The following is a 70,584-nucleotide window of genomic DNA, read 5'->3' as shown; positions in this document are numbered from 1 at the left end:
CAGATGTATAGTAAGCTGTTTGTGTTCAGTGTATATTGAACAAATTTTGAATGAATTATGTAAAATTGTATATATGCATAGAATATTCTTGGAAGGATGCATAACTAATTATTTTTAGTTATTGTCCTGAAGAGAAGTAATTGTGTCTCAGTATCAGAGATAGATTTATTTTTAACTCTACCTTTTTGTACTCATTTACCAACTTTTTAACAACATGTATTCATTACCTATTTAGAAAAAAAATGTATTTACAGGTTTTCATTGTTTTTGAAGAAAACAATCTCCAAAACGAATTTCCCAAAGTCAGTTATGACAGCATAGTAACTTATGTTTATTTTTTAAAAGTAAAGATGGTAAACCATGGTGTCCTACACATAGTAGGTGCCTAGGAAATATCCATTCCTTTCCCTTTTCCACTCTTTGGTTAATAGCACAGATATCATAACAGAATCTTTCCATGTTTTAGGAATATCCTAAGTGTTGCCTTCATGTTATGGCTCTGGATATGTCAAGGGTAAGTGGATGAGGCTGCACTGATCCTATGACATGCCCTGGAAATTAGTTATTTCCCCCCAATAAATCCCAGAAATATGCTTGCTTATTTTTATACCCCTCTCATCAAAATGGAAGGCAGCTTGTATAATGCATAACTTCGTAGTCAGTATGGTATTGTAAGCTGTCTGCAAATTTTATTACTATATTAAGGGTGGAAGCAAATTTTTCCAGTTATTACATCCTCTGCATTGAAATCTTCACTCTCCTCGTCAGTCTCTTGATTCTTCAGCAGTTAAAACACTCTCTTTATTTCTGTATCAGAGACTCTGTGTGCCTTGCTAACCTCTTTGTCTACTTCAATCACCTCTTCTCACTTTCATGAAGTTTGTTGATTGATTGCTTCTAACGGGGTATGGCTGGCTTTCCAGGCCTTTGTCTAAATTTAAAACACTAGAGCCATCCTTCAGAAAGTACACAGTGCTCAATCAATTGCATTTGCTCATAGAATATCTTTTGTTTTTTTAGAAGCAAAAGTCTCTTGATTCTGACTCCTTATTTCCATTCCCATTGATTTTGCCTGAGTCCAGGTCCTCTTCATCTTGTCTGGGATATGTCAATTAGCTCTTAACTAGTCAGCATGCTTTCAGACTCCCTACCGGCAGTCCATTTTCCACTTTACTGCTAAATTTTAAAAACGGGTTCTGAAAAACAGATTTATGCATTCATTCCTTCATTCATCCAACGTTTATTAAGCATCTCCTTTGTGTCAGTCATCATGCTAGGAACTGGGAACACAAAGGCATCTTTTTCCTATGCAGGCACTGTGCTCGTGAGCTTGTGTCTAGTGCAGGGGGCCAATGAGCAGACACATGTCTATGGGGGTAGGCCCAGGATGCTGTGGCAGAACCCAGCAGGGAAGGACAGTTTCTCAGTGCCTGCCACCTGATTAAATTGGAGACAGGCAGAGGGATGTGTTTTTAACAGGCCCTCTCCAAGAGCAAAGGCTGGACAAGTGGTACATAGCATACCTGATCAGTAAGGCTGGACGGATAGCCAGAGACAAGCTGGAGACATCAGCATGAGGCAGTGGTGAAGGGCTTAAGGGGCTGTGCAAAGGAGTTTAGACTTTATTCTAAGGGCCTAGGTTTTAAGTAGCATAGTCATGTGATCAGATTTGCATTTTATGAAAAGCATCACGATAAAAGTTTGGAGGATAGTTGAAGGGATAAAAGACTGGAACCAGGAAAGCAAATTAGGAGGAGACTGTTTGAACAATCCAGTCAAGAGTCAAGGACGATCTAAATGAAGAAAACAGCAGTGGGGCTGGGGAGAAGTGGACAGACTCTAGAGACAGCCATCAAGAAAACAGACTAGAGAATGGACTTGAGGATATGGGGAGGGGGAAGGGTGGGCTGTGACAAGGCGAAAGAGAGGCATGGACGTGTATACACTACCAAACGTAAGGTAGATAGATAGTGGGAAGCAGCCGCAGAGCACAGGGAGATCAGCTCGGTGCTTTGTGACCGCCTGGAGGGGTGGGATGGGGAGGGTGGGAGGGAGGGGGATGCATGAGGGAAGGGATGTGGGAACAGATGTATATGTATGACTGATTCACTTTGTTATAAAGCAGAAACTAATTAAAAAAATAAATAAATAAACTTAAAAAAAAAAAAAAAAAAAGAAAACAGACTAGGTTTAGTGATGACTTATTTGGATGTCTGTGGGAAGGGGGAAAAGGAGAATGTCAGAATTGACTTGCAAATGGCTGGTTTGAGCCCTTGGGATGCTGTAAGGAGCTATGCAGAGGGAATGGTTTGGCAGGGAGCTGGTTGTGTGATTTGGTAAAGATGGTAGCTGTTGAGTATTTGGGTCTGCACTCAGGTGAGAGGTGTAGACCAGAGACATTCATTCTTCACCCATTTAGTCATTCAGGTACTGTTCTAAGCATTGGGAATGTAGTGGCAAAAAAACAGAACAAAGTTCTATTTTTGTGGCCCTTTCGTTCCAGAAAAGAGACTAAACAAACCAAACAACAACTAAATAAATGTATACTATGGTAAAATGTCAGGTAGGTATGTTCTTTGAGGACAAATACAATTCGGGTGAGAAGACAAGAGCATGATGAGGTGTTGGGGATATTTAAAATGAGGTAGTCCAGGGAAAAGCATCTTCGAAGAGGTGATATTTGAGCATAAACCTGATTGAAGTAACAAAGGGAGGCACGGGAAAGTTCAACGGAAGGGTGTGTAAGGAAAACCTTGGGGGGCAAAAGGGTCCCAACGGAGAAGGTGGTGGAAGTTGTAAGGGAGGGTAGAAGGGGAAGGAATACAGATGTTCACATAATAGCGCCCCCTACCAATCCCTGAAAACCTTAAAGTCTTAAGTACTATATGTCATCTGCCTCCTTTTGCAGCCATCTCTAGCCCCTTAGTACTAATTCCTTCCTTCATCATGACTGCCCAGCACTTGATAAATTTCACAGCACATGTCACTTTCTATCACTAGAATTTGTTACTTTGGTATAACCTGAGCTTCTCCAAGGTAGGGATGTTGTTCACCTTGGTGACTGAAATACACAGCACAGTTTGCTGGGAACTCCTAGGGCCCACAAATGTATGTTGACAGAACAATAATGACAAACGAGGTGACTTTTTGAACGTGACTTCTGAAAACCACTATAAAACATATGATCTGGCTGCTCTGTCCTTTATAAATCTTCATGCTTTGAAATATGAATGGGTCAATATCGCATTAAATTTTTTTTTCTTTTAGAATTTAATTTACTTAAAAACAAATGAGACGGGCTTCCCTGGTGGTGCCGTGGTTGAGAATCTGCCTGCCAGTGCAGGGGACACGGGTTCGAGCCCTGGTCTGGGAGGATCCCACATGCCGCAGAGCAACTAGGCCCGTAAGCCACAATTACTGAGCCTGCGTGTCTGCAGCCTGTGCTCCACAACAACAGAGGCCGTGATAGTGAGAGGCCCGCGCACCGCGATGAAGAGTGGCCCCCGCTTGCCACAACTAGAGAAAGCCCGCGCACAGCAACGAAGACCCAACACAGCCATAAATAAATAAATAAATACATTAAAAAAAATGAGACACATTGGACTAAGTTAAACAGAAGTACATAGAACCATAAGGCTTTAAAAAAAAAAAAAAAGCAGTCCCTTGCGCCTCTCTACAAACACCCAGTTACTACTTCTCTAGAGGTCACCCTTTTAACTCTTTTGCTGTGTCTTTTGGTATTCTCCATCTCCCTGAATAATAAGCTAATGCACAGTTTTTCTTTCAATTTTAGGCTTTGCCTATTAACTTTCTACCATAAAATATAAGGAATCAGTTTTCACAGCACCCTCCTCCACTCCTACTACACACAGATGCACACTTCCCATCCATACTGAGTTGATACCCAATATAGCTGTATCATAATTTTGGTTAAATTAACATTCTATGTTCACTTTTTTATGACTGTAAATATTCATAACAGAGTTATGTGGTATATTGTGGTTTCTATTTTTATTCTCTTGCACAACTTTTTGTTTCCCTAGTGTTAGCTTTCTGTTATTGGTTGGTCAGTTGATTGGTTTTCTGGTTTTCTATGTACTCGATCATGAGTTAAGTCCCTTACCTCCTCTCCTCCAGTTCTGTAAATCTCTTCCTAATAAAATTAAACATGTCAGATACGGGTGTGTGTGGGTGTGTGTGCATGTATTTTTGTTTTTTGACAACAGCATTCCTGGAGCCTTTTGACCTGCCCTCTGGACTGGTTGCTCTTTTGGCCCAGTGCCCAACAGTAATCCTGGGGTTTTTCCTTTGCTGACATCCTAGGGGTTCCATTTACCTTTCCCAGACTGGACACCCTGTCTTCCTCTTTCAGCTCATTCCTTTGTTTTGGTGGAACACCTCCTCAAGTAACTTCCTGAAAGGGTGCATGGGCAGTAAATTTGTTGGGACTTTACATGTCTGAAAATGTTTTTATTCCTCCCTGACACTTGAATGATAATATGGCTAGATAATATTAAATACAATAACCATTTTGCTCAGAATCATGAAGGCATTGTTAATTGTTTTGTAAATTCTAGCGTTACTATTTAGAACGTGGAACCTATTTTGGTTTTTTATTTTTTTTAATTTAAAAAATTTAAAAAAATTTTTTAATCCTCTTATTATTCGTTTTTAACAAACAGCCCCAGGGTTAGGGGTATTCTGGTTCTTGAAACTTGCTTAGTAACATCTTTTTCTTTTTTCCTTCATTTTGGGGAATGTTTAAAATCTCTCGGGACTTACCTGGTGGACCAGTGGGTTAGACTCCACACTCCCAATGCGGGGGTCCTGGGTTCGATCCGTGTTCAGGGAACTAGATCCCGCATGCATACCACAACTAAGAGTTCGCATACTGCAACTAAGAGTTCGCATGCTGCAACTAAGAAGCCTGCATGCCGCAGCTAAGAGCCCTCATGCTGCAACTAAAAAGATTCCGCATGCTGCAACTAAAGATCCCACATGCCGCAAGGAAGATCTTGTGTGCTGCAACTAAAACCCGCACAGCCTAAATAAATAAATAAACAAACAAATAAATATTAAAAAAATTCTGTCAAGCCAATGTTCTGTAATTTGACAATTATGTACTATTATGGTGTGTTTTTTATTTTTTTACTTTAATTTTTTTTTTAGTTTTTGGCCATGCCACGTAGCCTGTAGGATCTTAGTTCCCTAACCAGGGATCGAACCCACACCCTCTGCATTGGAAGCGTGGAGTCTTAACCACTGGACTGCCAGGGAAGTCTGTGGTGTGTTTTTTAAAAAGAATTAATTTTGTGTTTTATTTATAAGTTGAGGACATCACTTTATTTTTTAATAATCAGGAGCAGTTAGTCCCTGAGATATTTTTTAATAAAATCTGTTGATGTTTAGTATACAAAAAATAAACTGCATCATTTAAAATATACCCTTTTATGAATTTTGACAGAGATATTGAAACTACCTTGAAACCACCACAACAATCAAAACAAAGAACAATTCCAATTGCATCACCACCTTGGATTCCTTGACTCCTTACAGTCCATTCCTCCTTCCACCAAGGCAGGTGCTGCACTGCTTTTTGTTACTATGGATTAGTTGGCATTAAATGTGGATTGATATCAGGGTAGGCCCTCTGACTTTGCCTTTAAAAAAAAAGCATTTTGGCTAGGTCATTTGCATTCCAAAATAAAATTTTGAACTAGCCTGTCAATTTTCACACACAAAAAATAAACCTGCTGGAATTTCATGGAGATTAAGTTGAACATATAGATTAATCTGGAAAAACTGACATTCTAGCAGTATTGTTTTCCATCTCATTAATATGATATAGCTCTCTATCTCGGTCTTTAGCTTCTCTCAACAATGTTTTATAGTTTTCAATGTATAGCTATTGCACATATTGTATTAAACTAATTGTAAATATTTCATCCTTTTGAATGCTACTAGAAATGAAATTGTAATTTTTATTTCATTTTCCAATTGTTTATTTCTAGTATATAGAAATAATACTCTATTTTTGTATATTGACTTTGCATAAGCCTTGCTAAATTCACTTATTGAGTTCTAGGGTCATTTTCCTGTATGCCTTATGATTTTCCAGTACACAATCATATTGTCTGCAAATAGAGTTCTACTTCTTCCTTTCTATTCTGTGTGCTTTTTCTTTTCTTTCTTTCTTTTTTTTTTTTTGACTTTTTGCACTGGCTAGGGCTTCTAGTAGACTGTTGAATAGCAGTAAGACCTTTCTCTTAGGAGAAAGGCATTCAGTGTTTTGCCATTAAGTATGGTGCTAACTGTGGGCCTTCCATAAATGTTCTTGAACCAGTTGAGGATGTTTTCTCTCTTTTTCCTAGAGAGTTGATAATCGTGAACGGATGCTGAATTTTTAAAAATGCTTTTGCTTTATCTATTGGCATAATTATAATGCGATTCTCCTTTATTTTGTTAATATGGCGAATTATGTTAACTGGTTTTGAGTGTTAAACCAACCTTGCATTTCTGAAATAAACCTTACCTGGTCATGTGTAACAATCCTTTTTATATGTTACTGGGTTTAACTCACATTTATATGTGTATGTACAATTTTTGTCTCTATGATGGATTTGAGTCTATTATTTTATGTAATGTCTTTGTCTGGTTTTAGCATCAGAGTAATACTGTCTTTAAAAAAAATGAGTTTAAGGGATATTCCTTTCTCTTCTGTTTTTGAAAAAATTTGTATTGGGTTGGTATTATTTCTTCCTTACATGTTTGATAGAATTCAACAGTGAAGCCCTCTGATCCTGGAGTTTCCTTTGTAGGAGAGTTTTCTTAATTACAAATTTAATTTCTGTAATACATATAGGACTACTCGTTATCTATTTCTTCTTGTGTCAGTATTAATATTTGTGTCTTTCAAGATATTTGTCCATTTTATTTGTTATGAAATTTATTGGCATAAAGTTGTTCATGCTATTCCCTTATTATCTTTTTAAATGTCTTTTGGTTCTGTATTGACAGACTCTCTTTCAATCCTCATATTGGTAATTTGTGTTTTCTCTTTCTTCTTGATAAGTCTATCTAGAGCTTTATAAGTTTTATTAATAATTTCAAAGAATCAGATTCTGGTTTCATTGATTTTTCTCTGCTGTCCATCTGTTTTCATTTTCATTGTTCTCTAATCTTTACTTTAAAAAAAAAAGTGCTCTTCTTTTTCTAGATTCCTTAAGAGAGAGCATAGATTATTGATGTTGGATCTTTTTTTTCATAATATAGGTATTTAAACCTATATATTTTTCTATAAGCATTGCTTTAGCTGAATTCCATAAAGTTTTATATGTTGCATGTTACTGATTATCAGTTTGAATATTTTCTAATGTATTTGTGATTTGATTTCTTCTTTGACCTATGCGTTGTATACAAGCAAAGTTGTTTAATTTTCAGATGTTTGGGCTTTTCTACATGCTTTACTGTTTTCTATTTCTATTAATTCTATTGTGATCAGAGAATATACACTGTATGATTTATTCTTTTAAAATGTATTGAGACTTTTTTCATGGCAGCATATAGTCTATCTTTGTAAATGTTCCATGTGTATTTGAAAACAATATTTATCTTGCAGAGGTTGGGTACAGTGTTCTATAAGTGTCAGTTAAAATACTGTAGTTGATTGTGTTCAGATCTTCCACATCTTTACTGATTTTTTTTTCTTATCTGGATGTTCTATCAATTACTGAGATAATTCTGTTAGTCTCCAACAGTGATTAGGATTATGCACGTTCTTTTTTCCTCCTTTAGTTCTGACATTTATTCTTTTTAAAAAAAAATATTTATTTGGCTGTGCCGGGTCTTACTTGTGGCACGCAGGATCTTTAATTGCGGCATGTGGGATCTTTTCATTGCGGCATGCAGGCTCTTAGTTGCAGCATGCGGAATCTAGTTCCCTGACCAGCGATTGAACCCGGGACCTCTGCATTGGGAGCGTGGAGTTTTAACCACTGGACCACCAGGGAAGTCCCTGACATTTATTCTTCATATATTTTGAACTTACGTTATTGGTCACATATTATTTATCATTAATATGGCTTCTGGTTTTGCTGACCTTTTTGTTGTTATGAAATATCCCTCTTTGTCCCTAGGAATATTCCTTGTCTTGATGTCTACTTTTGGAAAGCTGCATATGTTTATATAATTCATATATCAGTGAGGTCTCCAACATTTGGCTTCTATTACTCATAGACCGTATTATACTGAACTAGGAAACACTATGCGCATAGATAGACACAGAGGTAGGAACAAGAATGGCAGGACCATTCCACAACCATGTCAGGTGATGAGGCTGTAGGACCAGCAGCGAGAAAGCAGCAGAGGTTAACATTTGGCCCTTCATGCTTTGGCAATATAGCATAATGGTTAAGAGCACAGTTTTTGTAGTCTTACGGTTCTAGGTTTAACTGCTGTCCATACCATTACTTAACTGTGTGACCTTGGACTTAACCTCTGTTTCTTCATATGTAAAATGGGGACATATAATAGTACACGTGTTTTAGAAACATAAAATTACATATATATAGTATATATATACACTTTATATACATATCTACACACACACAAATATATAGTGCTTAGCAAAGTATCTGTTCCATAAATATTTTTATATGTCATTGTATAATATATAATATGATATATTGCTATATCATATATTCATATATTCTAGTTTCCACCTTCCTGCTGACTTCAAATTTTCAGAGATTTAGTTAATTGTCTTTTCTTTCTCCTAGTTGCCCTTATTCCTCCTGCCCCTACTCCTACTCTATTTTCTTATTTCCCAACTTTTTGGTCCCCACCCCTGCCAACATGTATTTAATAACCTCAAGAACTGTACTACAATTAAGGCGGTTGCCGCTTGCTGTCTTTGTTTTGAGGCTCCCCATCAATCTTTACAGCTTGTCTAGGGCTTCAATTTCTGCTCTGAAAAAATTTCTTCTCTGCATTTATTAGTTTTCCAGTTATTTGTAATATTGTTGCAAATAACCGGGGCTTACATACCTAGTTCAGAAACACACTCCAAGTATGTACTTGTGCTGAAAGAATAATAACACTCTTTACAGAAGAAATGCCCCATATTTTTTAAAAGGATTCTCAGCAGAGCTAATTAAAAAAAAAAAAAAAGCCCTGGTAGAAGGGAAATATGAAAGCTCAATTCACCTACTCCTTTTTCCACTCTGAGAAGCATCTCCTTCAGAAGAATTCCCAACCAGATGGTGTTTGATGTTCCTGACCCTGCAGCATGATTTGGAAAAAAGATCATAGGTTTTGAAGTCGGATAACTCAGACACTTAGGCTTTCTGTTATTTCTTAGTTTTTCTTAGCATGTCTCCTGGTTTGTAAATTGCATCGGGTATTATCGGCTGTTCATGGTTTCCTCTTCAGGGAAGACATTCCCAAACCCACATCCATGTTCATTTCCCTTTCATACATTTTGTACCTTTCATCTGAGGCAACTCTCAGGGTTTTCGATTTTCATTTAAATATGTATTTATTAACGTCTGCCCCTTATACTGGACTGTAGCTCCACCGGGCCAGAGACCACGAGCGTTGACCGTACCCCTGTATTCCCAGGCTAAACTCAGCACTGTGCACCCAGAGTCTAGCAGAGTGCCTGGCACACAGTAGGCAGCCAACGAACAAATGGATGACAAAAGGGCAGCAGCCTCTGGCCCTAGCGCCATCGGTGGGCCGTGGAGGGAGCCGCCCAGGCCCGCAGATGCCCCCCATGTGCTAGGACCAGGACCCCAACCCAGGCCCAGCACCGCCCCTGGCCCTGTCCCAGCCCCTGGCCACCAACCCGAACCATCGCTTGGGGCAGCGCCTCTCCCGGTGACGCCATTCGGGGGCGGGACTTCCGGCCGCCGAAGTTTAACAGTCCAGGCGGGAGCCGGAAGCCCAGCGCCGGAGAGGGCCGAGCTGTGGCCCCCGGTGTACGGCGGCTGAGAGGTGAGGTTCCGGAGGGCCCGGGGTAGGGGCCGATGCCTGCCGAGTACTTGCCCTGTACTGGTACCCGCTCTCCGGTCACCTCAGGGGGCGGGTCGGAGGCCCCTGGGGTCCCGGGGTCCCGGGGCCCCGGCCGGCCGGCCTGGCGCTCCGGACGGTTGCCGGGCAGGGGTGCGGCGGCGCGTTTGGCGCGGAAGTGCCAGGGAGCCGCGGGCCGGGGTCGCGCACCTCCCCCTGCGACGGGCTCCGGTCGGTCGGGCCTGAGAGGTGCCCTGGGTCAACTGGGGTAGGTCGGTGGCGGCTCTCGGGGCTGCGCTGCCTCCGGAAAGTTTGCCGCTTCTCCACAGTCCCGTTCTCCTTTTGTAAACCTCTCAAATCCAACTCGTTTAGCAGGCGCTCAGATGCATTTTACGAGGTAACCCCAGTTGAGCAAGACTCCTGCAAGTAAAATGCATTTTGGGTTTTTACTGAAATTTGTAGAACTTTTGTTTAAGCTAAGTCGTAGTAGAATTGTTTTTTGTAGCCGCGCTCCCCGAATCCGGGGCTGACGGTGCTACCGCCTTGTGTCCTGACAGCTCAGTTTTGATGGGAGCCTCTTCCTGAGGCTGATATGATGCCGCGCCCTTAAAATGTGCTCAGTTCTCGGAAGACTGAGGTTGGTGGGCCCTTCCCCGCTCCCCTTTGAGAGGAGGAGACCGACGTTGAATGACTTGGCCAAAGTGACTGTCACCTAACTCTGGGGCAGATAATCTGAGCCAGGTCTAAAGGGATCTTTCCGCTACTTCACGCCGCTCAACAGGAATGGTCTAAGATTATAGTAAAGATATCTTTCAGTGGTTTTTACTGGGTTTACAGCTGCCTTTCCAGCACTTCATTGTTGTTGAGTAGGGATCCGAAAGGGCACATGTTACCACCTGTTAAGGCACCAAATCCAAACACTATGTCTACATTTCAACAGATGACTAACGGCTCTTAGTAGAACTGTATTTATCTGATGAGTGAAGCATAGTGAATCACATAGGTGGCTTTTCTAGTTAACAAAAGTTTTAGCTCCTTTATAAACACATTGAAAATTTTGTCTCTGGAGAATGAAAGGGCCCTGTAACTTGTTATGCCTTTAGGTTGTCCTCTGAAATAGACTCTGCTCCTCATAAGTGTGATGTTTTGTTGATGACTTGGGAACCTGTCTGTAATATCACTTATGCGCTGCTGCACTCTTGCACCGTCCACACCAGGAAGGTGTGAAGGGTATATTTCTAGGCCGCCATCCCTTCCCTTCCCCTTTCTCCCAGGTATTTCTCAGCATTTTTTTCTTAGCCGTCATGCATGACTACTTGCCTTTTGTCTTCTAGACTGCCTTGGTTTATGAAATCACTTTGTCAGAATTCTGTGTTTGAACCGTATACTGTGAACAGATAATACAAGCGAAGGCATTGTAGACCGTGTGTTGGTATAGGGACTTAGTGACATCTTCTTAGGCTGTATTTGCTAATTTTAGACTTATTTGGAAAGCCTGCCATGGGAGGATTCTGACCTGCAGGAGTGCTACAGTTTATCATAAATTTTTTAAAAGGTAAGGAAGTTACCTATCCAACAGTTATTTGTTGAGCACCAGCTGTGTGCCAGGAATGTTTCAAGACTGTTAGTAAGCAAGATGAAATCCCTGTCCTAAGGATCTTTATTTTGTTCAAGTCAGGGGGAGTCAGACATGAGAATAAGACTGCAGATAGCAGGAAGGGCCATAAAAAATGAAACAGGGTAATGGGATATAGGACAACTGGTATGGTGCAGCTTTAGCCATGGTGGTCAGGGAAGGCCTTTCTGAGGAAGAAACATGAGCTGAGACTGGAATGATGTGAAGGAGATGACCTTGGGAGATCGGGAAAGACCATTCCAGGCAGATGGGGCTGCAAACAGAAAGACTCGGAGGTGAGAAAGAAGGCCAGTGAGTTTGGTGGCCCTGGGAAAGAGAGGTAGGAATGTTACAGCAGGCCAGTTTGTGTAAGGCACGCTAAGGAGGTTGGATTTCATTGTAATTGTTCTGGAGAGTCATTGGAAAGGTCAGCTAAGAGAATGTGATCTGGTTTATGTTTTAGAGAGATCACTCCAAAAACTTTGTGGTGAGCACAATCTCTGAGACAAAGGTGAACAAGTAGAGCCACTTGTTTTAGATAAGATGCCTCATCTTAACTCTTTTTTATACAACCTATCCTTAATTGTTTTTAAAATGTGTTGTTTTAAACTATTTGCAGGTGCAGTCATGCAGGAAAACCTCAGATTTGCTTCATCGGGAGATGATGTTAAAATATGGGATGCTTCATCTATGACATTGGTGGATAAGTTTAACCCACACACATCACCACATGGAATCAGCTCAGTGTGTTGGAGCAGCAATAGTATCCTTTTCTTTTTTAAACAACCACTTTTTGTTAGGTTAAACAACCAGTATCAATGAAACTTTTGCATGTGATCCATAATGAGAAATATATTTGGCATAGCTGTGAAATATAAAGTGAAATAGGAATCTAGTAAACAGTATATCATATGATGCACACTGATATTCTCTGTTGATTTCATTAAAAACTTATTTGCAATTCACTACATTGAAAAACACTGCTATTAAAAATATGTTAGCTTCTAGATGCAGAACACAGAATTAGTTTTGTTATTAACAGTTTGTTATTGAATCAAATGGAATAAGGTAGGTAATGCTGGGAAAAGAAAAGTTCTGAAAGGTTCTGGAATGATGTTTTGCGTCTTTGTTTGGATATTTGTAGATCTGGTTGGGAAATTAAAGACAGAACTTGAAGGCAGAAGCAAAGGTTGAAGGAAGAGATAAAAATTGTCAAACATTCCCATCTTACTGATGTATTCTCTGTATTTCTCTTCCTTTCTATCTGTGATGAAAATAGTCTTTTTTCCCAAAAAGACAGGAAAATTATCTAGATTGAACTTTCCTAAGGTTTTTATGTTTCTGATTGACATTCTCCCTTTCTTAATAAGTTCCTAAATGTGGATAAAATGAACTCATAAATAGGGGTTTCTCAGTATCTCACTATTGACATTTTGGGCAAGATAATGCTTTGTTATGGAGGCTGCCCTGTGCATTGTAGGATGTTTAGAAGCCTTCCTGGTCTCTACCAACCAGATGCCAGTAGCCCCAATGGTGACAGCCAAAAATCATCTCCAGAATTGCTAGATGTCACCTGGGAGCCAGAATCACCCTCGGTTGAGAACCACTGCTGTAAACAAAGTATTCTTACCACCTTTTGTATGAAAATGTTCTGTATACTTGGTATGCTAGAAATAATGATTCGTCTGTGGAACTCATACACTATTTCTTAAACAACAGATTAAGCTTTAACATGTGTCTGATCTTATCAGTATCAAAGTAGTAATATTCTCCTTCCTGATGAAAGTAAAAATATCAAAGCTTTAAAATATGAATGATTCATGAACAAAAACATTAGCAGTTTCCATGCTCAATCTAATTATTCTTGCAAATACATAACAAAAATGATGAATTTTCTTATTGAATTAAATTTACCTCTTCATCATTCCTTGATTTTGTATTAAAGTAGCAAAATAAATAACTTTGGTGCTCTATTAATCAAACTCATGGTGAAAGGACTGCATTTTTGAAGGACTCTCCAGATGTATAGTGGGGTAAGATGTTTTAAAAAGAGTCACAAATGTGTGAGGTTGCTTCTATTATTAGATTTTTATTATGTTTAGAGCTTAATTTTCCTTGTTACTCACTGCATAAAAGAAGCAGTTCTTAATGAGATTTATTATTTTTTTTCTCCAAGGTATTTTATTAGGAGTTGATACATTTACTGATAAACCACTTAATGGTCTATCAACAAAACTGATCTAACCATGTGATGGTGTCCTATGACTTTTGAAAACTGGTCTTATTTCTGTATAGTTCTGTTGTACAAGTACATGTGCACTGAAAACCTTTGTATAGTTTTATACCTATTGAGGCTTTGATGCCTTCCACAGAGGTTAGTTACTGAAGACCAAGGGATTCCCAGACTCAGAGATTTAGGGACCACTTAGCATGGATCCCAAGGACAGCGTTAATGGTGAGGTGCCAGGGAGATTAGTTTTCTTTTTTTTGGTTCTCTAGGTAATATTCCTCACTTTCTCATGATTTCTAAAACTACATGAGAAATAAAAGGAGTAACTAGAGTACCCTCTTGTATTATTTTCTTTCAGTCCTTTCTTTAATATATTCTAAGGAGAAAAGTAACAATAAACATAGGAAGAAGCCAAGGAAAGGGAAATGATTTATTTTTCTCAATGCTGTAATATCTAGGTAGGTGGAAGTGATTTTGTTTGAATGATATATCATAATAAAATTACAGTCCATGGTCTGTTCACAAAATATCTGAATGTTATGTAAATCATCCAAAAGTAATGCAGTTAAGACTTTGCTTGTTAAAAGTATAGGTTTAAACTTCTGATATTTTAATTTGTTTTGACTCAAAATCAGATTCTTGGTCTTGGTTATATTATTGTATTTAGTCATTTTAGTTTTAAAATACTTACATTGTTTTGTGTTTACTGATTATTCCACTTATAATTTATGTAAAATAAGGAAAATATAATTTTAAATTACTAAATTAAATTTTAAATAATTATTAATTTATTTTAATAATTTAAATTATATTTTAAATAATTTGAATTGAATTGAATTGAAATAAAGTCAAAAGTCTCATAACATAGTTGCTGTGTAACCACACTTATTTGTATTTGCTACATATACTGTAATATTCTTAATACATTTAAGATTAAAACACTCTATCACAAAAATTCCATCCTGAGAAAATATCAGGCTTTATTTCTTAGTGGAAAAATAGGAGACTAATATGGATATTTGCTTCCTAGCTTAAATTGGTATCAAGCACTGAGTTACTAAATAGCTATCTTAAACAGTATTTATAGATGAAAAGGTTGATTGATATTTGCCTGATGTTGCTTTTATCATGCTCTCATTCTTGAAGGATAAAATTAGACCTTCTGGCCTACTCTTTGAAAATGGAGTAGTATTTCACATGGGTTAAATAGCTTTCAAGTGATAGCAAAATGAGAAAGGATAGTTCTTCCCTGCAGTAGTAGTAAAGAGAATTAGTCTTAGTAATTAGTAATCTGAGCCAGTTTTGAAAGCTAATGTATCAGCTATATTCGTTGCTTAGTGTGCTTGCTTTTATCATCTCAATTCTTATAATGATAGTCGAGTGCTAGAGCTGCTCATGGATTGTTCGATTCTCCGTAACTCTTCATTTAGATAACTTTCTAGTGACAGCATCTTCCAGTGGTGACAAAATAGTTGTTTCAAGTTGCAAATGTAAACCTGTTCCACTTTTAGAGCTTGGTGAAGGGGTAAGTGTATTTTTTTTTTTTAACTTCTAAAAATCTTAGTTTTGCTTGAGTGGTAATTGCTTATTTATTATGGTGCTGACAACTAAATATAAAGGTGTTCAAAAGCATTATTCTTAACCTGAGCTTAATATAGTAACACTTAAAGGTGAAATAAGTGTGCTCACTGAAACATCTTTAGGTAAAATAATATTGGGTCCTAGGGGAGCAATCGAAGACTTACATTTCGTCAACTAGGCAGTTACTTTCTCCATTTCCCCTCTGTGGGAGGTTCTCTGGTATTGTTGTGGTTTTTTAGGATGATGTTCCACCAAGGTCACTGAATTGATTTGAGCAAAAGAGTCCTAATGATGTAGCCCTACCTTTACTGACATTGGGCTCAGGACCATCAGCTAAAGAGCCTTATCTGATGGTAGCCTTCTGCTTTAGCTTCTGTCCACATGGTACTGCCTGAGTCTCCCCAAGCTCTCCTGCAACAGGATGCCTTTGTCCCAGAGCTTTGGTCCCAGAGCATTTAAATGAAGCTCTCACTGTATGTTCTTACCCTTTAGTTTTGTAAGTTAATTCCTCTGATTCAGGATAATGCTGGCTTTCTTATTTCTTCTTGAAAGCTATTTCCATTTTAAATAAGATCTAAATAAAAAGGAATAAGTAGTTAGTTGGTAGCTTGTTCTTTTTTTAAATTTCATGGTTTTCATAGCAGACTCTAAACCATTATGAATTGTCATAATTTTACACACTGGAGTAGATAAGGCAGCCCAATTAATAATTGTTCTACTCCAAGTACAGCGGAGTAGAACACAGCAGAGCGTTGGAATATAAGCTCATCTAACGTAAAACGGACTTAGGATTTCGGTCAGTCCTTCCCTAAAGGTATCTGTTGGATTGATCTCAGCATCAGTTCCAGCCCACAGATATTAAGAGACTGGGGCAGAGAGAATGTCTGCTAAGGGTAGGAATGACGTTTGCCTATCAACCTCAGTAAGTGAAATTGAGGCAGAGAGTGTTGCTGCACAGTAAAGGCAAACTACTCTTCAGGAGCAGGCGGGACATCTTAGTCATCTTTGGATCTTCAGATCATGTCAAGGTGGGCAGCAAACATTTTTGGGTTAAATATCAACATCAAAACAATTTCGATTTCCACCTCTACCACTATTTATATATCTATCTATCTACACACATGCGTGCACACACACACACACACACACTCTCTTATGCGTTGCCTTAGAACCAGTTTGGGACCTTTTGTTGTTGTTGTTAATGTGTAAAATATAAAAATGACATGATATTTACAAGTGTGACACCACTTTAAGGATTTTGTGAATATTTTGCATTAGTTGCTGTAGTTCTGTTTCCCACAGTTAAGTCATATCAGAATGCAGGTTGATGAAAGTGAGATCATTGTAGTTATAATTTAAATCTGCTTTAGTTTACTTACAAAAAATATTTTACAACCATTGGTTTTTTAGTCTTTATTAGTAATTTCTTATAACATATTAGTGTGTTGGTAACCTTTGCTTCATAGGGTCCAAGTCCTATTACTTATGTACCATTTGAGATATTAGACCTTTGCTCATTGGGAAAATAAGGTTCTATCCTACTTATTTTAACATTATTTTTAAGGTGGAACTTTATTAAGTTTCATATTTATTTTCTTTGATTTTGTATTTTACCTCTTTAAAGTAGACATATTGGTCTTAACAGTATTATAATGGATATGATAGGCTACTATATAGCCTAGAAATTTGACCTGATGTTATTTTCAGATTTTAAAATTCCACCCATTGCTTGTGTCTTAGGGTACAGGATTTCTGTAATAACCACTCAATTTCCATTAATTATTTAAGTTCATTAGCTACGTTAATAATATACTAACATAAAAGATCTTCTATCATTATGGTAAGCAGCTATAAATACAGGTTTTGTTCTGAGCCCTTAAGAATAATTTGAGTGGTTTTGGATGATTAGAATCCTAATATATTGATCTTTGATGGATGCCCTTCTCTGCTTTCTTTAAAGGTTGTTTTGATAGCTCTTAGCAAACTGTCCTGATCTGCAATGATAACCAGATTCTAACTTTTACTAGTCTGTTTAGACTGAAGTCAATTCCTAGAATGACCTGCAAGACAATTATAGCGACCATACTGAAACATTGATGTAATGTGCTCCTGATATTTTTGTATGTGTTAATAATTTTGACTCAGTCAACATTTCAGAGCTGGAAGAAGCCTTGGGAGAGGGAGAGGGGGTTATCTGCACCCTTTAAGAATCTGGGGCTCTCTTGAGCAGAGGATGTTTTTGAGATGCATGGACTGTCAAGAACAGTAGATCTAGTCCTCACCTGTCATTTCTCAGATGTAGAAATGTAGGCTCAGAAAGGCTCAAAGACTTGCCTAAACCTACATAGTTTGCCTTTTAACCTTTAACTAAGTCACAAAATGTCCCCTTTGGAATTCATTTCTCTTTTTTCCCCTCATGGTATTCAGCTGGAGGTGAGAATAATTAATGTGACTACGCAGTGTATCTGAAAATTAAATAGAGAAAAACATGCAATACTGTGCTCTTTGTAGCATAGTTACTGATGGTACTACCAGATAGATGACAGTCATAGATACTCATTGTGAGAACAACTTGGTTACCTCTGTACTTTAGCCGTTTGTTCTATAAATATTTATTGAACATGGATATGGTCTTTGCTCTAAGGAAACTGACATTCTGCTGAGAGACAATAAGCTAGTAAACAGAATACTGAGTATAGTGATAAGTTGTTATGCAGAGAGCTGAAATAAGATATTGAGATAGCAAGTTACGTTAAGTGGCCAAGGGAGGTCTCCTGAAGTTGTGGCATTTAAGTTGATATCTATTGACCAGAAGCAGCCATTCAAGCCAAGATTCAGGGAAAATTAACTTTCCAGGCATAGACTAGCTGTGTAGAAGCCTTGAGGCAAATATAGTGTTTACCGAATGGAAGATGGTCAGTGTGGCTAGAGAATTAGTGGATAAGGAGGAAAATGGTGAGAGACCAGGTAAGAAGGGACAGATGAATAGGGCTTTGAAAGCCAGGTCGTTGAGGAGTTCGGAATTTATCCTAGGTGTGATTGGAAGCCATCGAAGGTTTGTACATGAGAGACACATGATCTGAGTTACATTTCTTAAAGGTCACTCTACTCATGGAGCATGGGATGTAAGGAAGCAGGAGTGGAAGCAGGACAGCCAGTTAGGAGGCTGCTGTTGTGTTTTGTCAAGGTTTGGATCAGGGTGCTAGCAGTGACAGTAGATAAAGGGGGGCCCATGTGGGATAGATTTTAGGCTTGGAGTTTAGAGAACTTACTGATAGATTGGGCAGAGGGAGAACAAGGAATCAAGGTTAATTCTGGACTTTTATCTTGAGGAACTGGACGAATGGGACCTTTAGTGGTGGGGGAGAGTGTAGAGTTAGGTTCTGATGGCATGAGGTTTGAGACTTGGGCCATTAGGGGGAGATTTGCTGTGACACTGGACTAGTATCTTATCCTCTTTATAAAACTTTGCCCCTCTGTAAAATGAGGGTTTTAAACTAGGCATTCTTTACCGTTCCCTCTACCTTAAGAATTTTCTGAGCTGTGGGTTGATTTTAATGTGAGATATTCTGTGGGAGTCTAAGACCAGGTTTTATTAAAGGGAAATATTAAGGGCAAGTAAGCCCTGGTGGGAGCCCAAGACTTGCTGGTATTTCCTAAGCTTCCTCTGTCACCACCTTTCTGTGGACTAGAACATGAATCTGGTTGATTTCCTTAAAGCCTTTTTGAGCACTTTGCAAACTATTGAATCCATGTGACAGATAATGAGAGGTGAATCTTTAGTGCAAGAATTGGCATGTTTATAGCATTTAACTCAACAGATATTTTTCATGTGCTTACCAAGTGTTGGGTGAGACTTGAAAGTCAGCTCTGGGCTCTGTTAGGTTAATGTGACTTTTTTTTTCTTTAATAGCAAAAGCAGACATGTGTCAGTTTAAATTCAACATCAATGTATTTGGTAAGCGGAGGCCTAAATAACACTGTTACTATTTGGGATTTAAAATCAAAAAGAGTTCATCGATCTCTTAAGGTAAGCAACTTTTTTTTTTAATCCTTATAGAAGTGGGTATCCCACAATGTGTTTATTAGTAATAGTTACCAATTTTTTAATTTTGAGCTTTTATGATAAAAATAAGCTGCTACAGAATTGAAGTGAGATTTGTTAGGGAAAATAAAGATGCTGTGTAGCCAAAAAATTTTTTTGGTTTATTTTTCCCTCCACATATGTTACTATATTGCTATATTGCTGGGGTTAAAACTTTTTCCTTATTTTTTCACTTTGGTCTGCTCTCATGTAAGTGAACCACTTACTTCATTAAAAAAAAATATGGTTTGTTGTCATTAGAGATCTTTTTAAGGCACTTTGAAATAATGAGAGTGGTTTTGGGATGACAGTATTTGGGGATATGGCTTCTTAGTTCTCTGCTACAGTTTGCATGTATGTATTTTCATCTTGGTAATGAAATGTTTCTAAAATAGTTTACTACTTACAGTTAGTGTTTCTTTAAATAGTGAGCTTTTTGCAGTTTCAGAAAATGAAAATAATCATCATGAAAGCCCCTGGTCGCGATTGTTTTTTTGGACTTCTGTCCTTTTAATATTTGGAAGTTCATTTTTTAAATTATTTTTAATTTTTATGTCTTTTAAAAAAGTTTTAATATGCAAAATTTTAAACATATTTTTATCTATACACACACATACCTATATACACAGAGAAAGAACTTCCTTTAACTCATCATCCATGTATTCATCACCTGATTTCAGTGATGATCAGCTCATGGCCAGTATTGTTTTATCTATGTGCTCATGTACTCTCTCATCTTCAGACCTTCAGAGTATTTTGAAGCAAATACCAGAGATCATTATAATTTTATTACATATCTTAATGTCATTGAGTTAATTCTTACTAGAGAAATAGTATATAGAAGAATATTTTTCTCTTAGCTAAGTTGAAATATAATCTTATGATTGCTGTTTAAAATATTACTTTTGGAAGTTCATTATTTTAAGTATTAACTAAACTTTGAAGAGTCTTCAGGAAAATTGAAAAGTTGCCAATAATGAGAATACTTAACTTTTATTGAATTCTTTGACATGCCAGCCACTGTGCTTAACATATTTATTCTATCTATTCTGCAACTCTGCAGAGCAGGTAGTATTATTCCTAAGTACAGATGGAGAAACTCCAACTCAGAGATGTTAAAGAACTTGTTCAATGTCTAGCAACTAGTAAGGGCAAAGATGAGAGGCACACTCAGATATTATTCATTGTTTAATCTTTTAAATTATGAAATAATTGAATTAAAGCTATTTAGGGGGATATACCTAGTATGAATAAAGAATATCTTAAAGAATTGAGAAGAGATTAGAAGTCTGTGGCCAATTTTGTCACACAGTGTCACACGTTTTAGGAGCATCACTTATTCCCATCCCTCCTTACATGGCAAAATTCTACTCATTTTTCCATCCTCAGCTGAATGACTTATTTTCCACAGTTGAAATCAGGAAGACACACCTGCCTCTTTACAAAGTCATAGAAATTGTATTGGACCCCACGTTATAATTTCTCAAATGGGAATGATGCACTATATGTCCACTCCTTCTTTTTCCTTTCTTATCAGATATTCTTTTCCTCGGGATGGCATTTGTTTGATTTAAAAAAAGCAGTAAAATGTAAAGGCATTTCCCAGCATGCTTCAAGGACCATTTGAAAAAGTTGTAAAATAAGTGGACTATTATAGCTAATATTCTTGATATTACATTAATCTAATTACAAGATACAAAGGTTGGTTTGTTTATCTTATTAAGGTATGACATCAAACTGTTAAAAACTATGCTGATGACTATGCTCCTAGGCTAGATATCTCTAATTTAATTTTGGAAAACATAGTCCTTGTGAACTCAGTTTGTTTAAAATTGAACAGTTTTATTTCCTCAAAGTGGCTTCCCTTTTGGATTTGGGAGACAGTCAAGTGTAATGAGAGGAAAATAAGCTTTGGAATATGACCTGGATTGAATCCTGGCTCTACCACTGGCAGTTCTGTGAGCTTGCACAGTTTCTTAACCTTAGTTAACTCATCTATCAAATGGGGAAAATGGCCTTGCCTCCCATGATTGTTCTAAAGATTAATAATAATATATAAAACTCCCAGCCTTAGTCGGTACTCAGCAGATGGAAGCAGCAGCCATCAAATCTCAAACATGCTTTGCTCATTCTGGCTTTGGGGCTTTTGTTTTTTTGCTCTCTTCTATCTTGCAGTGTCAGTTTTCTTTCTCCTCCCCTAACTTACCTCTTATTACTTTTTTTAATGTTGAACTCAAGCTTTCTGTCTTCCATAAAGCTTCCTCTGTCAACTCAGTTCACAGTGATAACTCTCTGTCCTCTGACACTTTGCCTCTGCCACTCATTTAGCATTCATTCTGCCATTTGCATGTTCACTTAAATGTCCTGTCTTCTCAGTTGAACAGTAATATTCTCAAGGGCAGGGACTCTCATAATAATCAACGTGCAGTAAATGTTACTTGTCAGTGGAAGTGAATTCTTTAAGGTAGACATAATGCCATTTAGAAAATTACCTTTCCTTTTTGTCTCTTGTTTCAGGGTGCCTGACCATTATTATGGTTATGAAAAATAAATCTTTGTTCCCTGAAAAGACTTGGTGTTAATCAGATAGTTTACTACTCACTTGAGTAATTTTTTGGGGGGTTATTTGAGGAAAATGTTAAAGCATATATTAGATTGACAATTACATACTAGTTACAAAACATGAAATTTACAAAAAACCATGAAGATATGCTCTTTGAAGGTTGTGTGGCACTGTATTTACTTTCATTTCTTTCATTCAGGATCATAAAGATGAAGTAACTTGTGTAACATATAATTGGAATGACTGCTACATTGCTTCTGGATCTCTCAGTGGTGAAATTATTTTGCACAGTGTAACCACTAATTTATCTAGTACTCCTTTTGGCCATGGTAGTAACCAGGTACAGTATGGGTTTATTCAAAATAAAGTTGATAAGATAGATTTTTTAATTACCTTACATAAGACAATGAATTTGAGTTTTTAAAATTGAGTATTTTAAATTTGCATTTAGCTCACTCAAACTTAGGTAGCTATTCTTTAATGGTAGTATGTAAAAGCTAATTCATACTAGACGATGGTGCTTACATGAGCTCAGTTATGCCACTGAATAGTCACATGCTCCTAGAACTTAACTATGTATAAAAAATACAGATAATTGTTAATAGATTAAGCCCAAAACATGGATATTAATTATGACATTACAATTATAGAAGTGTTGCATAGCTTAAACTATGTCAGCTACAAGACAGATACTTATGTTCATAAATACTCTGGTGGACATGGAATAATTGTACTGGGTTGGCAAAAAGTTCGTTTGGTTAATGAATCCATTGTTCAATAAAGTTCTCGGTGAAAATGAAAAATGTCTTTTATTTTTACTTAAAACTGAACGAACTTTTTTGGCTAACCCAACATTTAGGCACAGGGTAAATTGAGTTTTCTTTTTTGTTTGTTTCAAGTATGTGATAGTTAAAGTATCAAAGCATATTTATGTATTTCAGTTTAATACGAGTATTTAGGGAAAATTTTTATAGAGGAAAATTAGTCAATTATTGAATTTTTTTCTTTATAAAAAATTAGTGTATAAAATTCTTAAAAGAATAAATTCAGTTTCTCAAGAAATCTGATTCTTGGCTAACTTTCCATGAAATTCTCCACAGGAATTTCCAATGAGGTGAAACTTCTTTTAATCTTTTTATTGTAATCACTTTGGCCATAAGTATTATTAGATAAAATATGGGAGCTCTTCAATTTTGAAAAGCATTAAAATCATTATTTGAATAGTATTTAGTGTTTACGGAAAATTTAATGGATATTAAAAACGTACAGAAAAAAGTCTTTTCTCAGATTTCATGTGTATTGAGGTAATAAAAGAGATGTACATATAAATGATTTTATGGAAGATTGATGGAAAACAGTCTTATGGTGATCCAGAACAGAGAAGACTGTCTGATTGGGAATAAAATAGAGAAAATTGAAGGAGGGAGGATTTCATCTGGGTCTAAGGCTTATAACTGATTTTGTTTTGTTTTACTAGTATATAAACTGGCCTCTGACAGTTATTTGATTCTACCTTGTATTAGGGTTAGCTCTTTACATGTCCACATTATAGTTGGAACCGTGTCTTGTTTCTTTGTCCTCAGCCATTGTCTAACTTTGTGCCTTATATGGAAAAGATCCTCAATAAATATATGAGTAGATGAATACATTTAAAGATAACAAAGATCTTAATAGGCTAATAAAGAACTTTGGGAAAGGGATTTTTTTTTTTTTTTTTTTTTTTTGCTGTATGCAGGCCTCTCACCACTGTGGCCTCTCCCGCCGCGGAGCACAGGCTCCGGACGCACAGGCTCAGCGGCCATGGCTCACGGGCCCAGCCGCTCCGCAGCATGTGGGATCTTCCTGGACCGGGGCACGAACCCATGTCCCCTGAATCGGCAGGCGGACTTCCAACCACTGCACCACCAGGGAAGCCCAGGGATATTTTATATGGAGGAAATCATATGAACGAAAACAAGGAGAAAGGAAAGCGTATGGGTTTTATATAGAAAAAGATTAGAAAGGTAAGCAGGAACATACTGTTGAAGTGGGACTTTGAATGCCAGACCAAAGTTTGGCTTTTATTTTGGAAGGCATTTAGGGAACTCAGAATCTTTTGATTAGTTGAATATTAGAATCATAGAAACCTTGAACTGAGAAAAGCCTTTAGAGGTAATCTCACTTTCTGCATTTTATGGTTGAGGATAAGTGATTTGCCACAGAGAATGTATTAATATTGTCATAAAAATAGGAAATAATATTTTGTTTTTGTAATTTTTTTGGTTATTTGTATTATGATAATGGAGACATAAAACCTAAGCCCCCAGAAGTTGGAACTATTGGAAAACAATCGTATCTAGTGTTCAGATGCCTTGCTTTTTAAAGAAATAGAGCAATCTTCTCCTTCTCCTTCCTCTTTTTTCTTCTTCATCTTTTCTCCTTCCTCTTCCTCTTCCTCCTCCTCTCTTCTTTGGTATATTAAAAGCATGCTAAATTTAGATTGTGAGAAAGCTACTATGAATATTCTTATATAAGTCTTTTTATGGATATATGTTTTCATTTCTCTTGAGTAAATACTCAGGAGTGAAATGGCTGGGTCTTAGGATAGGCATCAATTTTTACTTTATTCAAAATTGCCAAAAAGGTTTTAAAGTGCTTGTGCCATTGTATACTTCTCCCAGAAATGTATGTGAGATCCAGTTGCTCCACGTTTTTGCTCATACTAAATATTGTCTATCTTATTAACTTTAACCAGTTTGATGGTTGTGTAGTTGTATCTTATTGTGGTTTTAATTTGCATTTTTCTATGTTGAATGAGTTGGCACACTTTTATATACTGTCTTTTGTGAGGTCACTGTTCAAGTCTCTTTCTCCTTTTTGTTTGGGGTTATTTCTGTTTTTCTGATTGATTTATAGTTTATTCCATATTCCAGATGGAGTCATCTTTTGGATATACACGTTGCATATATCTTCCTTTAGCCTACGGCTTGCCTTTCCACTCTCTTAATGCCTTTTAAAAAAAATGAACAGAAGTTCTTAAATTTATGTCTATTATGCTCCATTTCAAATTTATTTTTGTATATGGTGTGAGATGGGGTTCATCTTTCCATACAGGTAAATAGTTATGCCAACATTATTTATTACAAAGACCATCCGATTGCCACTGGGGTGAGTGTAGGTGGTGAGAGGGTTCAGAGAGCATTCAGGCAGAGGTTGTCACCTTGTAGAATTCTTACCACCATTTATTGTGTTTCAAGTACAGTGATCATTGCTTTATATTACATTTTCTCATTTATTCTTTGCTACTCACTTGTGAGGTATAGGTTATTCTCATTTTACAAGTGAGAAAACTGAGATTCCAGGACTTTCTGATCACAAGATTCTTAATTGGCTGATCTGAAGGTCGACTCTTGAAGAGTGGTAGCATTGTTTCCTTTTGAATCTCTTTCTAGCTCAGAGGCAGCTGAATGTATAAGGATTTGAGGATCCAAAGTTCTGGAAACTTTGCAGTATTCTCTTGTCACTTTGTGCAGGAGTCCAACATTTATTCTTATCTCTTCTTTGCATGAAAAAAAATTTTAAATTCTAGGTGACAGGTTGCTATATTGTTGATTTTCAAAGGATTTTTTTCATTGATTACTTTGCGTGGCAAAACTGAATATATCTTCTAGTTTAGGAAAACAGTAATGCGCAAAGCTTATCTCTTGTGCGAGGTCAGATGAACCAGAACCTAGATTTTCCCGTTCTTGCTGCCTCTTGCTCGGGCAGTTGGCATCTCTGTAAGCTTTTTTGGTATAGCTTTATGTTGTGAATCCCACATTTATTTGGAGAGCTAGCTGTGTGAGCCTGGGCAAGTGACTTAACTCTCAAGCCTCCTTTTCCTTAACTGTCAAGTGAGAATGAAAATATACTTTCAACAGGGTTTTGTTTGGTTTTGGTGGTTTTTTTGTTTGTTTTTGTTTTTTTTTTGGTCTAGATGAGATGCTAACATAGTTCCTAACATGTGGAGATTAGGGAACTTTAGTGTGAACTTTTAATGAATAATCATATTAATTTACTAAAATAGCTTTTGTGATTCACTTCTGCAAACTGGTTTGAACATCTTTAGGTTTAATGCATTCCCTCCAAACCCCTGCTAATTAACCAGTTGTAACTTGACCTCAGTAATCATATTTTGTGTTTTAGAGCAACTTAGAATAAGGAGAGCATTAAAGAACGTGAAGCAATCGAACTGGAGTGTGTTGGTTTTTTTCCTTTTTCCTGGAACAAATGTTTATATATTTTTCGTGTACTATATTATTTCATTTTTCTCTACAACACTAAAGCAGAGTGCATGGGTTAGGAAATACCAGTTGGCCTCTTTGTATGTAAGTATGCAGTCTCAGTTTTCTTAGTGAAGAAAGTCACAGTTATGATTTTGTATACTTATGTTTCCATTTTACAGGCAGCATAATTGAAATCTGTGGAGGTTTTTTTTTTATTAAGACTCCTCACAATTCATTGACGATTTCAAGTATATTAAATATTCATTTTTTAAATTTAAACAATGTTCATAAAAATTTCAAGTCTGTCTAAAAATTGACATAATTCAATTCCAATACACTGTCACCCAGCCCATTTTCTACACTGACAGTTTTACTGTAGGGTTTGGGTTTTTGAGAAAAATAGTAGGTAAGGCACATATAATGATTAAATTAAAATTTTCTATTTTTGTTTCCGTGAACAATCAGGAATTTGAAATCTTTGAAAATCATCAAATTGATTTCTTAGCAAAAGTGACAAAACCATGGAGTCTCACTGAATCTGCATTATACTGAATTTCATATTGGAAATGAGATTGCCTGAATATATTGAGAATCTTACTTTGAAGTATCTGAGCTGACGCTATTAGTTTTTTGTGGATCGCAGTGTCTGTCTGCAGGGGAGAAAGAGCCTTACTGCTTCTGCAGAGCCGCCAGGGCTGACAGACTCCTTAGAGCAAGTTGCTATTTGGCAAGTTCAGCAGCTTAGGCTCACAAATAGGTTAACCTGTGTTGCCTTTCTCAGACTGCAGCCTTTTTGAAAGCAGTTAAAAAGTGGATCTATTTTATTGATTCCTTAGATTTAAAAGTGATTTTTAAATGCAATGTCTGAGATTTTAAATATAACATTTTTCAGTATATGTTAAATAAGTCCATTTTCTTCAGTTAAATTTTTGACATTTTAGGTATAGCTTTTGTAAGTATTAATAAGCCTTATGAGTATGGAGATCTGGTAAATAATTATTAATTACATTTTTAAAATAATTATTTTATCAAGAATGAATTTAATTCCAGTTTAGTTAACTTGGTTGACTGGTTTTGTTTATACCTGAACTTTGGCACTCAAAAAGTTTGACTGACTACAAAGCTTTATATCTAGAATAGTGGGTTCCTTTATGTTATATGGGAATGTTGGTATACAGTTGTATACTATGGTATAATATGTTCTTGATTCTCTTTATATATTTCTTTAGTATTTGTATACTTTTCTAGCCTTTATATTATGTTTTTGAGCAGTTTTATGATTGACATGTTGGCACAAAATAAACTTCTATATTTTTATATATTCTTAAAGTATAATTTTTCCTTTTGTTCTTCTCTTCTAAATTTTAATAGGAAGTGATTTGAAGAATGTTTTCTTGCAGCTTCTCTGTATAGCTCTGTCTTCCTTCCATAAAGTTATAATCATTCTGTTGGTCCAATCTTGTCTTCTGCTTTTTCTTATTAGTGTTCTATCCCAGGTATTCTCATATTGCTAATCTTCATAACTATAATTTTTTCTTTTTTTTTTTTTTGCGGTACGCGGGCCTCTCACTGTTGTGGCCTCTCCCATTGCAGAGCACAGGCTCCGGACGCACAGGCTCAGTGGCCACGGCTCACGGGCCCAGCCGCTCCGTGGCATGTGGGATCTTCCCGGACCGGGGCATGAACCCGCATACCCTACATTGGCAGGCGGACTCTCAACCACTGCGCCACCAGGGAAGCCCCATAACTATAATTTTTAATGGCTACATAATATTCCATTGTTCAAATGCCACAGCTTATTTAAACATTTCTGTACTTTAGGTGTTTTCCAAATTTTTATAATCACGAGTAACATATGTTAATATTGTTTCCATAAGTGTATGTTTTCTGCTTTGACTTTTTTTTGAGATTACAAATTCTCTTTCAATATAACTCAGTAGTAGCAAGCTCACATTTTCTTTCCTTGAGGAGTTCAAGTGTGTTACTCTTATCATTTTTGGTCTCAAATGTCTGATGATAATTTAAGTATTTTTTTCTTATAAGTCACTTGTTCTTTTTCCCTGTATGTCCAAAAGATTTTTTTTCCTTTAAAATTGAGTCATTTTACTAGACTATGTCTTGGTGTTGGTCATTCTGTATTGCTATTCATAGGTACATGGTATGCTCAATTAACATGTAGTTTCAAATCTTTTCTTCTTTCAGGAAGTTTTCTTGAATTATAGTTTTTAGTGTTTGATCTTTTCTTTCTCTCTGGTTTTTCCTTGTTGGATCTTCTTATCTTCAGTGATTTACTACTGTCTCTCAAGTCATTTTTAACTTTTTCCTTATTTTTGATTTTTAAAAAGTCTTTCCTTTAGACCTATCTTTACGGTATTATTTGTTGTATTTATTCATTCTGTATTCCTTTTACCTTTAATGAAGGCTACACAATGTCGCCTTCATTTTTAAAAGGGTTAAAATTTCTAATTGTTTTCCAAGTTCTGACATCTTATTTCTGAGTTTTCTAATTCTGATTTATGTTGTTTTTTAAGCTCTTGTATCATTTTATTGTCTTTCTGGTCATCTGTTGAGAATGTCTTTCTCCTTGTTCTCTTTGTTCTCATAATAACTTTGCATGGGATTTATCTGTGAAGTCTGGCTTTGTGCTACTCCTGTCTTTGTATGTGAATTTTCACTTTCCTTCAACTATATTGACTCCATTCCATTCAGTTTGTTTCCACTCTTAGTAGTGTCTTCTCAGTATGGTGCCCTGACCCGGGAAGGAGATGCCTTGGCTGGACGGTTTTGGGAGTTCATTGGAGCTAAACTGCTCTAGCCCTTCAGACCTTTCCCCAAACCTCTTGCACAAAACCACTAATGCATTGGAGATTCCTGGTCTAGCTGATGTTGTCAATTGGTCACCATGCTTTCCTGTGAATACCTTCTGGCTATATGGGGCTTTTCCTGTTCTCAGATCTGTCTCAGTCCCTGTAATTTCCTTCTGCTTCCTCTTGCACAGATACTAATACTATGAAGGACTATGGCTGTTAAATGTTTGACTTACTAGTGTGTATTTTGGGGCTCATGGGGATACCTGATAGTCTAGTTTTGTTGTAAATGTTTTCATGGGGTTTTAGTTTTGCTATTTGGTTTGCTATCTATCTGTAAAACACACACACACATATGCACACGCTCACATACATCTACTCACTGTCTGTGCTGGGATTCCCCAAGACCAGGTTTGATGTTTCACTGAGAGGACTCACAGGACTCAACATTGTAGTCATACACATGGCTATGATTTATTACAGTGAAAGGATACAAAGCAAAATCAGCAAAGGGAAAAAGGTGCATTGGGTGAAGTCCCAAGGAAGCCAAGTATAAGCTTCCAAGAGTGTTATCTCAGTGGAGAGGATGTACTTAATTTCCCCAGCATCAAATTGTGACAACATGTATGGAACATTGTCTACAGGGGAGCTTGTTAGAGACTCATTGGCCAGGGACTTTGTTGGAGGTTGGTTACCTAGGCACCCTCTACCTAGCATGTACCGAAATTCCAAACTCTACTAAGGAAAGCAGGTGTTCAGCCATGGTTCAGCCATAAACCATATCTTTTGCACAAACAGTTTAGGCACAGTGAGCCACTCTTATCAGTCGGTGAGCCACTCTCTTCAGCTAGGGTGGTGGGAACCCTCCAAAAATCCAAGTTCCAAGACTCCAGCCAAGAGCCGATCTTGAAAGCAGGACTTTCTAAAGTTGAGCAGTCTCAGGCCTGCTTGTGCACACATACACACACAAATGGGGGGATTCAGGGAGATTAAAAAACTCTGCCACCATCATAACCTCTATCTTCTCAGAGTCCTCCAGTTACAAGGACTTTAAGCAAGATAGAATTATGTTCCAGTTTTGAAGAGGTTGTTGCTGCAGTAGTGTGAAGGATGGATAGCAAGCCATTGAGAATGGAAATGGGCAGTAGCTCAGCTGACAGATGATTGGTGCTTGAAATAAGACATTGGGAATGAAGAAGAGGGAGGAATGGAGTTGAACGGATACTGTATATTTACGATTGTGTATATGTATGTATGTTTGTATATGTACATGCATATATATATATATATTGTCATTAATGTTTCAGAGACTATAAAGCTATAAGAATGTGAATGTACATTGCTATCTCTGAAGAGGAGGCTTTTCTAAGTGTAGGAACAACGTCATAAGTCATGGGAGAAGTTTGATGTATTTAAGTACATAAAAATCTAAAATCTGACAAAAAGCAAGACGATAAAAATCAACAAAGTTGAAAAGAAAATGGGGAAAATATTTATGTCTATGAGAGCATTAATGTTCTTATTATATTAAGATCAATTGCAAATTAGTACTTTAAAAATCTTAATAGCCCAATAGAAAATAAGCAAAGTAGATTAATGGGCAGTTCACAAAAGAAGGAAGACAAATGGTCACTTAGCATTTGTCAACCGAGAACCTTTAAAGCGTGAACAACAATAAAATACAAATTCTTTTATAAAGTAGCAATTAAAAAAAATAATAGTAGGGTACTTGGAAATGGGAAATAATCTAAGTGTCCATCATTAGATTATTTAGATAAATTGATATACTCATACATTCATATATTATCCAGCTATTAAAATCATGTAGTAGAAGATATTAATAACACAGCTAACTTTATAATAATAAAGTATGGTCCCAAGTTTGCTGTTGGTACTTTACTCAAACACAAACATACGTATACACAGAAAAATACTTAAAGGATATCCTCCAAATTATTAACCAGTTTTTCTCTAGGTCGTAGGATTATGGATGGTTTTTCTTTTCCTTTTTGTGATTTTTTTTAAAGAAACATTTCCAAATATTTATAGCAGGGGTCAGCAAATTATGACCTATAGGCTGGCTGTTATTTTTCCTAGAAATATCTTGAATATGGAACAAGATAGGGACTTAATAAATGCTATTGATACTAAAATGAGTTAATACTTATTTTAAATATAATTTAGATTAACATTTCATTTATCCAGGATCATTAGATATTCTCTTGATATTCTAAATAGATGATGATTTAATAGATGTAGAAAGTTCAGAAATGAAGATCTGTTATCAAAGAGATAGGGGTGAGTTATTGACAGAAACCAGTGTGCCTACTTAAGGGTCTTTTAAAAACTTATATGTAAAAGATGCTCAGATGTATGGTACATGAGTGAATGTGAGTCATGAACCTGTGAGAATAGTAGCAACACCTACTATGTACCTGGCTTTTTGCAGAAATGCCATTTAATCCTTAAAATAACCTTGACAGGCAAACAGAAGTGTTTTCTATGTTGTGCATGAGAACACTGAGGCTTGGAGAGTTTAAGAAGTTTTTTACCCAAGTCATACAGAGTTTGGCTCTACTTGAACGCAGGTTTATCTGAGAGGAAGATTTATGGTTATGTTTAGTCTTGTTTTTCTTTTCTAACTGAGTTGCCATATAGGTCCACAGAATTTGAGGCAATATATGGAATTTAGGTTTTGACTTAAGAAATTCATTTTTAATTATGTATTAAGTTTTACAGTGGTCCCTCCTTATCTGTGGGCGGTGCATTCCAAGACCCCCAGTGGATGCCTGAAACTGCAGTTAGTACCGGACCCTGTATATACTATGTGCTTTTCTACACATGCATACCTATAATAAAATTTATTTTATAAATTAGGCACAGTAAGAGATTAACAGCAATAATAAAATAGAACAATAATAACAATATACTGTAATAAAAGTTTAGTGAATGTGGTCTCTCCTTCTCTGTCAAAATATCTTACTCTACAAATTTAACGCCATTTCCATCCTAACTAAGCATTTACCACACACCGTGGCTATAACTCACAGTTTGAGGTGCACAGCAAAACTATCATTAATTTCTTTATCCTTCCTCATAATTTCACGGATAGAAGATTCATTCTTACCATAGTTTTTTTTCTTTTCTTATTATGATTAGGTTGAGAACTTTTACCTTTTCACTTAATGGAAGCACTTCACCCAGCTTCTCTTTGGCATATCTGAATTGCCAGTATCATTAGTGTTGCGCTTTGGAGCCATTATTAAGGTTACTTGAACACAAGCACTGCAATACCTTGACAGTTGATTTGACAGCTGAGATGCCTATTAAGTGACTCATGGGCAGGATACCCTGGACAAAGGGATGATTCACATCCTGGTGGGCTGGAGTGAGATTTCATCATGCTACTTAGTGCTCAATTTAATATTTTTGAATTGTTTATTGCTGGAATTTTCCATTTAATATTTTTGGACTATGGTTGACCATGGTCTGTACCTGAAACCATGGAAAGTGAAGTTGTGGACAAGGTAGGGACTGCTGTATATAAAACGGTAAGCTCCTTGTTCCCTGCTGTATTCAAGCAGATTCTGGATGGCCCGTATTTTAAGGATGTTTTAGCAAATTACTACTGTGCCTAAGAGGTTGAACTTTATGAACTTTGAGTATCTAGAAGGTCTATGATTTTATGGTGGTGTTTTGTTTTTAATGTTCTGTTTGTGCATTTTATCCAAATTTAGATTATGTGAAGGACTATATCTATATGAACTCTTAAAGTGCTACAGAAATCTTTTACAAATTAATATTTTGCTTATGTTTAGGTAGGTTGATATATGACTCTGCAAACATTATAATTCACTAAGGCTCTCTATATCTTTCATATAGTCAAGGTCCATGTAGTTTATTTTTTCTTGAGTGTAGACCAGAGGAAAGATTTGTCTATTCAAATGGATATGCTTTTCCTCAACAAAAATGGAAAATATAAACCAAAATTTTGTTTGTACTTTGGCCATATGAAAATGAGGAGCCAAATTTCATGGTTAACCGTAGTGATTATCTTACCTGAGGTGTCGGGTTACAAATACTCGTTTCCTTAGACAGAATTTGTGTTATGTTATTCCTAAATATTTTTTTGTTGTTGAGGGCTAATACTTACTATTTTGAAACATCTTAGAAGTAGAATATGAGTTTTTTAATATATAAAAGCTAGTGGTTTTAAATCTTTCTGGAGTGTGATAAATAAGATAGAACAAACAAATGGCCCTCAGGTTTGACTTTTGTTCTGTGGCAGTTTTATCTGGGACCTATATATGTAGTTGATACCTGCCATCTAGAACATGATTCATTGCTTGACTCCGGACTATAACTAAACTGTTTGAAGGTGTCTTATAGCTAGTTTCCCACTCTTGTGGATTCTACTTAATATTCATTTCTATACTTACATTGCTATTTCTGTGTGGGGAAAAAAATAGCTTAAATGTAAAATACTTAATTCTCAGCGCGATAAATGATAATATCAGTCAAGTTTGAAAGCAACATTTTAATAAAAGTAGATAAAATTCATCCAGTTTTAATCTAAGACCTGTTTACTCAAACTGGATCTTTGTATATTCTTGTCCAGCAGAAACTAGAAAGAATGTCTCCACTGCCTCTAGAGATGAGTGTTTTAGAGAAAGGCTAGCATTGCCCTCAGGCCAAAGCTTTTGAAAGAATGGATATATAGTCCATCCCCAGTCTAGAGTGTTGCCAATTCCCCCTTTGTATTTTAGGTAATTTTTTATTGTGCTTCAAGTGTTGAATTGCCAGCAGGTCAGTTTCAAACGTATCCGGATATCAAAAATATATATTGAAAACAAATGCAAAATATTATTGCTTATTCTCTACCAGTGTTCCCTTATCCTTATTCATGATTTGACTGTGACTGGGCCTTTTATTTAGGTGGAATGTTCTGATCCTGATGAACTAATGCAGTTTACCTCAATATATTGTATTTTTCTTCTGAAAAAGAGGTGACTGAGGTAACTCTACTCCCACATAATAAAATCATGACAAATATTCAATTACTAGAGTTAAGATGTCTTAGGGTCATCTTATAGACTAAATGATTTTATGGTTGTCATGATTGAAACCTGTTATGCGGTAAACCAGAGACGTTCTAAATCCCTTGTGAATAATGTGGTTGGCCATATTTATACTTTATATAAAATGTTCTTATGTATGCTTACAATTCCGTAAAATTTATTTTTGTTTTCATAGTCTGTTCGGCACTTGAAGTATTCCTTGTTTAAGAAGTCGCTACTGGGCAGTGTTTCGGATAATGGAATAGTAACTCTCTGGGATGTGAACAGTCAGAGTCCATACCATAACTTTGACAGTACACATAAAGCTCCAGGTTCAGGCATCTGTTTTTCTCCTGTCAATGAATTGCTATTTGTAACTATAGGCTTGGATAAAAGAATCATTCTCTATGACACTTCAAGTAAGAAGTAAGTATAACATGCTCATTTCTTAATTTAGTAACAAATAATTCTTTCATTAGCAGCCATATTTGTGATTTGTATAGACCTCTGATTAATGTTAGAAGATGTAAAGTTTGTGTATTTGTTATCTAATAAGGTAGAATTTTCTTTTTTTTTCCCATGCGGAAAAAACTAGATGAGATGTGGGTGTTCTTTAGAGCAGCCGTCCCCAACCTTCTTGGCACCAGGGACTGGTTTTGTGGACCGGGTGGGGTGGGGTGGGGGTTGGGGGGATGGCTTAGGCCGTAATGCGAGCGCAGAGCAGCAGATGAAGCTTTGCTCGCTCGCCCTCAGTCCGCTCATTTCCTACTGTGTGCAGCGCAGGCCACGGACCTGAACCCGTCCGTGGCCCGGGGGTTGGGAACCCCTGCTTTAGAGTACTTCTGGATGATGAAAGTTGAGGGGTAGCATGTTAATGATTTCACATCTTTATTTTAGCATGCATGCATATTACTCTTTTTTAGAATACAACTAAATTTGTGTATTTTTAAAGCAATATAATTAATTTGCTTTAAAATTAATTCATTATCTAGAGCAGGGTTTCTAAACTGTTGACATTTTGGGCTGGATAATTCTTGGTTGTGGGGAGCTGTCCTGAGCATTGTAGGATATTCGGCAGCATCCCTGGCCTCTACTTACTAGGTGTCAGTAGTATTCTCCAAATTAAAAGTAGTAAAATTACCCCCAGTTGAGAACCACTGATATAGAGCTAAAGGGTACATAATTCTCTAAGTATCTAGGTCTGTTATGCCTTCTTGTTCTTCTTACAGTTATAAGTGTGCTTGGTAGCTTAAAAAACAAAAAAAAACTGTAAGACTGCAAGAGGTGTATTCACGACACCTAAAAATATCTAATGATCATGTTAAAGGAAGTGGCATTATTATATTACTGCTAGGGAAGGACCTACTGTGAGCCCCTTTTTAAAGTTTACTGTTACTTACTTTACTCTTCTTTTTTTTTTTTTTTATTCTTTTCTTTTTGAACTAATTTATTGAGAACCCTAACAGTAAACCATTCCTCTCATATACCTGACACTCCAGCAAGGAGTCAGCTTCAGCAGATCAGTATCCATACTTCTGTATTAGCTTCTGGGAGGATTAAGCCTCATGAATCCTGTTAGCTTTTGGGTCAAGAGATGCATAACCAAGAGCAAAGTAGCAGCTGCTTCCTTGTCAAAGGTCATAATCCTCTTGAGGCCTAAGCAGGTCACTAAATGGAAAGGGGATACTTAGAGCCTCCTTAACCCTGAGGCTATAGAGCCCTTATTTGTGGAGTAACATGCAGGAATTCTATCACGTTCACTGCCAAAATAATAATTACTCAAAGAAATAGGTCCTGTTTCTAGAAGATACAGAATATATTGTATCTATTGGAAACGAATAGAAAAATAGGATGAAGTGCTTAGCAGTTCCTTTACATGCCATTGTAGTAGAAATGTCTCCAGGTCTAATTCTGCATTTCTGCTTTAAACAAATATTTGAGATGGGTATTCCAAGTAACTTTGCCGAAATCTAAGTAACTTTGGTTTTGTTTTACAGTTATTTATATGTTGTATAAGCTTATATATATACATTCACATATCTACATATACTTCGCTCTCCTTTCCAAAGGCTAGTGAAAACTCTAGTGGCTGACGCTCCTCTAACTGCAGTAGATTTCATGCCTGATGGAGCCACTTTGGCTATTGGATCTTCCCGTGGGAAAATATATCAATATGATTTAAGGATGTTGAAATCACCAGTTAAAACCATCAGTGCACATAAGACATCTGTGCAATGTATAGCATTTCAGTACTCCACTGTCCTTTCCAAGGTAAGATATTTTCTTTCTTTTCAGCATTTTTGATTTTACTAAATAAATCTAGTTCAGAATATAGAAATCGTATGTTGTCCATTAAACACAGTGTAGTTTTGCTTCATAACAATTTTTATATCAATGCATTGTAAATAATTGTAGTACGAATCCATTTGATACTTAGTTTTAAAACTTTTTTTTGCGCTTTTCACATTTCTGTCTCTTCAAAAATATTAAAAGGCTTTTATGGTTCAGAGGGAAACTCTCACATCCACCAGCAAGCTTAAGATTTCTAAGGGAAAAACAATATTTTTTAAACTAATAGGGAATTTATAAAATATTAATGTCTCGTGTGGAGCATTAGAAACCTGAGCTTTCAAATATTCCCTTCCGTTTCAGTCAGGTTTAAATAAAGGCTGTTCCAATAAGCCCACAGCTGTGAACCAACGTAGTGTTAACGTGAGCACTGCTGGTGGAGGAGTCCAGAAGTCTGGAGCTGCCAGAGAAGCAGCTACCACTTCCATTGCCACAGTTCTGCTACAGCCCATGGCAGCAGCTGTGGGGAAAGGAGCAGCTGCTGTTCAAGACAAAGCAGGTAAATGTTGTTTATATATAGTATTTGGAGTTCCCATCCTGTCTCCTTCCCAAATGGATATCATCATCACTTTCTTTAAGAGCCTAGAACTTAAATTCACGTGGGTATTTAGGTAAAATTATTAGCAGATAGTGAACATTGAAAAAGTGAAACATTTAACTTTAGCTATACATTTTTAAAAGATTAATGAAAGGTACTTCACTTACTCTGTCCAGCTGAACTTCTGTTGTAAGATACTTTAAAAACAGAATAATGCCCTCTCAGAAGTACCGCTACAGACTAGATGACTTTTCATTGTGCCTTTAGATTAATCAGTAGAGAATATGAAACTTTGATGCTTTCATTGTGATTTGATCTCTTAGTTAAAAAAAAAAAAAGCTATTAATGGCCCCTATATTTCATTTTTCAGACTGGAAAGTAAGTCAGGTGATGAAATGAGTATATTTAAGTGCTGAATAGTACCTGGCACATATTAAGCCGTAAATTAGTCATTTGTTAAATAAAAATAAATGAAAATGTTGAAATTTTAAAGTAATTTCTTCTACTCTGATAATCATATTGATGAAACAGTTCTTAAAGAAGAGTTCATTTAGACTTTGTGAAGGTATAATATGGTGATAAGCTTCCCCATACTTATTGTAGAAGATATTCTTTGCCTACAATAAAGATCATAATTCCCTAAATTCCTGAAAGCCTTTTTGTTTTTATTTTAAGAAGTTATGCTATACTGTCAACTTTCAACATATTTTTAAAAGTCTGCATGATATACCAGTATGTCTCTAAAGTATTCTTACCAGAAATGAATGTACTCATGTCTTTTTGAATTTTCAAGACAAGTACTTAAATTGAACACAAATATTTGTTGGTGCTTTTTCAATATGAGTTTACTATTCCCAAGTATAAGCAAACCTTTAAATTGTTGGTCTTGGTAGTGTAGAATTTTTTAAAAAATATAATAAGTATATTCACTATAAATTATCTTTGAATATCTATATCATCCTTACATAAAAATCATTATATATTATGTAGAAAAATAATAAGGTCCTTATTTGAGAACTCCTAGAAACTAATACTATTGCTATCTGTTTAAAAGAAAAAATAATGTTTGACAAGATGTTGAATTAACTATGTTATGAAAATTGGTGTTAGTTTAAAAAATTATTGTTTATTTTATTCATAATTTTCAAAAATTAAAGATTCTCTCATTTATTGTAAACTTTCTGAAGTCTCAATGTCTTTCATTTAGTTTTTAATAAGGAAGTTTATGTGTAACAATGGCAGCATTAATTAGATATGGAAGACTTGGGTCTGCAGGGCTACCAATTAATGATAATTCTTGGCTGATTAGCAGTTTCTGGCAAAATGAATGCTTACTGTGCACCCACAAAGAGTTAGAAATTTCTGTTTATTGATTTTATTTTGAAATAATTGCAAACTTACAGAAAAGTTTCAATAATAATACAAAGAACTCTTGAGTTCTAGTATATCCTTTAGCAGATTCACCATTTTATAAATTTTACCACATTTGCTGCATCATTTTCTCTCTCTCAACTCACATACACGTACACTTTTCCCCCTCTGAAGGATTGAGAGTATGTTAGGCTTCACTCTCAGATCTATCACCTTCCTACCTGGATGACTTTAGGCAGTTTTCTTTTTTATATATATATTTTTTATTGGGCTATAGTTGTTTTACAATGTTGTGTTAGTTTCTGCTGTACAGCGAAGTGGAGTTCCCTGTGCTATACAGCAGGTTCTTATTAGTAGGCAGTTTTCTTAACCATGCTTTTTTCTCATTTTTCTCTTCCATAGATAATATTTAACATTTTGGGGTTATTGTGAAAATTGGAGAAAATGTATCAAAAGGGCCTAGCACATGTAGGCACTCAATAAATTATAGTGTTGCTAATATTGTCATTATGATCATCATTATTGCTATTACTTTAAGCATGGTGTAAAATAAATTTAAAATTTGAAATAAGTTCATATGGCTTCTACTGAAGGTGTCCTAATTTAGTTATTGAAAAGAACCTCTGCAGGGACTTCCCTGGTGGTGCAATGGTTAAGAATCCGCCTGCCAACGCAGGGGACATGGGTTCCATCCTTGGTTCGGGAAGATCTCACATGTCGCGAAGCAACTAAGCTGGTGTGCCACAGCTACTGAGCCTGTGCTCTAGAGCCCGCGAGCCACAACTACTGAGCCTGCATGCCACAACTACTGAAGCCTGTGCGCCTAGAGACCGTGCTCTGCAACAAGAGAAGCCACCGCAATGAGCAGCCTGTGCACCGCAACGAAGAGTAGCCCCCTCTCACCACAACTAGAGAAAGCCCGCGCGCAGCAATGAAGACCCAGCGCAGCCCAAAATAAATAAATAAAAATAAATATATTTTAAAAAAGAACCTCTGTCTGCAGACTTGTTGCTAGTGCTCATTTTCAGTAGGAAACAGCCATTTAAGAAGATAAAAATAAGGCTTTAGCACTATTTTCAAATGATACCAAGTTTCTATTTCATAAAGTTCCAGAGGCTAGAGTTATGCATTCAGACATGTTGAGGACCTAGAAAAGGGAGAGAAATTTCTTCTTTATAACCGATTACACTCTTGGTATAAACACCGTTCAATGACAGTGATGTACAAATGTTTGGTCATAACTTTCTGTGAGGTTATTAGGTTTATTTCATTAGCCAGGCTTGGACATTTTTGAATATTGTGAACAAAGCTAATCTTTGTTTTTATCCCAGGCTTTTCAGTTTTCATTTGGGACCAAGATGGCAAATAAAACAGTTTTAAAAATGTAAGACAGTAATATGCTACCGATTCAAATGCCAAGATTTCATCAAAGTTCTTGAATCTCTAGAACTCAGTCCTTGACCCAAAAATGAGCAAGAAGTTACTGAGCCTGCAGAGTTCCTATTATAACGTCCTTGCCCTAAAGTCATGCAATATATACTGAGAGAGGAAGTAAACTGCTGCATGCCTCTTTATTGTTGTCTACTGTTGTCTACTATTCTTTATGAGTTTGGTATTCTGGTTTCCTTCCTCTCAGTAAACTATCCCAAGGTTAGTGAAGTCATTTAAGGTCAGTAACGCTGAGAGCAGTGTTAGGTTCCCACTGTTAGTGAAGAAAAAAATAAAAAGGGGAAAAAAGAGCTCCATTCACTGCAAGCTGGGGAAAGAAACTAACGTTGCTTGAAAACTGCTATATGTTAGGCATTGTACTATATGCCGTAGAGACTTTTTTTAATCACTGGTAGATGATCCTAACAGTGAGTCAGTCACTAACAAAAATAAGTTGTGTAAGAAAAGTACATGAATTATTTAGAAAAGTTCTATCAAAGTAGATTTAAAGAGTGGTGTTATATGAGTAAATAAGTTATTTGCTTTTGAGGAGCCCCTCATTCCATGAGAACGATGCTTAACTGAGCTATTGTTATATTCTGCTTTCTTTTCCTGATGCCCACAGTTGTAGTGTTACCAAAGATATAGGTAAGGCATTCATTTTTAGAACCTAGCTTCTCATGATAAATTTCTTATGAGAAATAATAAAAATGTTTATTTTTATATCCAATTTCTACAAGGTCTGCCTCGAAGCATAAACACAGATATTTTATCTAAGGAAACAGAGAGTGGAAAAACCCAGGATTTCTCCAGCTTTGATGATACTGGAAAAAGTAGTTTAGGGGACATGTTCTCACCTATCAGAGATGGTAAGTCCGTTCAGATCAGAGGATCATGTCTTCTTGCTCGGGCAGTCATGACATTTTTATTCTGGCTAAAAGATGTGGATAATAGCTTCAGTCTCACTCTATTCATGACAGTTGCTAATTTTCTCAGTCCCTGAGGTGGTATCTTTCCCTTTGCCCAGATATTTCAAATGTTATCATTCCAAAATATATGCTAGTAATTTTCACATGGGAACCAAGCAAATAGCTCTCAAGTTAGTATTTTAATTTCCACAGAAGTTTCTTAGAGGAAGTTTTGCCTCCATAGGCAATCTTTTACTTGTATCTACTTCTAAATAAATCTTCCCCAAATCTTGGATATTTTGATAGGCAAAAAATATCTTCCTAACATAAAAAAATTTGTTTGTTTCTTTGATTTTTAGTATTTAACTGGTATTAAATGTTTTCATGGAGAAATATGGCTGGGGGTTAGATTGCCTCATCTTTTACACTATGTATGAAAGTACCACACACACACACACACACACACACTCACTCCCCATCGCTAGTAGACGTTGCCATTAAAAAGAAAAAAGCCAAAAAACCAAAAAAAAACCTTTGCCAGTTTGTTAAACGGAAACATATATCATTGTTGTTCACTCTATATGAACTAGGCACGTTGTTTGGCTGTGCTTTTTTGGTGCTAATTTTCATACTATTTTCTTTACTGGGATAGTCTCACTACTAATGGCAGTATTATTAACAGTATGGGTAAATTTCTAGAAGACGATTTGGCAGACTTAAATATTCATTCTTTTTGTCCTTTTAATTCTATTTCTATAAATTTACCTAAGAAAATATTCAGAGAAGCCCACAGAGATTTGTGTGTTTACTGTTTATTTATAGTATTGAAAAACAGGAGTGAATCTAAATGTCATCAGTAGCAGGGTGTTTAAATTATTACATCCACTCATGATCTTATAAAATTTAATTTTTTACTTTAAAATTGTCTGGTTTCAAAATTTTCTTCAACTAATTTCATAAGCAGAAAGAATAAATATATATGTAGTGGTACAGAATTATTGAGTGTCTTCTGCCTTACCCCAGCTTGAAAATGACTCCTTAAATTGCCCGGTCAAATTGCTATCTTCCATCTAATAAAAGAGGAAGGATTCCTTTCTTTCAGGATGAAGAGAGGTCATACTACCTAGTTGAGGGGTAAAGAGAGGAGAGATGTGGGCAAAGGAGGTAAAAGTGGCTTGGGCTGGAGTTGAGAAAGGTTTTGGAGGTTAGTACCCAATTGCGGAGCTTTGTTTATGAGAACCGCTGGAGTAATTTTTTAAATGAAGGGTCTTTTTGAAAGTGTTTGAGTTATAAATGAAATCCTTTTTAATGGTTTTTGAAAGTAATAAAGGATATAAATTCCTTTTTAATTGCTTTTGCTGTTTAAAAAGAGATTAGAATTTGAGCCATAGGCCCTTCATTTATTAGAGTTTGATATTATTGATAAGAAAAAAACATGGATACTAAATATAGTACTGGTTTTCACTGTCAAGAGATTGTGTTTTAATCTCAAAGATTCAACACTACTTAGGTAAAAGTCTTAATCTGTTTGTGCTTCAATTTCTTCATCTTTTAAATAAGAGTACCTCTGCTTTTGTTAGGAAAAAATGAGTAACTTATATAGAAGTGTGTGTTGTGCGATTACTAGGTATAATACACACACGCATATAGATGAATGGATGGAGAGATGGATGATAGTCCTACTAATATGATAATCACGTATGATAATCAATTTATTGGCCATTTGAATTTCTGGTGAATTTTTTAATGACCTTTGCCCATTTTTCTGTTAATCTGTTAAAATGGAGTTAAGCAATTTTTGGTTATTATTTGGTAAATGAATAATATTACAGTATTGAAATATTCTTAAACATATTCTACCACTGAAAAAATTTTAATGAAACCTTATATTTTTAATAACATTGTGTTGCTTACAAAATATTTTTACATTATTTCAATTGATCCTCAAAACAGTCTTGTGAGATGGTCAGGGCATTGTCCCCGTTACATAGGTACAGAAACTGAAGCATAATTATATTAAAGTCTTGTCCAAGGTCACAGAGCTATTCAGTGGTATAAGCAGAACTGGATTACAGGTCTCTGGAGCCTACTCCAGTGCTTTTTCTAGTATAACTTGCTGTCTCATTAAATGACTCTATACATAGAATTATCTTTGCTGCTATGCGTGAAGCTAAAAGAATGAAGAGGGAAGTTTATATGAATACTAGCTTTACCTTCACTCAGATTTTTCTTCTTAAAACTATTAGTCTCTGAACTCTTTGGGGAACGAATAGGAAGCCTAAATTGCTATGGCTTCTTTTTCACTATTTTTTAAATTTTATTTTCTAATTTTATTATAGATGCTGTAGTTAACAAAGGAAGTGATGAGTCTGTAGGCAAAGGAGATGGTAAGAACTGTTGAGAAGTATTTTTATCAAAGTTAAAAGTGATTTTGTGTTATCTACTGCTGTGTAACAAACCAATTACCCCAATATTTTGAAGCTTAAAAGAACACTTATCATCTCATAATTGTGGGTGAAGAATCCAAGTATGGCTTAGTTGGGTACCTTTGGCTTCAGATGTCTCATGACGCTTTAATTAGGGTGTCAGCAGGGCTGCAGTCATCTCAAGGCTTGACTGGGCAAGGATTTGCTTCCAAACTCATTCATGTGGCTGTTGGCCAAAGATATCAGTTCCTGCCTACGTGGGCCTCTCCACAGGGCAGTTGACAACACGGCAGCTGGCTTCTCTCAGGGCTGGTGTGAGAAAGTGAGAGGGCACTCAAGATGGAAGCCACAGTGTGTTTGTAACTTAATCTTGGAAGTGAGATCTGCCACTCTTGCTGTATACTCTTTGTTAGAAGCAAGTTCCTAGGTCCAACCCACATTCCAAGGGAGGTGATTACACGAGGCTGTGGATCCTTGGCAGGAGGCGGGGATCATGAGGAACCACCTTAGAGGCTACCTACCAAGATATACCACAGACATATACCAAATTAACAATTGTGTCAAAAACTTTTATTTACTAAAACATTCATTGTATTTTGCAGTTTTCAGTGTATCTTCACATACAATATCTATTTTAAGCCTCACCACTCAGGGAGGTGGATATCATCATTCACATTTACAGATCACTTAACAGTCACAGAGAATTTTATGACTTTTACCCAAAAACTCAAATGAAATAAGAGGTAGAGCTGATAAGTGAACCTGTCTTCTGAATCGAAATCCCATGTCTTTCTACCGTATTAACATGTCTATTGTGTTAAGTGCTTTTCTTAAATATCCAAGATTGGGGAACATCCCATATAAGTGCTAGTTTTTTTCTCCTCTTTTTCAGGCCTTGACTTTCTACCACCGTTGAACTCAGTGTTTCCTCCAAGAAAAAATCCTGTAGCTTCAAGCACTTCAGTGTTGCATGCTAGTCCTCTTAATGTCTTTATGGGGTCTCCAGGGAAAGAAGAAAATGAAAATCATGATCTGACAGCTGAATCTAAGAAAATGTATCTGGGAAAACAGGAACCTAAAGACTCCTTCAAGCAGGTATCTGCCTATAAATGATATTGAGCTCACTGTGTGTGCTTATCACTAGCAAGTATAATGCACCTCATCACTAGAAAGCAGGCAGCTGCCACTGGATATGTCCTAATTATTGACAGTGCTGTGCACTTACTAGGTAGAAAATATCCTTAAATCTTGATGTCACATGTTAAAAACTGAAGAATACTTTTGAAATCTGTCTTTGGATATGTTGGAGGTAACAGCAGGTGTAATCTTACACTGTTTGTTTCCTGAGACAAGATACTTGATTTAACTGTCTGTGTAAGAATATTTTATACCTGCCTTCTTTTAGAATGTATTTCCATTGTAGCACAAAGCACCAAGTTGGCGGTCAAGTCTTTTACTCTAAGTCTTAGAGCAAATTGATGGTGCTGAGAAGGTATTTCATCATCATTACCTTCTGCTGTAATCTAATAGAGTCTGTTGTGCAGTATGTCTGTTTATTTTCATTTTTATGTTCTAGAATGATATTGAAAAGATATCATTTAAGAAGTACAAAAAAGTCTTTTGACTTATTTTTGAAATGTTTCTGACCATTTATCACATGAGAGTTTGAGGATTTATTTATTCAGTTTTTGGCCTGTGATTGCCATTTTAAATGATATTCAACTGCAGATTCTTAGTAAATGAGCTTTTGCTTATCATGTTATCATTGAAATTGTTTTTGATTAGTAAAGTTGATTTATTTTGCCAATGGCCCTAGCAACATTTTTTTCTCCTTCAAGATACCTTTCTATTCTTCCTTTTTCTGACCGTACTTACTGGAAAAAAGAGAAAAGTAGATACAAATTATATGGATAATATGGATAAAACCAGAATTTATATATTAATTGTTTATTTTAAATGTGAAGTTTGCAAAGTTGGTCTCCGGTGCTGAAACTGGAAATCTAAATACCTCTCCATCATCCAACCAAACAAGAAGTCCTGAGAAATTTGAAAAGCCAGAAAAAGAAATTGAAGCCCAGTTTATATATGAACCTCCAGTCAATGGATCCTCAACTCCAAGTAAGTACATAAAACTTCCTGATGTTTGAGTGCTAAATTGAAAACTCCCAGTATTTAACTTGAAAAGGATAAGTTAAGAGAGTGATCATAGACGAAAAAGTTCAAGGAATTTAAAATTTATGACACTTCTCTAGTGTGTGACTCTCTTACTAGAGGATGATGAAATGGGTATGAAAGGTTAAATTCAGCCACATTGATTTGGTACTCTTTGGGTATGAATTTCATTTTCAATCCAATATGTAAGTGTCTTGATCTACTGTGGTACAGATAGGAATATAGGACCCTTTGAAATGGGTCATTAAGTACCTGAAATTGTCTTTTTTTTTTTCCATATTAAAGTTCTATCTATAGAGTTCATGGCAGAGACTCTAAAAACTCCATCACATTTAAAGCGATATTAGGTTCAGCGATAAGATTTACCTATACAAAAAACTCTTTGTATAGTGGTAGCTCTTTTATATAGATACCTCTATTTTAAGGTTTCTGTGGATATATTGCATTAGCTTAAACTCTAGGGCCTTGCCTGTAGAACTACTTTACTCCTCTCTTCCTTCTGTTTGTTTCTAATAGTCTTGGTTTATCTAGTTTGTGGTGTGGCTTGTCACATTCATCTTTTGTAAGAGAAAGTGATTCAGAGATTCTTCAAGATTAATTCCTCTGTCATATGTTCTTACATTAGACAGTTGGCAGTTTAGGTAGGTAGGTAGGTAGATAGATAGATTGATAGATAGATAGATAAATGACTTATTAGAAATAATGTCATTGAAAGTTTCTAAGATTTGTATTCCAGACAGTGAATTTTTCTGAATGTCACAAGATCACTGTTTCTTACCAGTTTTTCAAGTTTTCTCATGCCAAATCGTATTTAGAAGTGTTTGATGTCTCTTAGTCCAAGTTGACTATTAATATTTTGTCCATTTTTAATTTTAGATCCAAAGATAGCATCTTCTGTCACTGCTGGAGTTGCCAGTTCACTATCAGAAAAAATAGCTGATACCATTGGAAATAATCGGCCAAATGCACCATTGACACCTGTTCAAATCCGTTTTATTCAGAACATGATACAGGAAACATTGGATGACTTTAGGTAATTGAGAAATTATCTAGACCTTGACTAGCTTTTTTTATTAGGTGTAAAACTATAACTATGAGTAATGTTTGTGGTTACTACTTTTGCCTAAGTTCTGGGGTCCATAAAACCATAGAAAATATGAGTTTTGTTGATCTTGAAGTGCTAAGTTTATTTTATGTCAGCTAGGAAAAGGCACATTTCCCTAGGGCAGTTATTAGGTAACTTGGCAGGATGGTGTAGCAGGCTGGCTGCCGTTGTGGATCTTTTTCATCATCAAACTATGGACAGATTCTGGTAAGCTCAAATGGGATTCTTACAGTATTTATAGATCACCTGTTAAGTATGCTATGTGCAGTAATATAGTAGAGAAAGATTTTTTTTTTTTTTTTTGCGGTACGCGGGCCTCTCACTGTTGTGGCCTCTCCCGTTGCGGAGCACAGGCTCCGGACGCACAGGCTTAGCGGCCATGGCTCACGGGCCCAGCCGCTCCGCGGCATATGGGATCCTCCCAGACCGGGGCACGAACCCGTATCCCCTGCATCGGCAGGCGGACTCTCAACCACTGCACCACCAGGGAGGCCCGAGAAAGATATTTTTTAAAGGAATTCTGAATATTTTCAAATAGAATGCATCAGAATGTAATACTTAATTTTAAAAAGTTCTTGCCTTGGATCTGTCCTTGTCTTCTCATTCTTTGAATTTTGAACATTGTAAGGATGTTCTAGAATGCTGGTTCCTTTTACCTGTCATCTCAATATATTTTGAAAGCAATTTTCAATTATTAGAATCTTTTGCATTTTTTTTCCTTTTCTGACCTTTAGTTACTTAGTACTCTTGCTCAGATTCGGAATACCATGAGCAAGAATGTTGGAGAAGATGTCCAGTTTTTGTTGGTGCATGTTTCTTTTTAATGTTAAAAATGTTTTGAAAAAAATTTTTAAATGTTAACAAATATAAAGAAAAATAATCATTTTGACATTTATAATGTGCCTAGTATGTACTGACTGATAACTAAGGATACAAAAACGGATGATCTGCCCACAAAAGCATTATAGTTTAATTAGGGTAGGTATAGTGTGTGCTGCTATGATGTGTGTTTCTTTGATGGGAATTAACTCATTTGTAAATAGGGCAGTAATGACAACATGATAAGGAAATTTTGGTGGTTCATGTAACAACCACCAAAACAAAGTACATGAACACAGGTAAAGGCAGCAAATCACCTATCCATGTCCATCTCTTCCTACTCCCTTCCTCTTAATTTGGCTTGGCTATGTGCTTTGTGTTAGGAAGTGCTTATTTTGTGATTTTCCCCCATCTTTGGGCATTTTATCCTTGCCTCCATGCTTGACAGCCCCAGTCCTTTCTTCTGTCTTCTTTCCCCTTTTACCAAATGACCCTCACTTTTTTTAAGGTAAAATCTTTGATTATTCAATATTTAAGCTATGCTAGTATTTTTATTAAGATTTAATTGTTTTTGTTAGTGCTCAGGTTACAAAGATTATATAGGTTTTGAGTGGTCTGCCCAAGTCCTATCTCCTTAAATCCTGTTATTTTCTTTCCTTTTTTTTTTTTTTTTTTTGCTTTTTCAGTGTTATTGTGGTAAGAATACTTACCATGAGATCTACCCTTTTGGATTTTCAAGTGTGCAATACACGGTATTGTTAACTATAGACTCAATATTGTACAGCAGCCCTCTTGAACTTACTCACTTTGTGTAATTGAAATTTTATACTCGTTGATTAGCAACTCCCCGTTTTCCCTTCTCCCCAGCCCCTGACACCCACAATTCTGTTCTTTGCTTCCATGAGTTTGACTGTTTTAGATATCTCATATAAATGGGATCATGCAGTATGTGTGCTTCTGTGTCTGGCTTATTTCACTTAGCATTATGCCCTCCAGGTTCATCCACGTCACATGTCAAGATTTCTTTCTTTTTTAAGGCTGAATAATACTCCATTATATGTACATACCACATTTAAAAAAATCTGGTCCTCTTATTTTTCCATACACAGTTTTTAAAAATATATGAGATATTTCAGGAATGCATATATAGGGCAAAATAGCAGAATTGTCTGGTTACAGCTGTAATATAATGTGAATAAAGCAATGTTGAAAGCACAGAAAGGGAGCAGTTCTTCAGGGGCAAATTTAGAAAGAACTCATGCCTTGTGTGCCTGTACCTGGGGACTAAGGGTGGGTAGGGGCCTCTCTCTGCTCTCTGCCCCTCTGTCAACCATAGGCAGCCTCTGCTTACAGGACCCAGAATGCCTCAGAGGATTTCTGCAAATTCACCTGCTCTGACTTCAGCCTCCAGTAGGTGTTGCCAGCTGTACCTTACAACAGAGGGACAGAGTGGGCTATTGAGAAGCTCTCTGCAAGCCATTCTCCCTCAGCTCTGGAGGCTGACTTCTCTGTGAGGGCCTGGAGTGCTTCAGAGGGGTTACTCTCAGTTCTCCTCCCCGGCCGTACGTCTTCACCAGGCTCTGTGCATCTGTGCCCTAGGGGCTGTCTCTCTCAGCCCTCCTGCTCTGCCCTTAATTTTTACTTGAGCACTCAGTGAAGGCCTGTGGCAAAAAGTTGTTGAGGGAATGGAGACTTTATTTTTGGCCGGGACTCCGTGGGATTCTAAATTGTCTTGACAGTCTTCACTTGCCCTTTAAAAATCTATAAACATTGCAGCTAGTTCTCTTTACCCTATCAGTGGCAGCTTTCTTCCCCTGCTGCTCTGTCTAGGATGAAAACAACTGTGGGTCTTTCTTCTTCTGGAGGGACTCACCATTTTCTGGATTTTAGTTCATTTAGATTTCTTTGCACTCTCAAAGTTGAATTTATTTAAAATGTATGATTTTATAGGTTATCTGGCTTGTTCTCATTATTAAGGCTGGGGAGCTAACATCCTAAGCAGAAGTCTGGGTTTATTTCTGTTGTCTTTCAAGAAGATGTAAGTTTCTTCTGGCAAGCAGATCACTTCCTGGGTTTTAGGTTTTCTTAGGGCTATTTTATTTCTGGTTTGCCTTTATTCCTAGGGTTTAGTCTGTGCCCTTTTAAGATGTGAGCTGAATGTCTGGAGTATTCACCAGGCCTTTTTATCTTGGTGGGTCCCGAACTTAAACCTCCAATTCTTCATGACAGGGCTCTCAAAATCCTTTTCTCCTCTTTAGCTGCCATTTTATGTTTGTTTTCCTGTCATCTAACTCAGTACAGGCATTGCTTAGGAGTCAAAGATGTCTTGAGGGGAAATTGCACAGTTTCAGGTTTACTTTCTACAGGTACCCCCTTTCCAGAATCTTGGACCTTGCGGCCCTGGCTGCCTTGGGAGTTCTGAATTCTAATACTCCCCAACCAAGCGAGACTGTCTCAAACTCCAGGCCACTGCTTTCATCTCAGCCTCTTTTCCTCATAATGGGGAATCAGCACATCCCCCAGAGGGAAAAGCAGAGGTAAATGTGGAGGTTACCTAGTAGACTCGCCTTCTTTACAAGACGATGGTCCCTCCAATCCTGGCTACTTTAGTGGTTCTATGATGCCTTCACTTTTTGTTGTTGTTGTTTGTTTGTGTTTGTTTTTTAATACAGCTCTTGTCATAAAGCAGAAGAGAAAAAATTTTTTTTAAAATATCTTTTCGTTGCAACAGAAGAAATAAGGTACTTAGGAATAAATCTGACCAAAGATTGTAAAGATCTGTGTGGAAAAACATTAAAAAAAATTATTAGAAAAGCACTAACACTTAAATGGGAAGATACTATGCAGCTGTCAGTTCTTCTAACTTGGCCTATAGACTGAATGCAATGGAAGAAGATGATGAGATAATTCCAAAATGTATATGAAAGAAGGAAGATACAGGAATAACCAAGACACTGGGGAAGAATAAGGTTGAAGGGGACTAGTTTGTCAGATAGATAGGCTATCATTAAAATAGTGTATCATTAGCACAGGGTGGACAAATTGCCCAAAGGGATCAAATAAGCCCCCCCCCCAAAAAAAAGCCGATGTATATATGTAAATGTGATACATGAGGGAGGAAATGTATATATCCTTGTTGCATGCTATTTAAAAAAATCAGTTCCATACAGGGTAAAAGTTTAAATGTAAATGGAAACATTTTAGGCATTGTAAGAGAATTTATATCAATATATGACTTCAGGGTTTGGGAAGTTACTTAAAAATAAGAGGGTACACTACCTATAAAAATAGATTGATAAATTTGCATTAATATTAAGTTAGTAAATTTGAGAATAATAATAGGAATTGTTCATCCCAGGACACTATTAATAAAATGAAAAGACAAAAGGTATCTGTAGTACTCATATAACCAATAAAGGATCAGATTATGTAAAGAACTCTTATAATTTTTTTTTAAAAAGACATTCAGTAGAAAAATAGTTTAAAGACATAGACAAGCATTTCACAGAAGAGGAATGGTATATGAACATAAGGAAAGATGCTCAGCCCTACAAATTAATCAGACAACTGAAAATGCAATGGGATACCATTTCACACCCAGTAGATGGGAAAATATTGTAAAAAGCTTGGTAACACCAAGTGTTGGTGTGGATGTAAAGCTAGATGAGCTCTGTTATACTGATGATGAGTGTGTCCATTGATACTACCACTTTGGAAAACAATTTCTGTTATTTTGTAAGTCTGAACAGTGTACCTCTGGATCATACCTATAACTCAACATATCTACTCTTGGATATATCATCTACAGAAATTGGCACATGTGGGTTGGGAGACATATACATGATTGTTTATAACAACATTGTAATAATAAACACTTGAAAACAATTCAAATTGACAGGAGAATGTACACACTAGTATAAATCAGTGAATTACAGATATATAGAATATGAAACTTGAAAACATGATACTGGATTATTTTTTAAATGTTCACTACTCAAGCCTACATAGGATATGGTACCCTTTTTGTAATGCTCAAAAGCAAGCACAATGAAAATATACTGACTACAGATTCTGTGTTATACATACATACATATATATATATATATATATATATATATATATTTCTTTTTAAAACATTTCTTTGCTCAAACAAAATTCAGCAGCGTAGTGACTTCTTTCTTAGGCTTCTTCCAAGAGGTAAATGTTGGAGTCAGAGAGGAGCACACAGGAAGCTTCTATGATTTTGGTAATGTTCTAGCCCATAAGTTGTGTGGCAGGTGGCTGAATGTCCCTTTTATTGTTATACTTCATAACTTTTATGTCTTTTTCTTTGGCTGCACCGTGTGGCTTGCAGGATCTTAGTTCCCTGACCAGGGATTGAACCCGGGCCATGGCAGTGAAAGTGCTGAGTCCTAACCACTGGGCTGCCGGGGAATTCCCACTTCTATGGCTTTTGTAGGCATGAATTAATTGCATTTTATTGAGTAACCTCTGTTACAACCACCCAAATAGGCTCTTTTCATTCTGCTGGAAGTTTTTTTTTTTTTTTTGATAGCTTAAACATTGATAATAGTTAAAACATTATAACCTAGAGCATTATCTGTATTTCATTGTAATATAAACCTGTGTCTTTCCTTAATGATAATTTCTGTATTAAGGAATATAGTGTAATGAGAGTTCTGGAGGTAGACAGCCTGGGGTTATATCCTACTCCACCATTTACTAGTTGTGTGACATTGGATAAGTTATAACTACTCTGTGACTCAGTTACTTCATTGGTAAAATGAAGGTAATAATTGCACCTAGTTGTGAGGATTAAATGAGTTCTTACATCTGAAGTACAAGAAACAGTGCCTGGCACGTAGTAAATAAATACTAGGTGCAGTGGTATTTTTACTATTGTAATAATAATTATTAACAGTAACGTGAAACGATAAGAGTTTAGCCATTTTCTTGAATGATCTAGAGCTGGTTAAACTGTTATAATTCTAATAAATATTTTGCATTCTTCCCTAGAGAAGCATGCCATAGGGATATTGTGAATTTGCAAGTGGAGATGATTAAACAGTTTCATATGCAATTGGTATGTATTGACATATTTTATCGTAAGTAAGCATAGCTGTGGATCTAAAAAGTCCATAAAGGGGTGATGTATTTTTACTTAGTTATATCTAATTGCTAAGAAATAAACAGGGAGTTTTAGAAATTTAATAAGTAAAATAGATTTTAACTAGTCACCCTTCTTTGTAACCTGTGATAGTTACAAAGATACGATATGATAGTATGATAAAGAAGTATGATAGCTACTTTTTCACAGCTTTTTTTTTTGCAGTAAGTAAGCAAAAAGCTTCCGAAATGTGCAAATATAAGCTTTCCAAATATATAAATTTCACCAGTGCTCTTTCATTTATATTAACAGAGTAGTAAGGGTGGTTAAGTTAAAAAAAAATTCAGTTAGTTAATCGAACATGAGAAAAATGATAGCTGAAAATATTGTAAAACGGCTTGCCAAATAAATGTGAAATGCCAGTAATTTTAAAAGCGTTTTTTTCCCTGTTCTAGAATGAAATGCACTCTTTGTTGGAAAGATACTCAGTGAATGAAGGTTTAGTGGCGGAAATTGAAAGACTACGAGAAGAAAACAAAAGACTACGGGCACACTTTTGAAATTTCAGTGAATACTTTAATGTTTTGTAATTTGGGAAGCTTCTGGCAACACAGAGCTACATGGATTCAGTATTGTTTTCATGGCCTCTGGGAAAATTTTTTTTCGAGTAAAAGGGTGATGGGATTGTATACCAACCACTATTTCATCTTTTCTGTCAAAAATATTTATATTTTTATATTAAAAACTGTACACTGTATCATCTGCCTAAGAGGAAAGCCAGCAGAATCTTTATTTTCTGAAAGCTTTAGCTATACACTAAGTGCCCTTTTTCATAAGAAAAGAAAATTGTGCAGAAAAAAAAATAGATTATGTATGTTTTGTAATAACCTCTGTTAAACAGATAATATTTTTGGTTGACAGTTGCCTTCCAAACTTTTTTTGGATGTTTGATGATTAAAGAGTTTGAGATACCTTCTATTTTTATGGAGAAATTAATTTTAATTGGTGTTTTGGGTTTCTAAGCAATTGACTAATAAAACACAAGGTTGATTAGTAATTATTTTGTTAACTTGATGAAGTCAAGTATGACTATTATTTATTACTTGTACATTTGATAAGAAAATTTTCAGAATTTTGAATTGCACAGATTACATTATATCTATTGCATTTATGTTACTGTATTATACTTCTAACAAATCTCTACTCCTGGTTGGTATTTTATAGCTAATTTCACTTTATGAAAACTTTTAAGGGTTTATAAGACTCAACCAGAACTGCATATCTGCTGATTAGCTCATGAATTAATAACATACAGAATTATACTGTAAAGTTTCAATCAATATAATTCAACTTATAAACAGTGAAAATTTCATATTACATACTAAATATTACAGTATTAGTGCCATTTTTTTTCTCCCAAATGAGGTGTGGTTTATTTTGTTTTGTGGTTTATATCATTAACTTTCTCTAATTCTTTGTGTGTTGTGTGTAATATTTTTATACTATTGACCTTACTATAAAATAAATAAAATTAAAAAAAAACACAACAGGAAGGTTAATTGTCAAAAGAATTTACACCTCTTTGATAATATGTAGATGTGTACATCTGCCTGCTCTGATCTACATTTTTAGTGATATAAGATTAGGGGGGCTACTGACTTGTTTATCTTCTTATAGTCTTTTGTCCCAAAGATTTAAACTATGTACCTTGTATATAGCACTCCTGCCCAATTTTGACTTCTGAGATGAAAGTATTTACTAAAAGAACTCTATTTTTTAAAAAAAAAGGAAATCTAGCTAGCTTACTAACTTTTTTCCCCTAAGTGATGAGAGATTTTAAGGATATATTAAATAAGTATAAACATACTAATAATTACTTCAAGAAATAAAAGCAGATTACTTTGTCCTAGTGCAGCTCAGAGAATACATTTGTATTAAAGCATAAAGGAGTGCTTCTATAATCTTTTTTCCTGACAGGTTATAAAAGCATTATGGCTTATAACAGGTTTTCTTATATATCATTATCAAACAGATTTAGAAGACATAAAAGTGTGTTTTGCTACATGCTGTATTTAAATCCGTTAATATTTTCCTATTGCCTTTTTCTATAAATGCACATAATGTGTATTAAAAGAGGTTGGATAAATAAAATAATTTTAGTAACTATGCATAAAGATGAAACTTTTTTTTGTCATGTAATTTAAAAGCTATATAAGCACACAAAATTTTAAATGGTAAAAATGGGAAACCTGAAATTGAATTTTAGCCTCTGGCCAAGATAGCATAATAGAGATTGGATTTATACAACTGAATTTTAAAAAGACATAAAATATTTGAAATAATTTTCAAATACTGAATTTTTGAAAATAATAAACTCAACTTAGATTCTGTACCTAGTGAGAATACCTTTTGAAAATGAAATAAAACTTTTTCAAACCTAGAAAGGCTGAAAGAATTTACCACAAGAAGACTTTTGCCCTACAGGAAATGTTAAAGGTACTGGATAGAAATCTTCTATGCAAAGGAATAAAGAGCAACAAAAATGGTAAATATGTGTACAAATGTAAGATTTTTTTTCTTATTTTAAATTGTCATTAAAGGCTAATAGACAATTTAAAGCAAAAATAATAACAGTGTATTGTGTGGTTAACATAGGTAAAGTGAAATGTCTGAGAAGAGTATCATCAAGGGTGAGAGGAGGGAAATGAAAGTATACTACTCTTAAGATTCTTATACTAACTGTGAAGCAGAATAATACTACCTGAAAGTAGGATGTTATAAGCTAAGAATGTATACTGTAAACCCCAAAGCAACCACAAAAGAAAAAATTATAACTAGTAAACCAACAAAGATGATAAAATGTAGCCATAGAAAATAATCCAAAAGAAGGAAGGAAAAGAAGAAAGGGGAACAAAGAATAAATGGGACAAATAGAAAATAAACAGTAAAATAGTGGATTTAAACAGCAGTATCAATAATTGCATTAAGTATAAGTTGTCAGTTACCCTTATTATGAGATTGAATCTTTTTTATCCAACTGTATACTGAATCCATGAAATCCACTTTAAATATAAAGATGCAAATTGCTTAAACATAAAAAGATGAAATAAAAAAATTAGAATGTATATTGAATTGAATGCAAATGAAAACAGAAATTATAATTTGTGGGAATCAGCTAAAGCAGGCATTACCCTAACACCAAAATCACAGGAAAACTACAAACCAATATTTATCAGAAGTACAGATACAGAAGTACTAAACAAAATTTCAGCAATTGGAATCCAATGATATATAAAAAATGATAATACATATGACTTAGGCTTATCTCAAGAATGCAAATTTGGGCTAACATTATAAAATTAATGTAATTCACTGTGTTAACAGACTAACATAGGGAAACCATATGATCATCTCAATAAAGGCAAAAAGAGCATTTGACAATATCCAACATTTATTTCTGATTAAAAACTCTCAGCAAAGTAAGAATGAAAGAGAACCTCTTCAACTTGATGAAGGGCGTCTTTTTCTTTTTTTGCTGCGCTGCATGGCTTGCAGGATCTCAGTTCCCCGACCAGGGATCTTAGTTCCCCAGGCCCTTGGCAGTGAAAATGCGGAGTCCTTACCACTGGACAGCCAGTGAATTCCCAAGGGCATCTTTTTTTAAAATTAATTTTTAAAATTGAAGTATAGTTGATTTACAATAGTATATTAATTTCAGTTGTGCAATATAGTGATGAAATATTTTTATAGATTATGCTCCATTTAAAGTTATTACAAAATAATGGCTATATTTCTCCACGCTGTAAGATATGTCCTTGTTGCTCATTTTATACAAAGTATTTTGTGTCTCTTAATCTCCTACCCCTATCTTGCCCCTCTTCTCGTCCTTCTCCTCACTGGTAACCACTAGTTTGTTCTCTGTATCAGTGAGTCTGTTTCTGTTTTTTTATACACATGTGTTTGTTTTATTTTTTAGATTCCGCATATAAGCAATAACAGTATTTGTCTTTGTCTGACTTATTTCACTAAGCATAATACTCTCTAGGTCCATCCACGTTGTTGCAAATGGCAGACTTTCATTCTTTTTATGCCTGAGTTATATACATATATATATTACAATATATATGTATTATATATATCACATCTTCTTTATCCATTCATCTGTTATTGGGCACTTAGGTTGCTTTCATATCTTGGCTGCTATAAATAATGCTGCTATGAACACTGGGGTGCCTAAATCTTTTCAAATTATTGTTTTTGTTTACTTTGGATATATACCCAGCAGTGGAATTGCTGGATCATATGGTAGTTCTATTTTTAGATAAAGGGCATCTTAAAAACGTGCAGCTAACCTTGTACTTAATGGTGAATGCTTTTTCCCTAAGATCAAAGACAAAGCAAACAAATAAATGGTATCCATATTACAAAGGAAGAAGTAAAGGAGTCTCTTCACAGATGATATATTCAACTATATAGAAAACCCTATGGAATATATTAAAAATTTAATACTAATAAGTGAATTTAATAAGGTTACAGTATACAAGGTCAATATACAAAAATCAATTGCATTTCTATATACTAGCAAAAAAGCATTGAAATTAAAAGTTAATACTATTTACAGTAGAATCAAAAATATGAGATACTGAGGTATAAATTTCATAAAAGTTATGCATGACCTGTACTCTGAATTCTACAAAACATTACTGAGAGAAAGTTAACCTAAATAAATGACATGCTGTGTTCATAGACTGGAAGGCTCAACATTGTTAAATGTCAATTTTTACCATGTTGATTTTCAGATTCAATGTAATAATAAAAATTTTAGCAGAAACTTTTTCTCTTCAGCTATGTCTAATTTAGTATTTACCTAATCTGGTAAGTATTTAATATCATTTATTTTTTAGCTTAGAATTTCCATTTAGTTTTTTTATAGTTTTTTTTTTAGTTTCTAATTTTTTATAGTTTCTAATTCTCTTGGTGAATCTTATAATTTAATTCCTTAAATATATTAATTTTAGGTTTTTTAAGTTAAATTAATTTTATTTTTTGTAAACTATGCTGAAACAAAGCTACAGAAAAAGTGTGTGTAGTACATAACATACACATATATGTGTTTATCACATATAACTTTTACAGTTAATTTGAATTTATCTTGAGAAAAGGCTAATTTAACTTTAAAAAATCCATTATTTTAAATCACCACAATAAGGATAATCTCAATAGATACAGAAAGAGTATCTGATAAAATTCAGCAAATTGGTAAACTATGAATAGAAGAAAGTTTCCTTATCCTGAGAAAATATATCTTCCAAAAACCTACAGCAAATTTTTTCTTTTTTCTTTTTTAATTGAGATATAGTTGATTTACAGTATTACATAAGTTTCAGGGACTTCCCTGGTGGCGCAGTGGTTAAGAATCCACCTGTCAATGCAGGGGATACAGGTTCGAGCCCTGGTCCGTGAAGATCCAACATGCTGTGGAGCAACTAAGCCCGTGCGCCACAACTATTGAAGCCTGTGTGCCTAGAGCCCGTGCTCTGCAACAAGAGAAGCCACTGCAATGAGAAGCCCGTGCACCGCAACCCCCGCTGGCCACAGCTAGAAAAAGCCCGTACGCAGCAACGAAGACCCAGTGCAGCCAAAAATAAATTTATAAGTTTCAGGTGTACAACATAGTGATTCCAATTTTTAAAGATTATACTTCATTTATAGTTATTCTAAAATATTAGTTACATTCCCTGTGCTGTACAATACATCCTTGCAGCTTATTTATTTATTTATTTATTTATTATTATTTTTTATTAGTTTCTGCTTTATAACAAAGTGAATCAGTCATACATATACATCTGTTCCCACATGCTTTCCCTCCTGCGTCTCCCTCCCTCCCACCCTCCCCATCCCACCCTTCCAGGCGGTCACAAAGCACCGAGCTGATCTCCCTGTGCTATGCGGCTGCTTCCCACTAGCTATCTACCTTACGTTTGGTACTGTATATATGTCCATGCCTCTCTTTCGCTTTGTAACAGCTTACCCTTCCCCCTCCCCATATCCTCAAGTCCATTCTCAAGTAGGTCTGTGTCTTTATTCCTGTTTTACCCCTAGGTTCTTCATGACATTTTTTTTAAATTCCATATATATGCGTTAGCATACGGTATTTGTCTTTCTCTTTCTGACTTACTTCACTCTGTGTGACAGACTCTAGGTCTATCCACCTCATTACAAATAGCTCAGTTTCGTTTCTTTTTATGGCTGAGTAATATTCCATTGTATATATGTGCCACATCTTCTTTATCCATTCATCCGATGATGGACACTTAGGTTGTTTCCAGCTCCGGGCTATTGTGAATAGAGCTACAATGAACATTTTGGTACATGTCTCTTTTGGAATTATGGTTTTCTCAGGGTATATGCCTAGTAGTGGGAGTGCTGGGTCATATGGTAGTTGTATTTTTAGTTTTTTTAAGGAACCTCCATACTGTTCTCCATAGTGGCTGTACCAATTCACATTGCCACCAGCAGTGCAAGAGTGTTCCCTTTTCTCCACACCCTCTCCAGCATTTATTGTTTCTAGATTTCTTGATGATGGCCATTCTGACTGGTGTGAGATGATATCTCATTGTAGTTTTGATTTGCATTTCTCTAATGATTAATGATGTTGAGCATTCTTTCATGTGTTTGTTGGCAGTCTGTATATCTTCTTTGGAGAAATGCCTGTTTAAGTCTTCTGCCCATTTTTGGATTGGGTTGTTTGTTTTTTTGCTATTGAGCTGCATGAGCTGCTTATAAATTTTGGAGATTAATCCTTTGTCAGTTGCTTCATTTGCAAATATTTTCTCCCATTCTGAGGGTTGTCTTTTGGTCTTGCTTATGGTTTCCTTTGCTGTGCAAAAGCTTTGAAGTTTCATTAGGTCCCATTTGTTTATCTTTGTTTTTATTTCCATTTCTCTAGGAGGTGGGTCCAAAAGGATCTTGCTGTGATTTATGTCATAGAGTGTTCTGCCTATGTTTTCCTCTAAGAGTTTGATAGTTTCTGGCCTTACATTTAGGTCTTTAATCCATTTTGAGCTTATTTTTGTGTATGGTGTTAGGGAATGATCTAATCTCATACTTTTACATGTCTCTGTCCAGTTTTCCCAGCACCACTTATTGAAGAGGCTGTCCTTTCTCCACTGTACATTCCTGCCTCCTTTATCAAAGATAAGTTGACCATATGTGCGTGGGTTTATCTCTGGGCTTTCTATCCTGTTCCATTGATCTATCTTTCTGTTTTTGTGCCAGTACCACACTGTTTTGATTACTGTAGCTTTGTGGTATAGTCTGAAGTCAGGGAGCCTGATTCCTCCAGCTCCATTTTTCATTCTCAAGATTGCTTTGGCTATTCGGGGTCTTTTGTTTTTCCAAACAAATTTTGAAATTTTTTGTTCTAGTTCTGTGAAAAATGCCAGTAGTAGTTTGATAGGGATTGCATTGAATCTGGAGATTGCTTTGGGTAGTACAGTCATTTTCACAACATTGATTCTTCCAATCCAGAAGCATGGTATATCTCTCCATCTATTTGTATCATCTTTAATTTCTTTCATCAGTGTCTTATAATTTTCTGCATACAGGTCTTTTGTCTCCTTAGGTAGGTTTATTCCTAGATATTTTATTCTTTTTGTTGCAGTGGTAAATGGGAGTGTTTTCTTGATTTCATTTTCAGATTTTTCATCAGTGTACAGGAATGCCAGAGATTTCTGTGCATTAATTTTGTATCCTGCTACTTTACCAAATTCATTGATTAGCTCTAGTAGTTTTCTGGTAGCATCTTTAGGATTCTCTATGTATAGTATCATGTCATCTGCAAACAGTGACAGCTTTACTTCTTCTTTTCCAATTTGGATTCCTTTTATTTCCTTTTCTTCTCTGATTGCTGTGGCTAAAACTTCCAAAACTAAGTTGAATAAGAGTGGTGAGAGTGGGCAGCCTTGTCTTGTTCCTGATCTTAGTGGAAATGGTTTCAGTTTTTCACCATTGAGGACAATGTTGGCTGTGGGTTTGTCATATATGGCCTTTATTATGTTGAGGAAAGTTCCCTCTATGCCTACTTTCTGCACGGTTTTTATCATAAATGGGTGTTGAATTTTGTTGAAAGCTTTCTCTGCATCTATTGAGATGATCATATGGTTTTTCTTCTTCAATTTGTTAATATGGTGTATCACATTGATTGATTTGCGTATATTGAAGAATCCTTGCATTCCTGGAATAAACCCCACTTGATCATGGTGTATGATCCTTTTAATGTGCTGTTAGATTCTGTTTGCTAGTATTTTGTTGAGGATTTTTGCATCTATGTTCATCAGTGATATTGGCCTGTAGTTTTCTTTCTTTGTGACATCCTTGCATGGTTTTGGTATCAAGGTGATGGTGGCCTCATAGAATGAGTTTGGGAGTGCTCCTCCCTCTGCTATATTTTGGAAGAGTTTGAGAAGGATAGGTGTTAGCTCTTCTCTGAATGTTTGATAGATTTCACCTGTGAAGCCATCTGGTCCTGGGCTTTTGTTTGTTGGAAGATTTTTAATCACAGTTTCAATTTCAGTGCTTGTGATTGGTCTATTCATATTTTCTATTTCTTCCCGATTCAGTCTTGGCAGGTTGTGTATTTCTAAGAATTTGTCCATTTCTTCCAGGTTGTCCATTTTATTGGCATAGAGTTTCTTGTAGTAATCTCTCATGATTTGTATTTCTGCAGTGTCAGTTGTTACTTCTCCTTTTTCATTTCTAATTCTATTGATTTGAGTCTTCTCCCTTTTTTTCTTGATGAGTCTGCCTAATGGTTTGTCAATTTTGTTTATCTTCTCAAAGAACCAGCTTTTAGTTTTATTGATCTTTGCTATCGTTTCCTTCATTTCTTTTTCATTTATTTCTGATCTGATCTTTATGATTTCTTTCCTTCTGCTAACTTTGGGGGTTTTTTGTTCTTCTTTCTCTAATTGCTTTAGGTGCAGGGTCAGGTTGTTTACTCGAGATGTTTCCTGTTTCTTAAGGTGGGATTGTATTGCTATAAACTTCCCCCTTAGAACTGCTTTTGCTGCGTCCCATAGGTTTGGGGTCATCGTGTCTCCATTGTCATTTGTTTCTAGGTATTTTTTTATTTCCTCTTTGATTTCTTCAGTGATCACTTCGTTATTGAGTAGTGTATTGTTTAGCCTCCATGTGTTTGTATTTTTTACAGCTCTTTTCCTGTAATTGATGTCTAGTCTCATAGCGTTGTGGTCGGAAAAGATACTTGATACAATTTCAATGTTCTTAAATTTACCAAGGCTTGATTTGTGACCCAAGATATGATCTATCCTGGAGAATGTTCCATGAGCACTTGAGAAAAATGTGTATTCTGTTGTTTTTGGATGGAATGTCCTATAAATATCAACTAAGTCCATCTTGTTTAATGTATCATTTAAAGCTTGTGTTTCCTTATTTATTTTCATTTTGGATGATCTGTCCATTGGTGAAAGTGGGGTGTTAAAGTCCCCTACTATGATTGTGTTACTGTCGATTTTCCCTTTTTTGGCTGTTAGTATTTGCCTTACGTATTGAGGTGCTCCTATGTTGGGTGCATAAATATTTACAATTGTTATATCTTCTTGCATCGATCCCTTGATCATTATGTAGTGTCCTTCTTTGTCTCTTCTAATAGTCTTTATTTTAAAGTCTATTTTGTCTGATATAAGAATTGCTACTCCAGCTTTCTTTTGATTTCCATTTGCATGGAATATCTTTTTCCATCCCCTTACTTTCAATCTGTATGTGTCTCTAGGTCTGAAGTGGGTCTCTTGTAGACAGCATATATATGGGTCTTGTTTTTGTATCCATTCAGCCACTCTGTGTCTTTTGGTGGGAGCATTTAGTCCATTTACATTTAAGGTAATTATTGATATGTATGTTCCTATTCCCATTTCCTTAATTGTTTTGGGTTCGTTATTGTAGGTATTTTCCTTCTGTTGTGTTTCTTGCCTAGAGAAGTTCCTTTAGCATTTGTTGTAAAGCTGGTTTGGTGGTGCTGAACTCTCTCAGCTTTTGCTTGTCTGTAAACGTTTTAATTTCTCCATCAAATCTGAATGAGATCCTTGCTGGGTAGAGTAATCTTGGTTGCAGGTTTTTCTCCTTCATCACTTTAATTATGTCCTGCCACTCCCTTCTGGCTTGGAGAGTTTCTGCTGAGAGATCAGCTGTTAACCTGATGGGGATTCCCTTGTGTGTTATTTGTTGTTTTTGCCTTGCTGATTTTAATATGATTTCTTTGTGTTTAATTTTTGACAGTTTGATTAATATGTGTCTTGGCGTATTTCTCCTTGGGTTTATTCTGTATGGGACTCTCTGTGCCTCTTGGACTTGATTAACTATTTCCTTTCCCATATTAGGGAAGTTTTCAACTATAATCTCTTCAAATATTTTCTCAGTCCCTTTCTTTTTCTCTTCTTCTTCTGGAACCCCTATAATTCGAATGTTGGTGCGTTTAATGTTGTCCCAGAGGTCTCTGAGACTGTCCTCTGTTCTTTTTATTCTTTTTCTTTATTTTGCTCTGCATCAGTTATTTCCACTATTTTATCTTCCACCTCACTTATCCGTTCTTCTGTCTCAGTTATTCTGCTATTGATCCCCTCTAGAGTATTTTTCATTTCATTTATTGTGTTTTTAATCGATGCTTGATTCATCTTTAGTTCTTCTAGGTCCTTGTTAACTGTTTCTTGCATTTTGTCTATTCTATTTCCAAGATTTTGGATCTTGGAAATAGAATCTTGGATCATCTTTACTATCAGTATTCTGAATTCTTTTTCAGGTAGACTGTCTATTACCTCTTCATTTGTTAGGTCTGGTAGGTGGTTCTTATCTTGCTTCTTCACCTGCTGTGTGTTTTTCTGTCTTCTCATTTTGCTTATCTTACTGTGTTTGGGGTCTCCTTTTTGCAGGCTGCAGATTCGTAGTTCCCATTGTTTTTGGTGTCTGTCCCCAGTGGCTAAGGTTGTTTCAGTAGGTTGTGTAGGCTTCCTGGTGGGGGGGACTAGTGCCTGTGTTCTGGTGGTTGAGGCTTGATCTTGTCTTTCTGGTGGACAGGTCCACGTCTGTTGGTGTGTTTTGGGGTGCCTGTGGCCTTATTATGTTTTTAGGTAGCCTCTCTGCTAATGGGTGGGGTTGTGTTCCTGTCTTGCTAGTTGTTTGGCATAGGGTGTCCAGCACTGTAGCTTGCTGGTCGTTGACTGAAGCTGGGTGCTGGTGTTGAGATGGAGATCTCTGGGGGATTTTCGCCGCTTGATATTATGTGGAGCTGGGAGTTCTCTTGTGGACCCGTGTCCTGAAGTTGGCTCTCCCACTTCAGAGGCACAGCACTGACTCCAGGCTGCAGCATCAAGAGCCTTTCATCTACCTGGCTCAGAATAAAAGGGAGAAAAAGTAGAAAGAAAGAATTAGTAGAAGAAGGAATGAGAGAGAGAAAGAAAGGAAGAAGGAAAGAAAGGAAGGAAGGAAGGAAGAAAGAAAGAAAGAAAGGAGGGAGGGAGGGAGGAAGGACGGAAAGAAAGAAAGAAAGGAGGGAGGAAGGAAAGAAAAAGAAAGAGTGAAAGGAAGAAGGGAGGGAGGGATGGAGGAAGGAAAGAAAGAGAGAAAGAAAGAAAGGAGGGAGGGAGGGAAGGTAGAAAAAAGAAAGAGCAGGTAAAGTAAAAGTATAAAATATAGTAGTGTTATTAAATTTAAAAAGTAATTATTGAAAAAAAATGGACAGATCAACCCTGGGACATATGGTGGAAGCAAAGCAATACAGAGAAAATCTCACACAGGAGCATACACATACACATTCACAAAAAGAGAACAGGGGAAAAAAATCGAAAATCTTGCTCTCAAAGTCCACCTCCTCAATTTGGGATAATTCGTTGTAAAAAGAGGAAAAGGGGAAAAAGTCTGAAATCTTGCTCTCAAAGTCCACCTCCTTAATTTGGGATAATTCATTGTAAAAAGAGGAAAAGGGGGAAAAGTCTTAAATCTTGTCCTCAAAGTCCACCTCCTCAATTTGGGATGATTCGCTGTCCATTCATGCACTCCACAGACGCAGGGCACATCAAGTGGACCGTGGAGCTTTAATCCACTGCCTCCGAGGCTGCACAGAGAGAGATTTTCCTGTCTCTTCTCTGCTCTCACAGCTCCCGGGTCTCAGCCTTGGACCTGGCCCCGCCTCTGCGCATAGGTCGCCGGAGGGCGTCCGTTCTTCGCTCGGACAGGACGGGTTTAAAGGAGCCGCTGATTCGGGGGCTCTGGCTCACTCAGGCAGAGGGGAGGGAGGGGCGCGCAGTGCGGGGCGGGCCTGCGGCGGCAGAGGCCGGCGTGACGTTGCACCAGCCCGAGGCGCTCCGTGCGCTTTCCCGGGGAAGCCGTCTCTGGGTCCCGGGACCCCGGCAGTGGCGGGCTGCACAGGCTCCCCGAAAGGCGCGGTGGACAGTGACCTGCGCTTGCACACAGGCCTTGTGGCGGCAGCGGCAGCAGCCCCAGCGTCCCACGCCCGTCTCCGGGGTCCGCGTCTTTAGCCGCGGCTCGCGCCCGTCTCTGGAACTTCTTTAAGCAGCGCTCTTAATGCCCTCTCCTCGCGCACCAGGAAACAAAAGGGAAGGAAAAGTCTCTTGCCTCTTCGGCAGCTCCAGACTTTTTCCCCGGACTCCCTCCGGGCTAGCCGTGGTGCATTAACCCCTTCAGGCTCTCTTCCTGCCGCCAGCCCCAGTCCTCTCCCTGCGCTCCAACCGAAACCCGATACCCGAGCCTCAGCTCCCAACCCCGCCCGCCCCGGTGGCCGAGCAGACAAGCCTCTCGGGCTGGTGTGTGCCTGAGGGCACCGATACTCTGTGCCGGAATCTCTCCGCTTTGCCCTCCGCACCCCTGTTGCTGTGCTCTCCTCCGCTACTCCGAAGCTTTCCCCCTCCGCCACCCGCAGTCTCCGCCCGCGAAGGGGCTTCTAGTGTGTGGAAACCTTTCCTCCTTCACGGCTCCCTCCCACTGGTCCAGGTCCCGTCCCTATCCTTTTGTCTCTGTTTACTCTTTTTTCTTTTGCCCTACCCAGGTATGTGGGGAGTTTCTTGCCTTTTGGGGGGTCTGAGGTCTCCTGTCAGCGTTCAGTAGGTGTTCTGTAGGAGTTGTTCCACGTGTAGATGAATTTCTGATGTATCTGTGGGGAGGAAGGTGATCTCCGCGTCTTAGTCTTCCGCCATCTTTCTCCGCTCTCGCTTATTTATTTTTTACATAGTAGTTTGTACCTCTTAATCCCCTACCCCTATCTTGCCCCTCCCTTAGTCATTCGAAAATCTGTGTCTGATAACTAATATCTGGATATCCTATGCTTTTGTATCTATTTCACATTATTTCTCTCAGTTTTTGGTCACATTGTGTCATCTGGTCTTCTTGAATATTTCTTTATTGAGTGATTGATATCATGAAAAATTGTAGAAATACTTTGAGTCTCTGAATGCTATTATCTTCTCCCTGAGATTTACTTCCACTGTGGCAGGCAGTTAGGCTAGGGGAATGAGCACGCCCATGTCATCATAACGCAATCAGGGATTGAGGTGTTTCCAACTTGAGTTTAAATTCCTGAGTTATTCTTATTTTTAAGGTGTAACCCTTCAGAGTTCCAAACAAACTCTTGGGGTTCCAGTAGGACCATCCTACATGGCAAGTCATGAACTCTAATTTTTAGTCTCTCCACTCTATTTATTTTCAAGGTTCTTCTTACCTTGTATCAATAAGGTTTAGATGTATTACTCTGCAGTTAAAGTTAACAGAATGCCAAACAAGTTAATACTGTAGATAATCACTGCATATTTCTAGTAAAAAATTATTTTATGTATTAAATTATCAAGTTCCACATACTTATCTTAGATAGGTGGAGCTCTTAAAGACTACAGAGTTAAAAAGGTAAAGACAGAGTCTGCTTAGATTTATGTTATTTGTGGGAAAATCAAGGGTGTGGCTATGGAATCTATAGTTAGAACCTCTGAAAGGAAAGAAAGTATCTTTTAGTAGACCAATAATTCTCCAAATGTGGTTTGGTGAGCCCTGAGAATTCCTAAGATCATTTTGGGGGCCTGTGAGGTCAAAATTATTTTCATAGAAGTACTAAGACATTGTCCTTTTTCATTCTTATTTTCTCATGAGCATAGAGTGAAGTTTTCCAGTGGTTATGTGACATGTGATTACATCGTTGCCCTGATATCTAATGGAATGGGTTCTTCTACTTTCTAGAATTTTCTAAGGTAAGCTCTTTGGACTCTTCAATAATTTTTAATAGTATAAAAGATGAGGCTAAGAAAATTGAGAACCTGTGGTATGCCTTTTCAACTTGTAAAAAGGACATTTAGGAAGCTTAAGGGCATGGTCCCACATTAGTCTGATATGCACTTATTAGTAGCAGTAATTAAGTCAAGAGTGAGAGAGAGAAGCATGTCTAGAAAATAATTGTGGGTATGACTTTTGACTTTTGGCTCACTGGGTAGACTGGAGTCAAATACATAAATATTTACAAAGTGTTTTAAACAGTTGACTTAGCAAAATCACTGCTGCCACTTAGGACTAAAAGATGGAGGCTTTTCAAAAATATAAAAAATTCTCCAAGCTCTCAACTTTGTAATCCAGGAGGCAGGCTGAGAAAGTTGCTCTGTTGCCAAAATGGCCTATCTTCCAAAGCCCTTTTCAGAAATGGTTGAGGAGGATGAAAAACGAAGGACATCTTGAAGAGCAGTCAAAAACATTGTGGAGAACAATGGATTTGGGAGGCGCTCACAGGAAGCAGAACCCAGGCCTAAACAAGAAACATTTCCCGGGCTTCCCTGGTGGTGCAGTGGTTGAGAGTCCGCCTGCCGATGCAGGGGACACGGGTTCGTGCCCCGGTCCGGGAAGATCCCACATGACGCGGAGCGGCTGGGCCCTTGAGCCATGGCCGCTGAGCCTGCGCGTCCGGAGCCTGTGCTCCGCAACGGAAGAGGCCACAGCAGTGAGAGGCCCGCGTACCGCAAAAAAAAAAAAAAAAGAAAAGAAAAGAAACATTTCCCATCCACAGAGCAACTTGGGCCCAGTTAAATTTCAGAATTGCTGTAGGCCAGTGACTGCTAGGAGCCTCCCATTCTTCTAAAATGGGAGTGTTTATTGCAGTTATCCTGTCCTGGTTTCAGTTTGTAGGCTCCGTGTGTGTGTGTGTGTGTGTGTGTGTGTGTGTGTGTGTGTGTGTGTGCGCGCGCGCGCGTGCACGTGCACGTGTATCTTGGGAGTTGCTCATTCTTCTGTTCACTGAACAAAGAGCAATCCATTGTTCTTATCAAGATGAAACATATCTGAATCTAGTGTAGATTATAAGGTCTTGAAATGAGCCTGATCCTGTGATTGGATGTGACTTTTAGAGTCCTTGGGTTGGGGTGAGCATATATTGCATTTGGGAAGAACATGAATTATTGTGTCCTGGAGGCCAGAATGTGGTATTTTGCATTATTGTTACCAGTCCTAAACCCCTAGCTGTATTCCTGCCCTTTGCCACTTGACTTTGCAGTTCCTACTACTAAAGAGGTGGAATATGTTTCCCCTCCTTGTGACTTTGGGTTTGGCCATGTGGCTTGCTTTGGCCAATAAAGCAGAAATGATGGTGTGTCAATTCCAAGCCCAGGTTTTAAGAGGTCTTGCATGTTTCCACCCGCTCTCTTGTACCTCTGACATGGACCTTAAAAAACAAAACTAAACACAAAAAACTTCCTAGGCTAGCTGCTGGTCCCGAGGAAGATGAGACATGTGATGCAGAGCTGTCTCAGCCAAGCCACTCAGCCAAACCCAGCTTTAGTCCAGCCCAGTAGATCCTCAGATCTATGGGAACAAATGCCTACGATTGTATGCCACTGGGAGTTTCTTGGTTGTTTATTATGCAGCAATAGGTGACTGATAAACATCTTGACTCACCTTTATTCCAGCTGCTGTGATTTGGAGCTTCTTCATACTTTGCTGCAATTTATTGTAAGAGCCTCTTACCTAGGCTTTTTGCCTTACTCTGTTTCTTCTTATCTCTTGCATACACTTCTATAATACTAGTGTTGTCCTCACCCAAAAGGCAAAACTAATTGTCCATAGAAAAAGCCCATGCGTAGTCTTTGATATGGCATCCTGATCCTTCCTGCTGCTCCACAGCCCTGCCCCAGATATTTCAGTCTCAGGTACCAGAAAGTACCATGCCATTTCATAGCTCTGGGCAATCACTTTCACTGTTCTCTCTGCCTGGCAAACTTCTACAGATCCTTCAGGACACTTTTCACATGTCACCTCTTTTGTGACACTTTTCCATGACCTAAAGGCAATCATGATCTCTTCCGTGCTTCCAAAAATTCACTTCCTATCACTATTATAATTCTTATGGAATTGGGTTGGTTTGTCTCCAGGTCTCTCCCCGCACTGGGCAGAGGCCATTTTGGAAATCTCTCTGTAGTTGCAATATCTAGTATGGTGCTTTGACCCCAACAGAGGTTCAGTATCATCTCATATCTAATTTTATCAATTGTTGAATAATATGGAAAACATGTAGGGATTGTTATAAATTATTAATTTCTGTATGGTATTTATGATATTTGCAATAAACTGGAAATTTGGTTAACCGTAATTCTTCCTTCTTCACACATGTCAAATAATAGGATTTATAGTAGTAGGATAAATTTATGAACATAGAAAAATGACAAGGATGGTTGAAGATAGTTGACATGCCCTTGATGTAGATATTGTGGGTCCTTTTCAAGTGAAATCTGACAGCCAGCTCACTTAAAATTAAAATGTTAAAAATCAATTATGGGGCTTCCCTGCTGGTGCAGTGGTTGAGAGTCCACCTGCCGATGCAGGGGACACGGGTTCGTGCCCCGGTCCGGGAAGATCCCACATGCCGCGGAGAGGCTGGGCCCATGAGCCATGGCTGCTGAGCCTGCGCGTCCGGAGCCTGTGCTCCGCAACGGGAGAGGTCACAACAGTGAGAGGTCCGCATACCGCAAAAAAAAAAAATCAATTACGGCTCATTTTGCATTCTGACAAATTGAACTTTTCAAAATTTGTTTGAAGCACATCTTATGTCAAAAGACATCTACTCTATTATTTGAATACTAGTGAAATGAGAAAACATTTTATTTCTCATTTTTTAAGATGATCATGCACACTAAATCTTTATCTGCCAAAATGAAACAAGAATATCTGGATATCTAAATATTGCTATCGTTACTGAACTCTTTTTAAATATCAAAGTTATTGACTTTGGCAAAGAGCCAAGTTGCCTAAATTTAGTAGGAGGGAACAGCTGGAATGTGGGCCATACGGGGAGCTTATACAAGAGAAGACTGGAGAGGAAGGTGGTCTAGATCAGGAAGGGCTCTGTAAGGCATAGCTAAGAGTTTAGAATTTATCCAGTGAACAGAGGGATGTTTGCCTGTACATAGCAGAATGAGGGGACTGACTTCTCTATTTCTACCCTTCTTGTTAGAAAGTATGCACGCTCTTAAATGTGACCACCATCTTCAGCTTTGTTAGGTAAGTGTAGCTGACATCCATTTTATACAACAGGTTTGGCTTTTTAAGTTTGAAATGGGAATAGCACATCCTCTGAGTGTGGGTGTGAGATGATTTGGGTAGATCTATAGGATATCCCAGATGTAGAAGTTTGTCTTTTTTGGGGTTTCTCTCAGGATTAGTGGTAGATAATACTCTCAGGCATTATCCCCTGGTCTGGGCAACTCCCACAGAGGATTCCATTCCAGACTGTGCTTCAGGAGAGGTGTTCCAACTGACAGGGCTCACTTTTGCTCCCTCGTCTTCATTTTTCTTCATCATTCATTCAGTGAACAGCAGTCACCTCCTATGTGCTAAGCACTGGGGATCATACTGAAGAGCACACTCATCGAGCAGAAACAACAGATACAGAAACTGAATAATCATGTGCTAAGAGTGGGGAATGGATATATACACAGGGCACTTATGGAGGCAGCAGAGAGGGGTATTAGTAACAATCTGAAAAGGTAGAGTAGTATCTGAGACGGCTTCTTAGAGGAAATAGGAGATAAAAATCCTGAACTGAGGATTAAAGATGAATAAATACGTGGTAAAGAGGGAGGAGGACATGCCTCCCAGACAGGAGGCTGGAAATAGCATG

General features: G+C 36.8%; 1 protein-coding gene across 3 annotated transcripts; it reads left to right on the top strand.

The window, feature by feature from the left end:
* Positions 1-9,914: 9,914 nt before the first annotated feature.
* Positions 9,915-54,511, top strand: NEDD1 (NEDD1 gamma-tubulin ring complex targeting factor; the record flags this gene model as incomplete). Of its 3 annotated transcripts, none has more annotated exons than XM_081249747.1 (15): positions 9,915-9,993; positions 12,243-12,386; positions 15,284-15,378; positions 19,348-19,464; positions 22,281-22,421; positions 34,386-34,615; positions 36,259-36,460; positions 36,842-37,037; positions 40,616-40,744; positions 43,123-43,170; positions 44,102-44,304; positions 45,174-45,327; positions 46,258-46,414; positions 52,322-52,388; positions 52,868-54,510. In XM_081249747.1, 14 exons carry the CDS (start codon positions 12,251-12,253, stop codon positions 52,970-52,972), a joined length of 1,980 nt encoding a protein of 659 aa, XP_081105873.1. In that variant the 3' UTR covers positions 52,973-54,510. The 3 variants fall into 3 exon arrangements, with proteins under 3 accessions (XP_081105873.1, XP_081105874.1, XP_081105872.1); XM_081249748.1 differs by lacking the exon at positions 9,915-9,993 and adding an exon at positions 10,044-10,276; XM_081249746.1 differs by lacking the exon at positions 9,915-9,993 and having other exon boundaries at positions 12,218-12,386; positions 52,868-54,511.
* Between the last annotated feature and the right edge of the window lie 16,073 nt (positions 54,512-70,584).

The sequence above is a fragment of the Mesoplodon bidens genome (assembly GCF_964165515.1).
Source record: "Mesoplodon bidens genome assembly, chromosome: 11".
Lineage (NCBI taxonomy): Eukaryota > Metazoa > Chordata > Mammalia > Artiodactyla > Ziphiidae > Mesoplodon > Mesoplodon bidens.
This window is presented reverse-complemented; position numbering and strand designations above follow the sequence as displayed.